Genomic DNA, 72089 nt, shown 5'->3' on the forward strand with positions numbered 1-72089 from the left:
TGACACGACATGAGGATTTAAAGATCAAACTGCAAAGACTCTAGGTGACACCCATTCAAGGCATTTAAATATATGTTGTTGAAGGTTTTTTGTGGCCAAAATCACTGGGATGCTGTGAGTTTCCTGGACTGTATGGCCATGTTCCAGAAGCATTCTCTCCTGACATTTCGCCCACATCTATGGCAGGCATCCTCACAGGTTGTGAGGTCTGTTGGAAACTAGGCAACTGAAGTTTTCTGTCCACCTTCCATCTTGTTCATATCCTTCTTGAATTGTGGTGCCCAGAACTTACTTAGGCGATCCCTTGTAATCCAAGGATGATGGTCCTCCACAAGTGTAGTATCCTGGCGGTGGGTGCGTAGGTGACTGTGAAGCCCTCTTTTTGACCTGCATCTTCTCTCACAGTGAGAGCATCAGTTTCCAGGTGGAAGGTGGTCCCGGTCGGGATTGGCTTGACGCGCCTTACTCTTGGAACGTTTCTCTCTTTCGCCCTCCATTCGTGCCTCTTCAAATTCTGCAGCACTGCTGGTCACAGCTGACCTGAAGCTGGAGGCCGCAAGGGCCAGGGCTTCCCAGTTCTCAGTATCTATGCCAGAGTTTTTAAGGTTGGCTTTGAGCCCATCTTTAAATCTCTTTTCCTGTCCTCCAACATTTCTGTTTTCCGTTCTTGAGTCCGGAATAGAGAAACTGCTTTGGGAGACGGTGGTCGGGCATCTGGATAACATGGCCGGTCCAGCGGAGTTGATGGCGGAGGACCATCGCTTCAGTGCTGGTGGTCTTTTCTTCTTCCAGCATGCTGACATTTGTCTGCTTTTCTTCCCAAGAGATTTGCAGGATTTTCCAGAGGCAGCGCTGATGGAATCATTCCAGGAGTTGCATGTGACGTCTGTAGACTGTCCACGTCTCACAGGCGTATAGCAGAGTTGGGAGGACAATAGCTTTATAAACAAGCACCTTGGTATCCCTATGGATGTGCCGGTCCTCAAACACTCTCTGCTTCATTCAGAAAAAGGCTGCACTTGCAGAGCTCAGGCAGTGTTGTATTTCAGTGTCAATGTTGACGTCTGTAGACAGTCCACGTTTCGCAGGTGTATACAGGATTGGGAGGAGAATAGCTTTATAAATAAGCACCTTGGTCTCCCTATGGATGTCCTGATTCTCAAACACTCTCTGCTTCATTCAAAACAGTGCTGCTCTTGCAGAGCTCAGGCAGTGTTGTATTTCAGTGTCAATGTTGATATCTGTAGACAGTCCACATTTCGCAGGTGCGTTGCAGGGTTGGGAGGAGAATAGCTTTATAAACAAGCCCCTTGGTCACCCTACGGATGTCCCGTCCTCAAACACTCTCTGCTTCATTTGGAAGAATGCTGCACTCACAGAGCTCAGGCGGTGTTGTATTTCAGTGTCAATGTTGACTTTGGTGGAGAGGTGGCTGCCAAGGTAGTGGAAATTGTGAACATTTTCTAATGTTACACCATTAAGCTGTATTTCTGGCATTGGAGAGGGATTGACTGGTGACTGCTGGAAGGCATCCTCAGAGGTTGTGAGGTCTGTTGGAAACTAGGCAAGTGAGGAATGTCCACATTCCATCTTGTCCATATCCTTCTTGAATTCTGGTGCCCAGAACTAAACACAGCATTTAAGGGATGTCTGAGAAAAAAGAATGGAGTGGGCCTATGACTTCCCTTGATCTAATATTCTAGTCATTATATGTCTGTTGAAGCAGCCTAGAATTGCATTGGCTTTTTTTGCTGCTGTACCACAGTCTCGACTCATGTTCATGAAGTCGATAGGAACTTTAGGAGGGTCATCCCCAGGAGGAGGGACCCTGAGACCCCACCAAAGAGGGATCGCTACTTTGGCGAGCTAGGAGAAGCCTGATTTCAGCAACTTTTATTTCTTTAAAAATTCCAAATAAATCTCACCAAAGTTGAAGAAGTGGCACCGAGGTGGTTTATTACCGATTCAGCTGAAAAGGATGCAATGTAGCAATCATTCGCCTACAGAGCATGTGGTTACAGAGATCAGAGACATTTTTATAGGAAAAACAGGCTTAGAAGTTTCAAAACTCCCACCCTCTGCCCGGCTCGCAGGGGATTGGCTGACGCGATAACAGCTGGGAGGAGGCTTGGTCGCCCACCCTGCGTCAGAGCCAATCACAGAGCTCCTCCGCTGCACAGGAACCAATGGGAGAGCTCCTACCGCCTCAGCGCTCTAGCGAAACAGGAGGAGGGAGGCGGGACGAGGTAGAAACAATGGGTTCATGAATGGATTAATGCACTGGTTCTCAACCTGTGGGTCCCCAGGTGTTTGGGCCTACAACTCCCAGAAATCCCAGCCAGTTTGCCAGCTGTTAGGCTTTCTGGGAGTTGAAGGCCAAAACATCTGGGGACCTACAGGTTGAGAACCACTAGATTAATGGATTTCATGCCCAGGGGGTCCTGAGTTCAGAGAATTCCGGCCTGCAGAGGATGCCAGTCTATTGTCTCTTGATGAGTCCTGTTGACTGCTTTATCCAGGCTTTCCTGTCGCCATCAGATATGATACAAAGGAGAGCCTGGGGTGAATGTCGGTTGTGACAAGTTTTGAAAGGATATGGCAATTCCGATGGGAAGTGATCAAAGTTTGCCAAAGAAATCCTTTCATCGGGGGGACCGACTCCGAGCCCCAACTTAAGGATTCCAATTCTATGTCTTCCATGCACGAGTTATCATGATAAGAGTTCTTTGTGATTGCTAATTGTCCTTTCCGCTCAGCTTCATACTAAGCATCCCTGCTCTCTCCCCGCCCGCCAGAGAAATTGATTAAAATAATAATTTTAATAAAACATGTGTCCACAGTTCATACTGGGGAAGTTCAGATGTGAAAATGAGTTCATTAGAGCCAAAAATAATTTGAAGAAAGTCCAACAGTCACAAAAGGGTGCTTGATGATTTCCACTGAGACAAGGAATGGATTCCTGCAGCGCCAAGATCAAGTTGGTCTTTGGTCCTTGGGAAACTATAACTCTTTCCCAAGAGCTGGAGCCCAGGGACCAATCTGCTTCCTTAAAGCCTCCTGGGGTCCTTGCTGTTGTTAGTGTCTTGGCAAATTGACCAAGACTTATCCCCTATTGTGCAGTCTGGTGCCCTTGCCCTTTATAGAACTATAAGTTACTATGCCTTATTGGGGGGTGTATCGAGTATTTGTTCCATGCTCGGCTTCATTCAGCTTAGGGTCTACTAAGACTTCTAGATCCCTTTCAAACCAGATCAAAAGTTCCCCACCTCTTTATTTTGCCACTTCGATGAGTCAGGGAAGCCAAGCAAACCCGATTCTGTTTCATCCCGCTATCTAACTACATAATACAGGGTTAGTCAAAATGCATAGGCCAAACATACATACAATTGTATGTATGTTTGGCCTATGCATTTTGACTAACCCTGTATATCAGTGTGCCGTACCACCGTTGTGGGTACCAAGGGGGGAAACCACAGTTCCCAGTTAACCCAGCGAGAACTGAAAATGACACGGAAACCAAAAACGTAAAGACCTTGTGACACTTCAGGTGTGAAATATCACAGTTGCAAGAAGGCATCAGAACAGAAACTGCATTTGCTGGAATGTGAAACAATAAGAGACGAAAAGGGGAAAGAAGTGGGTGGAACAATTGATATTTGCGATCTGAAAACTTTCCATCATCTTGACTCCCGGCCGAGATCGACATGGTCAATTTGGCTCGTTCTGTTTCAAGGTAAAAGTAAAACTTTCCCCTTGACGTTAAGTCTAGTCAGGTCCAACTCTCCATTTCGAAGCCAAAGAGCCGGCATTGTCCGCAGACACCTCCAAGGTCATGTGGCCGGCATGACTGTATGGAGCAGTTACATTCCCACCTGAGTGTTACCTATTGAGCTACTCCCATTTGCATGTTTTTCAAACTGCTCCATTGGCAGAAGCTGGGGCTAACAGCGGGAGCTCACCCCCGCTCCCCGGTTTCAAACCACCAACCTTTTGGTCAGCAAGTTCTGCAGCTCAGTGGTTTAACACATTGAGCCCCGGTACCTATTGATCTACTCACATTGGCATGTTTTTCAAACTGCTCGGTTGGCAGAAGCTGGGGCTAACAGCGGGAGCTCACCTTACTCCCCAGTTTCAAACCGCCAACGTTTTGTCAGCAAATTCTGCAGCTCAGTGGTTTAACTCTTTGAGCCCCAGTACCTATTGATCTACTCACGTTGGCATGTTTTTCGAACTGTTCAGTTGGCAGAAGCTGGGGCTAACAGTGGATCACCCTGCTCCCTGGATTCAAACCACCAACCTTTTGGTCAGCAAGTTCTGCAGCTCAGTGGTTTAACCCATTGAGCCCCAGTATCTATTGATCTACTCACATTGGCATGTTTTTCGAACTGCTCGGTTGGCAGAAGCTGGGGCTAACAGTGGGAGCTCACCCCGCTCCCCGGATTCAAACCGCCAACCTTTTGGTCAGCAAGTTCTGCAGCTCAGTGGTTTAACCCATTGAGCCCCAGTACCTATTGATCTACATTTGCATGTTTTTCGAACTGATCGGTTGGCAGAAGCTGGGGCTAACAGTGGGAGCTCACCACTGTTGGAACTAGTTCCTAGTTCGTAGTTCCTTTTTCCTAGTTCCAGCAGACCTCACTACCTCTGTGGATGCTTGCCATAGATGCAGGCGAAACGTCAGGAGAGAATGCCTCTAGACCATGGCCATATAGCCCGAAAAAAACCCTACAACAACTCAGTGATTCCGGCCATGAAAGCCTTCGACAATACATTGAACAGTATTTTCTGATGGCCCTGGGGGTTCCGTGTGGGAAGTTTGGCCCAATTCTGTCATTGGAGTTCAGAATGCTCTTTGATTACAGGTGAACTATAAATCCCAGCAACTACAACTCTGAAATGTCAAGGTCTATCTTCCCCATGCCCCACCAGTGTCCATATTTGGGCATGTTGAGTATTCGTGCCAAGTTTGGTCCAGATGAATCTGTGCTCTCTGGATGTAGGTGAACTACAACTCCGAAACACAAGGTCAATGCCCACCAAACTTTTCTAGTATTTTCTGTTTGTCATGGGAGCTCTGTGTCCCAAGTTTGGTTCAATTCCATCCTTGGTGGAGTTCTGAATGCCCATTGATATTGTATGTAAAAAAAGCCAATGGGATTTTGGCCTGCATCAATAGGAGCATAGTGTCTAGATCTAGGGAAGTCATGCTACCCTTGCTCTATTCTGCTTTGGTTAGACCACACCTGGAATATTGTGTCCAATTCTGGGCACCACAATTCAAGAGAGATATTGACAAGCTGGAATGTGTCCAGAGGAGGGTGACTAAAATGATCAAGGGTCTGGAGAACAAGCCCTATGAGGAGCGGCTTAAGGAGCTGGGCATGTTTAGCCTGAAGAAGAGAAGGCTGAGAGGAGATATGATAGCCATGTATAAATATGTGAGAGGAAGCCACAGGGAGGAGGGAACAAGCTTGTTTTCTGCTTCCCCGGAGACTATGACGTTAAACAATGGCTTCAAACTACAAGAAAGGAGATTCCATCTGAACATGAGGAAGAACTTCCTGACTGTGAGAGCCGTTCAGCAGTGGAACTCTCTGCCCCAGAGTGTGGTGGAGGCTTCTTCTTTGGAAGCTTTTAAACAGAGGCTGGATGGCCATCTGTCAGGGGTGATTTGAATGCCATATTCCTGCCTCTTGGCGGGGGTTGGACTGGATGGCCCATGAGGTCTCTTCCAACTCTTTGATTCTATGATTCTATAAGTTTGGTCCAGATCCATCATTGCTTGAGTCTACAGTGCTCTCTGGATGTAGGTGAACTACAACTCCAAAACTCAAGGTCAGTGCCCACCAAACCCTGCCAGTATTTTCTGTTGGTCATGGGAGTTGTGTGTGCCAAGATTGGTTTAATTACATCATTGGTGGAGTTCAGAACGCTCTTTGATTATATGTGAACTATAAATCCCAGCAACTACAACTCCCAAATTACAAAATCAGTCCTCCCCCAACCCCACCAGCAAGAAGGGAAAAAAGGATGACCCAAACAACTACTGTCCGGACAGAAAGGAGATTCCCTCTGAACATGAGGAAGAACTTCCTGACTGTGAGAGCCGTTCAGCAGTGGAACTCTCTGCCCCGGAGTGTGGTGGAGGCTCCTTCTTTGGAAGCTTTTAAACAGAGGCTGGATGGCCATCTGTCGGGGGTGATTTGAATGCAATATTCCTGCTTCTTGGCAGAATGGGGTTGGACTGGATGGCCCATAAGGTCTCTTCCAACTCTTTGATTCTATGATTCTAGGTGAACTATAAATCCCAGCAACTACAACTCCCAAATGACAAAATCAATCCTCCCCTCAACGCCATCAGTATTCAAATTTGGGTGTATCGAGTATTTGTTCCAAATGAATGAAAATGCATCCCGCATATCGGATATTTATTTACAAGAGGATTCATAACAGCAGCAAAATTACAGTTGTGAAGTAGCAAAGAAAACAATGTTATGGTTGGGGGTCACCACAACATAAGGAACTGTATTAAGGGGTCACGGCATTAGGAAGGTGGAGAACCACTAACCTAGATGGTAGATTGTAATTGGATAACTTTTGCGCAGTGCCAAAGAGTCTTATCTATATAATGTGAATCTGATAGACACTGAGCGCAGCAGTCTCTTGAAAGTACCAAGACCTGCGTGTTTGGTATGTCTGGCCGTCTCATCATGATCATGACGAGATAAACCTTGCTTTTGTTCTACTCCTGAGACTGGCTGTTCGTCTGTTTGCCTCCTGAGATCGGACCTTCGGATGGGACCAAATTTGGGGGTTCCTAACAAGATGGTGTTGGACTGCAGCTCCCAGCATCCCTCATCTTTGGCTAAGCTGGACAGTGTTTCTGGGACTTGCGATACAATAACTGGAGAGCCATATGAGTCTCACCAAAAGAAAAGGAGTATTTTGCTGATGCAAAGCTAATAGAAAGCATGGCTAGAAAGCGACAGAGGATGTGGAGAGGTAACATCTTTTGGGTTCTACTAGTTTGGAAATCAATCTCTATGAGTTTCGGAGTTGGTTGGCTATTGTAGTCTCATAGAGCGAAAAAGACACACTTTAAAAGCCTGGGTTTAAGATACGGCAGTGAGATGTGCCTTCAAATAGCAGGGCAGCTCATGGGTTTCTTTGTTGCCGAATCCTTGACGGTTGCCGTCGCGGCATACATGGCAATGCCACAGGCGTTGGTGCCGCGGTGCAGGCGAAAATACCCCTGAAGAGGCAAGAGCAAATTATAAAATACAGTAACATTCTGCATACTGGGTGAAATTCAGAACATGAGATGTACCCCTATCCAAAATATGATCAAAAACCACAATCCAGATAAATACGAAGCCCATCCCTACCCTAGATACCCAGGTTGTACTCTAGACATCAGCACTGTCGGAAGCAACTTGAGGAACTTGAGTAAGTCGCTTCTGGTGTGAGAGAATTGGCCGTCTGCAGAGACGTTGCCCAGGGGATGACCAGATGTGTTACTATCATATGGAATATATCTCTCATGTACCCACATGGAACGTTGGAGCTGACAGATGGGAGCTCACCCTGTCTCGCGGAGTCGAACTGCCAACCTGCCACTCTGGGCCAGAGTGAAGAGAAAGTGGGCCGGGAGACAGTTCCATCTTGTCTCCTGCATATGTCATCAGTTGGGGACCCCTCCACCCAGCACCAACTGCCTCTCTGAGCCAGAGTGAAGAGAGAGGGGGCCAGGGGATAGTTCCATCTTGTCTCCTGCATATGTCATCAGTTGGGGACCCCTTCCCCCAGCACCTACTGCCGCTCTGGTCCAGAGTGAAAAGAGAGGGGGCCAGGGACAGTTCCATCTTGTCTCCTGCATATGTCATCAGTTGGGGACCCCTCCCCCCAGCACAAACTTCTGCACTGGGCCAGAATAAAGAGAGAGGGGACCAGGGGACAGTTCCATCTTGTCTCCTGCATATGTCATCAGTAGGGGACCCCTCCCCCCAGCACCAACTTCCGCACTGGACCAGAATGAAGAGAGAGGGGACCAGGGGACAGTTCCATCTTGTCTCCTGCATATGTCATCAGTAGGGGACCCCTCCCCCCAGCACAAACTTCCGCACTGGACCAGAATGAAGAGAGAGGGGACCAGGGGACAGTTCCATCTTGTCTCTTGCATATGTCATCAGTAGGGGACCCCTCCCCCCAGCACCAACTTCCGCACTGGACCAGAATGAAGAGAGAGGGGACCAGGGGACAGTTCCATCTTGTCTCTTGCATATGTCATCAGTAGGGGACCCCTCCCCCCAGCACCAACTTCCGCACTGGACCAGAATGAAGAGAGAGGGGACCAGGGGACAGTTCCATCTTGTCTCTTGCTTATGTCATCAGTAGGGGACCCCTCCCCCCAGCACCAACTTCCGCACTGGACCAGAATGAAGAGAGAGGGGACCAGGGGACAGTTCCATCTTGTCTCCTGCATATGTCATCAGTAGGGGACCCCTCCCCCCAGCACAAACTTCCGCACTGGACCAGAATGAAGAGAGAGGGGACCAGGGGACAGTTCCATCTTGTCTCTTGCATATGTCATCAGTAGGGGACCCCTCCCCCCAGCACCAACTTCCGCACTGGACCAGAATGAAGAGAGAGGGGACCAGGGGACAGTTCCATCTTGTCTCTTGCATATGTCATCAGTAGGGGACCCCTCCCCCCAGCACCAACTTCCGCACTGGACCAGAATGAAGAGAGAGGGGACCAGGGGACAGTTCCATCTTGTCTCTTGCTTATGTCATCAGTAGGGGACCCCTCCCCCCAGCACCAACTTCCGCACTGGACCAGAATGAAGAGAGAGGGGACCAGGGGACAGTTCCATCTTGTCTCCTGCATATGTCATCAGTAGGGGACCCCTCCCCCCAGCACAAACTTCCGCACTGGACCAGAATGAAGAGAGAGGGGACCAGGGGACAGTTCCATCTTGTCTCTTGCATATGTCATCAGTAGGGGACCCCTCCCCCCAGCACCAACTTCCGCACTGGACCAGAATGAAGAGAGAGGGGACCAGGGGACAGTTCCATCTTGTCTCTTGCATATGTCATCAGTAGGGGACCCCTCCCCCCAGCACCAACTTCCGCACTGGACCAGAATGAAGAGAGAGGGGACCAGGGGACAGTTCCATCTTGTCTCTTGCATATGTCATCAGTAGGGGACCCCTCCCCCCAGCACCAACTTCCGCACTGGACCAGAATGAAGAGAGAGGGGACCAGGGGACAGTTCCATCTTGTCTCCTGCATATGTCATCAGTAGGGGACCCCTCCCCCCAGCACCAACTTCCGCACTGGACCAGAATGAAGAGAGAGGGGACCAGGGGACAGTTCCATCTTGTCTCTTGCATATGTCATCAGTAGGGGACCCCTCCCCCCAGCACCAACTTCCGCACTGGACCAGAATGAAGAGAGAGGGGACCAGGGGACAGTTCCATCTTGTCTCCTGCATATGTCATCAGTAGGGGACCCCTCCCCCCAGCACCAACTTCCGCACTGGACCAGAATGAAGAGAGAGGGGACCAGGGGACAGTTCCATCTTGTCTCTTGCATATGTCATCAGTAGGGGACCCCTCCCCCCAGCACCAACTTCCGCACTGGACCAGAATGAAGAGAGAGGGGACCAGGGGACAGTTCCATCTTGTCTCTTGCATATGTCATCAGTAGGGGACCCCTCCCCCCAGCACCAACTTCCGCACTGGACCAGAATGAAGAGAGAGGGGACCAGGGGACAGTTCCATCTTGTCTCTTGCATATGTCATCAGTAGGGGACCCCTCCCCCCAGCACCAACTTCCGCACTGGACCAGAATGAAGAGAGAGGGGACCAGGGGACAGTTCCATCTTGTCTCCTGCATATGTCATTAGTTGGGGACCCTCCATCTAGCACCAACTGCCGCTCTGGGCCAGAGTTGGGAACCCCTCCCCCAGCACCACTGCTGCTCTGGGCCAGAGTGAAGGGGGCCAGGGGACGGTTCCACCTTGTCTCCTGCATATATCATCAGTTGGGAACCCCTCCCCCAGTACCTATAACCCACTGCGTTACCCCAGCTCCTACCTGAACACACACAATACCCATTTTGTCTCTTTTCCTGGCTAGCCTTTCCCTGTCTTTGTTGCCCTCCTTTGGGTCATAACTCTTGTCTCCGCCCAAAAATGGGTTCTGTGATTTGTGTCCCGCTCACCTTTTCTCCCCAGTGCTCTCCCCACGAGTTCTGGATAACCCAATACGGTCCAGTTCGGGATCCACGTCGGGATTTGCCTGCTTACAAAAGGAAAACAAGAATTCAAGCATTGTTTTGCTGGATCCTGCCCACCGACAATAATACACTAGCCCTGGACCAGATGAGAGACTCTGAGCTTCCTCCAATCCCGGACATAAGTCTCCGAAAATTAAGGATTTTATATTGTCAAAGGCTTTCATGGCCGGAATCACAGGGTTGTTGTAGGTTTTTTTTCAGGCTATATGGCTATGGTCTAGAGGCATTCTCTCCTGACGTTTCGCCTCCATCTATGGCAAGCATCCTCAGAAATAGTGAGGTCTGTTGGAACTAGGAAAAAGGGTTTATATATCTGTGGAATGACCAGGATGGGACAAAGGACTCTTGTCTGCTGGAGCTAGGTGTGAATGTTTCAACTGACCACCTTGATTAGCATACAATGGCCTGACTGTGCCTGGAGCAAACTTTTGTTGAGAGGTGATTAGATGTCCCTGATTGTTTCCTCTCTGTAGCTGCCCTAGATCAGGAATGGGGAACACACATTGCTGAATTTCAATTTTTTATCCGCCATCTGTAGCGATTTTCTTTCGTGTCAAGTGCGACTTGAGTCCCTTCTGGTGTAAGAATGGGCTGTCTGCAAGGGCATTGCCCACGGGATGTCCGGATGTTTTACCATCCTGTGGGAGGCTTTTCTGATGATGTTTCTGCATGAGAAGCTGGAGCTGACAGATGGGAGCTCACCCTGACCTTTCAGTCAGTGGTCCTGCTGGTACTAGGATTTAACCCATTGCGCCACCAGGACCTCCTGTAGCGATTGAGAGTGGGAGTTGTAATCCTACAACTTTGTGACTTTTCCTGCCTCGTATCAGGAGCGACTTGAAAAACTGCAAGTCGCTTCTGGTGTCGGAGAATTGGCCGTCTGCAAGGACGTTGCCCAGGGGACGCCCGGATGTTTTACCATCCTGTGGGAGGCTTTTCTGATGATGTTTCTGCGTGAGAAGCTGGAGCTGACAGGTGGGAGCTCACCCTGACCTTTCAGTCAGCTAGTACAAGGGTTTAACCCATTGCGCTACCAGGGGCTCCTGTATCAATGGAGAGTGGGAGTTATAATTCTACAACTTTGTGACTTTTCCTGCCTCGTGTCAGGAGCGACTTGAGAAACTGCAAGTCGCTTCTGGTGTCAGAGAATTGGCCGTCTGCAAGGACGTTGCCCAGGGGACGCCCGGATGTTTTACCATCCTGTGGGAGGCTTTTCTGATGATGTTTCTGCGTGAGAAGCTGGAGCTGACAGGTGGGAGCTCACCCTGACCTTTCAGTCAGCTGGTACAAGGGTTTAACCCATTGCGCTACCAGGGGCTCCTGTATCAATGGAGAGTGGGAGTTGTAATCCTACAACTTTGTGACTTTTCCTGCCTCGTGTCAGGAGCGACTTGAGAAACTGCAAGTCGCTTCTGGTGTCAGAGAATTGGCCGTCTGCAAGGACGTTGCCCAGGGGACGCCCGGATGTTTTACCATCCTGTGGGAGGCTTTTCTGATGATGTTTCTGCATGAGAAGCTGGAGCTGACAGATGGGAGCTCACCCTGACCTTTCAGTCAGCGGTCCCGCTGGTACAAGGGTTTAACCCATTGCGCCACCACCTGTAGCGATGGAGAGTGGGAGTTGTAATCCTACAACTTTGTGACTTTTCCTGCCTCGTGTCAGGAGCGACTTGAGAAACTGCAAGTCGCTTCTGGTGTCAGAGAATTGGCCGTCGGCAAGGACGTTGCCCAAGGGACCGCCTGGATGTTTTACTATCCTGTGGGAGGCTTCTCTCATGTCTTTTGCGCGAGAAGCTGGAGCTGACAGATGGGAGCTCACCCATCTAGGTGACATTGCACACGCACCTTCATTAAAGCCCACAATGAGCCCAACGTGGTCCAAGTAGTTCGGATTGCAGTCTTTCGCAGGTCTCTGGATGATGCCGTTTTGGTAACTCTTGAGACATGGAGAAACACAGGAAGTCAACAACGTTTGTTTGGAAGGGACCAAAAACAAGACGGGAGAAGTTCACCACCAACCTGAAGGATCTTCATGTTCAACTGTGCCGTCACCGGCCCTTGGGAAGCCACTATCGAAGCTATATCTGAGAGATAAGAGAAAGCAAGAAGGTTAGCGCTAAGGCGGTCACAAGACAGGAAGATCCACGTCTTCACAGTTCAATGTTGGACCCCAAAAGATATCTCCTAAACCAGTGGTTCGTGGACCACCAGTGGTCTGCAAGAACTATGAGGGTTGAATGAAAAGTAATGCCTCCACCTTCGTAACTCCTCAACAGATGACAGTACTGGTATGCGGCAAGTACTGGCTTATTCAGTAGACTCTCCTCTACAGTTCCATTTTAGCAGGAAGCCTTAGCATTGAACGGTTGTGTTGTCAAAGTGAAAAGTAATGCCTCCCCCTTCGTAACTCCTCAACAGATGGCAGTACTGGTATGCGGCAGGTACTGGCTTGTTCAGTAGACTCTCCTCTACTGTTCCATTTTGGCGGGAAGCCTTAGCATTGAACAGTTTCATTGTTAAAATGGAAAGTAATACCTCCACCTTCGTAACTCCTCAACAGATGACAGTACTGGTATGCGGCAAGTACTGGCTTGTTCAGTAGACTCTCCTCTACTGTTCCATTTTGGCGGGAAGCCTTAGCATTGAACAGTTTCATTGTTAAAATGGAAAGTAATACCTCCACCTTCGTACCTCCTCAACAGATGGCAGTACTGGTATGCGGCAGGTACTGGCTTGTTCAGTAGACTCTCCTCTACTGTTCCATTTTGGCGGGAAGCCTTAGCATTGAACAGTTTCATTGTTAAAATGGAAAGTAATACCTCCACCTTCGTAACTCCTCAACAGATGACAGTACTGGTATGCGGCAAGTACTGGCTTGTTCAGTAGACTCTCCTCTACTGTTCCATTTTGGCGGGAAGCCTTAGCATTGAACAGTTTCATTGTTAAAATGGAAAGTAATACCTCCACCTTCGTACCTCCTCAACAGATGGCAGTACTGGTATGCGGCAGGTACTGGCTTGTTCAGTAGACTCTCCTCTACTGTTCCATTTTGGCAGGAAGCCTTAGCATTGAACGATTTCATTGTTAAAATGGAAAGTAATACCTCCACCTTCGTAACTCCTCAACAGATAACAATGCTGGTATGCGGCAGGTACTGGCTTGTTCGGTAGACTCTCCTCTGTTCAATGCTAAGGCTTCCTGCCAAAATGGAACTGAACAGGAGAGTCTACTGAACAAGCCAGTACCTGCCTCATACCAGTACTGCCATCTGTTGAGGAGTTACGAAGGTGGAGGCATTACTTTTCATTCAACCCTTGTACAAAGCAAAAGAATAAAAGGGTACCTAAGGGGAAGCAGGGGAGTGAAAGACTGTCACCTGCCAAAAAAGAACCTTACATCTCTCATCCCTGGGGAGAATTTGATAGCCATCGATGCGGGTAACGCTTCTCTTCCGGTATTTCTGGCAAGGCTGATTTTTGCCCACATAGGGATAGAGAGTACGGCTGGAGAGCCCTCCTGGGAAGAAAGGCACAGTGGTGAAAATCAGGTATCAAACAGCAGTGTGTTATTGTCCCAACGTTATTTTCCATCTTCATCGCTATGATACTTCACCTTGTTGATGGGAAGCTTCCCACCAGAGTGGAAATCATCTATCAGACACATGGTGAGCTGTTTAATCTCAGCAGACAGAAACTCAAAACAAGGTCAAAACAACATCTCTTATAGAACTCCAATATGCCGACGATAATGTAGTGTGTGCACATTCAGAAGAAGACATACAAGCCACTCTACACAGAAGCATACTGTGTTATTGATTTCTGGCATCGAATTGCTGCCTTTGTTAGTGGTTCTGAGTCCCCCTATCTATAGTGTCTAGATTCCAGAGAAGTCATGCTCCCCATGCTCTATTCTACCTTGGTTAGACCACACCTGGAATATTGTGTCCAATTCTGGGCACCACAGTTCAAGAGAGATATTGACAAGCTGGAATGTGTCCAGAGGAGGGCGACTCAAATGATCAAGGGTCTGGAGAACAAGCCCTATGAGGAGCGGCTTAGGGAACTGGGCATGTTTAGCCTGAAGAAGAGAAGGCTGAGAGGAGATATGATAGCCATGTATAAATATGTGAGAGGAAGCCACAGGGAGGAGGGAGCAAGCTTGTTTTCGGCTGCCCTAGAGACTAGGACGCGGAACAATGGCTTCAAACTACAGGAGAGGAGATTCCATCTGAACATGAGGAAGAACTTCCTGACTGTGAGAGCCGTTCAGCAGTGGAACTCTCTTCCCCGGAGTGTGGTGGAGGCTCCTTCTTTGGAAGCTTTTAAACAGAGACTGGATGGCCATCTGTCGGGGGTGCTTTGAATGCAATTTTCCTGCTTCTTGGATGGCCCATGAGGTCTCTTCCAACTCTAGGATTCTATGATTCAATGTTTAATATAATATATAATTATAATATAGTATATTGTATCTATATAAATAAAAATGTAATGTTCGTTTGTGGGATTAACATAACTCAAAAGCCACTGGACGAACTGACACGAAGTTTGGACACTATACCCCTAACAGACCAATGCGTGACCATAACTCATAAACCTCCCAAAACATTGAAAAGGTCTTAAAAACCCAAAAAAGGTAAATGACGAAAAGCTAAATGACAATACAGAAAAAAGGGAAGGAAGAGGGAGGGAAAAGGGGGGGGGGAGAAAGAGAGAAAGAGGGAGGGAGGGAAATAAAGAAGGAAATAGAGAAGGAAGGAAAGAGGTAGAGAAGGAGAGAAGGGGAAAAAAGGAAGGAAAGAGGGAGCGAAGGAAGGAGGGAAAGAAGGCGAGAAAGAGGGAGGGAAGAAAAGAGAGAAGGAAGGATGGAAGCAAAAAGGGAAGGAAGGAAGGAAGGAAGGAAGGAAGGAAGGAAGGAAGGAAGGAAGGAAGGAAGGAAAGAGGTAGGGAAGAAATGAGAGAAAGAAGATAAAGAAAATGGGGAAGAAAGGAAAGGTGGGGAAGGAAAGAAGGAGAGAAGGAAAGAAAAAAGGGAAGGAAAGAGGGAGCGAAGGAAAGAGGGAGCGAAGGAAAGAGAGAAGGATGGGAGCAAAAAGAGAAGGAAGGAAGGAAGGAAAGAAGGAAGGAAAGAGGTAGGGAAGGAAGAAAAGAGAGAAAGAAGAAGATAAAGAAACGGGAAGGAAGGAAGGAGGGAAAGAAGGAAAGAGGGAGGGAAGGAAAGAAAGAGAGAAGGAAGGATGGAAGCAAAAAGTGAAGGAAGGAGGGAGGGAAGGAAGAAATGAGAGAAAGAAGAAGATAAAGAAAAGGGGTAAGGAAGGAAAGGTAGAGAAGGAAAGAAGAAGAGAAGGAAAAAAAGGGAGGGAAGGAAGGGGGGAGAGACTGAAAGAAAGAGGGAGGGAAGGAAAGAGAGAAGGAAGGATGGAAGCAAAAAGTGAAGGAAGGAAGGAAGGAAGGAAGGAAGGAAGGAAGGAAGGAAGGAAGGAAGGAAGGAAGGGAAAGAGGTAGGGAAGAAGATAAAGAGAAAGGGGGGAAGGAAGGAAAGGTGGAGAAGGAAAGAAGGAGAGAAGGAAAGAAAAAAGGGAAGGAAGGAAGGAGGGAAAGGCTGAGAGAAAGAGGGAGGGAAGGAAAGAGAAGGAAGGATGGAAGCAAAAGGCGAAGGAAGGAGGGAAGGAGGGAGGGTAGGAAAGAGGTAGGGAAGGAAGAAATGAGAAAAAGAAGAAGATAAAGAAAAGGGGGAAGGAAGGAAAGGTGGAGAAGGAAGGAAGGAGAAAAGGGAAGAAAAAAGGGAAGGAAGGAGGGAAAGAAGGAGAGAAAGAGGGAGGGAAGCAAAAAGCAAAGCAAGCAAGCAAGCAAGGAAAGAAGGAAGGAAGGAAGGAAGGAAGGAAGGAAGGAAGGAAGGAAGGAAGGAAAGAGGTAAGGAAGGAAGAAATGAGAGAAAGGAGAAGATAAAGAAAAGGGGGAAGGAAGGAAAGGTGGAGAAGGAAAGAAGGAGAGAAGGAAAGAAAAAAGGGAAGGAAGGAAGGAGGGAAAGAAGGCGAGAAAGAGGGAGGGAAGGAAAGAGAGACGTAAGGATGGAAGCAAAAAGCGAAGGGAGGAAGGAAGAAATGAGAGAAAGACGAAGACAAAGAAAAGGGGGAAAGAAGGAAAAGTGGAGAAGGAAAGGAGAGAAGGAAAGAAGAAAGAGAAGGAGGGAAAGACTGAGAGAAAGAGGGAGGGAAGGAAAGAGAGAAAGGATGGAAGCAAAAAGTGAAGGAAGGAAGGAAGGAAGGAAGGAAGGAAGGAAGGAAAGAGGTAGGGAAGGAAGAAATGAGAGAAAGAAGATAAAGAAAAGGGGAAGGAAGGAAAGGTGGAGAAGGAAAGAAGGAGAGAAGGAAGGAAGGAAGGAAGGAGGGAAAGAAGGAGAGAAAGACGGAGGGAAGCAAAAAAGCAAAGGAAGGAAGGAAGGAAGGAAGGAAGGAGGGAGGGAGGGAGGGAGGGAGGGAGGGAGGGAGGGAAGGAAAGATGTAAGGAAGGAAGAAATGAGAGAAAGGAGAAGATAAAGAAAAGGGGGGAAGGAAGGAAAGGTGGAGAAGGAAGGAAGGAGAGAAGGAAATAAAAAAGGGAAGGAAGGAGGGAAAGAAGGAGAGAAAGAGGGAAGGAAGGAAAGAGAGAAAGGATGGAAGCAAAAAGCGAAGGAAGGAAGGAAGGAAGGAAGGAAGGAAGGAAGGAAGGAGGGAAGGAAAGAGGTAGGGAAGGAAGAAATGAGAGAAAGAAGATAAAGAAAAGGGGGGAAGGAAGGAAAGGCGGAGAAGGAAAGAAGGAGAGAAAGAAAGAAAAAAGGGAAGAAAGGAAAGAGGGAGTGAAGGAAGGAGGGAAAGGAGAGAGAAAAGGAAGGGAAGGTTGGCCACAGCAATGCATGGCAGATACATAAATAGATAAATTTAAGTATTTGAAACGAGGCCAAATCAAGGAGCAGGAAAAGTTGTTTTCGACTGAGACTAGGACACAATGGAGCAATAGATTCAGACTTCAGGAAAAGACTTGTGTATGTTGTGTAAGCTGCCTTGGGGTCCTGCACGGAAAGATGGGATAGCAATCTCGTAGATACCTACCGCTTTTGAACACAGACAAGAATCCATCCCACGTATGTCCACCCTGGCAGCCGGTCTTGTTATAGGAACAGTCGATTATCTCTGGAATGGAAGGACACAACCTTGTGGGAAAGGGAAGCCTCCAACCTGAGCACCTGCACATTCAAAGGGGTCTTTCTTTCTGGCCCCCCGCACCGGGTTCTTGGAAGATAGTCACATATGAGCTTGTACAATGGCCTCCTCTCCAGATCACAACTTGGAATATTATTTTTGGGTTGTTGTAGGTTTTTCAAGTTCCAGAAGCATCCTCTCCTGACATTTCGCCTGCATCTATGGCAAGCTCCAATATTTGTTATATTATAATGTAATACAATACAATACTACTAGTAATACTACAATATTGTAATTATAATTATATATCTTATATTTATAATATAATATAATATTTATAATATTAGAATGTAATACAATATAATACTATAGTATTAATACAATGTTATAGGGTGGCACAGTGGGTTAAAGCACGGAGCTGCTGAGCTTGTTGATCGAAAGGTCGCAGGTTCAATTCCAGGGAGCGGTGTGAGCTTCCGCTGTCAGCCCTAGCTTCTGCCAACCTAGCAGTTTGAAAACATGCAAATGTGAGTAGATTAATAGGTACCGCTCCGGTGGGAAGGTAACGGCGCTCCATGCAGTCATGCCGGCCACATGACCTTGGAGGTGTCTACGGACAACGCTGGCTCTTCGGCTTAGAAATGGAGATGAGCACCACACCCCAGAGTCAGACATGACTGGACTTTATGTCAGGGGACTACCTTTACCTTTACCTATAGTTATATATTTTATATTTATAATATAATATATTATTTATAATATAATGTAATACAGCATAATACTACTAGTAATAATACAATATTATAATTATATATTTCATATTTATAATATAATATAATATAATATTTATAGTATTATAATGTAATACAATATAATACTACTAATAATAATACAGTATTATGATTATATATTTTATATTTATAATATAATATATTTATAATATTAGAATGTAATAAAATATAATACTATAGTAATAATACAATGTTATAATTATAATTATATATTTTATATTTATAATACAATATATTATTTATAATATAATGTAATACAACATAATACTACTAGTAATAATACAAAATAATAATTATATATTTCATATTTATAATATAATATAATATTTTTAGTATTATAATGTAATACAATGCTGCTACTACTAATACAATATTATGATTATATATTTTCTATTTATAATATAATATATTATAATATGTATACTACTATAATGTAATACAATATAATACTACTACTAATAATACAATACTATGATTATATATTTCATATTCATATTATAATATATTATAATATGTATAATATTATAATGTAATACAATATAATACTACTAATAATAATACAGTATTATGATTATATATTGTATATTTATAATATAATATATAATATTTATAATATTATAATGTAATACAATACAATACTACTAATAATAATACAATATTATAATTATAGAATCATAGAATAGAATCAAAGAGTTGGAAGAGACCTCCTGGGCCATCCAGTCCAACCCCATTCTGCCAAGAAGCAGGAAAATTGCATTCGAAGCATCCCTGACAGATGGCCATCCAGTCTCTGCTTAAAAGCTTCCAAAGAAGGAGCCTCCACCACATTCCGAGGCAGAGAGTTCCACTGCTGAACGGCTCTCACAGTCAGGAAGTTCTTTCTCATGTTCACATGGAATCTCCTTTCTTGTAGTTTGAATTATATATTTTCTATTTATAATATATTATAATATGTCTAATATTATAATGTAATGCACTATAATATTACTAGAAATAATACAATATTATTATTATATATTGTATATTTATAATTTAATATATTATAATATTTATAATATTATAATGCAATACAATATAATACGAGTAATAATAATGCAATATTATGATTATATATTTTATATTTATAATATAATATATTATAATATTTATAATATTATAATGTAATACAATATAATACCACTAATAATACAATATTATGATTATATATTTCATATTTATAATATAATATATCGTAATATTGATAACATTACAATGTAATACAATATAATACTTCTACTAATAAGACAATATTATAATTATACTAATATGTATTATGTCACATGTAATATTACTAATAATATTACAATATAATGGTATAGTACAATATAGGAATATATAATACTGATATTGTACTATGCTAAAACTAATAGTAATAATACAATATATTAAATAATTATATATTTTATATTTATAATGTAATATATTATAATATTGATGATATTATAATGTAATACAATATAATACTAATAGTAATAATACAATATTATAATTATAATTCTATATATTATATTACATGTAATATTACTGATAATATTACAATATAATGATATAGTACAATATAATAATATATAATACTGATATTGTACTATGCTAAAACTAATAGTAATAATAAAATATTATAAATATAATAATATATTTTATATTTATAATATAATATATTATAATGTAATATAATATAATACGAATAATAATAATACAATATTATGATTATATATTTTATATTTATAATATAATATATTATAATATTGATAATATTATAATGTAATACAATATAATACCACTAATAATAATACAATTTTATAATTATAATTATATATATTATGTTACATGTAATATTACTAATAATATTACTATATAATGGTATAGTACAATATAGAAAATATATAATACTGATATTATACTACTCTAATAATATAATATATCGTATGTATCTTGTAAGCTGCTCTGAGTCCCCTTCGGGGTGAGAAGGGCGGCATATAAATGTTGTAAATAAATAAATAGATAGATAATAAATTTCTGTTCAGGTCTCTGGAACAGCCGAAGACAAGCAAATTCTAGGTGACAACCATTCAAAGCATTTAAATAAAGGCTTTCTGTATATATTTCGGATTTCTATATTAATGTCAAAAATACGTAGTATGATTTTACATACAGTGAAATGTGCTGCCTTGGATTCAAAATCTCGGGAGGATTTTAAGCGGAGGCTGGGTGGCCATCTGCCGGGAGGGCTTTGATGGTGTCTTCCTTCCTGGACTGGATGACCCTTATGGTCTCTTCCAATGCTATGGTTCTATGACCTACCTTGTACGGAGAGGTTTCGATGCACATGCTGGTGGATATTCCATAAGGCTTCGATATTGGATACGGCTGCAAATGCCCAGCAAGACCTGCACTTACCCTGGGAAAGGAAGCATGGGGAAGAAACCATGAAGTTCAACAGGGATAAATGCAAGATACTCCACTTTGGCAGGAAAAACGAAGTGCAAAGAGACAGAATGGGGGACGCGTGGCTTGAGAGCAGTACGTGTGAAAAAGATCTTGGGGTCCTCGTGGACAAGTTAAACATGAGGCAACAATGTGATGCAGCGGCAAAAAAAAGCCAACGGGATTTTGGCCTCTATAGTGTCTAGATCCTGGGAAGTCATTCTACCCATGCTTGGTTAAATCTGATCTGGAATATTGTGAATAATTCTGGGCACCACAATTCAAGAGAGATATTGACAAGCTGGAATGTGTCCAGAGGAGGGCGGCTAAAATGATCAAGGGTCTGGAGAACAAGCCCTATGAGGAGCGGCTTAGGGAACTGGGCATGTTTAGCCTGAAGAAGAGAAGGCTGAGAGGAGATATGATAGCCATGTATACATATGTGAGAGGTAGTCACAGGGAGGAGGGAGCAAGCTTATTTTCTGCTGCCCTGGAGACTAGGACACAGAACAATGGCTTCAAGTTACAAGAGAGGAGATTCCACCTGAACATGAGGAAGAACTTCCTGACTGTGAGAGCCGTTCAGCAGTGGAACTCTCAGCCTCGGAGTGTGGTGGAGGCTCCTTCTTTGGAGGCTTTTAAACAGAAGCTGGATGGCCATCTGTCAGGGGTGATTTGAATGCAATATCCCTGCTTCTTGGCAGAATGGGGTTGGACTGGATGGCCCATGAGGTCTCTTCCAACTCTTTGATTCTATGATTCTATGAAATGTAACAATATCCAAAAGTCCCAGGCTCAGCCATCTCTCTGGGTGTTACACAGCCAATCAGCTTTGTGCATCTTATTTTACAGTTGACATACACCCTAAATGATTTTTGCATACTCCAACACATATTACTACTGTCACTACTACTACTAATAATAATACATGTGTATGTGTGTATATATCACACCAATCCTATCTGTTTCGGCCTCACTTTTGTGTATGAGTTCACAGACCGAAATGGGTTAATGTAGACCAGGTCCGGGCAAATGGACTCCAACTCCCACCACTCCTAACAGGCTCAGGCCCCTTCCTTTTCCTCCTCAGCCGCTTAAGTCAGGGGGACAGAAGGTAGATTCTATGATTCTATGATTCTATGAAACAGGAATATGTTGTTTATTTTGAACATAGAATCATAGAATCAAAGAGTTGGAAGAGACCTCATGGGCCATCCAGTCCAACCCCATTCTGCCAAGAAGCAGGAACGTCGCATTCAAATCACCCCTGACAGATGGTCATCCAGCCTCTGTTTAAAAGCTTCCAAAGAAGGAGCCTCCACCACACTCCGGGGCAGAGAGTTCCACTGCTGAACGGCTCTCACAGTCAGGAAGTTCTTCCTAATGTTCAGATGGAATCTCCTCTCTTGTAGTTTGAAGCCATTGTTCCGCGTCCTAGTCTCCAAGGAAGCAGAAAACAAGCTTGCTCCCTCCTCCCTGTGGCTTCCTCTCACATATTTATGCATGGCTATCATATCTCCTCTCAGCCTTCTCTTCTTCAGGCTAAACATGCCCAGTTCCCTAAGCCGCTCCTCATAGGGCTTGTTCTCCAGACCCTTGATCATTTTAGTCGCCCTCCTCTGGACACATTCCAGCTTGTCAATCTCTCTCTTGAATTGTGGTGCCCAGAATTGGACACAATATTCCAGGTGTGGTCTAACCAAAGCGGAATAGAGCATGGGGAGCATTACTTCCTTAGATCTAGATACTATGCTCCTATTGATGCAGGACAAAATCCCATTGGCTTTTTTTGCCGCCACATCACATTGTTGGCTCATGTTTAACTTGTTGTCCACGAGGACTCCAAGATCTTTTTCACACGTACTGCTCTCAAGCCAGGCATTGTCCCCCATTCTGTATCTTTGCATTTCGTTTTTTCTGCCCAAGTGGAGTATCTTCCATTTGTCCCTGTTGAACTTCATTTTGTTAGTTTTGGCCCATCTCTCTAATTTGTCAAGATAGTTTTGAATCCTGCTCCTGTCCTCTGGAGTATTGGCTATCCCTCCCAATTTGGTGTCGTCTGCAAACTTGATGATCCTGCCTTCTAACCCTTCATCTAAGTCATTAATAAAGATGTTGAACAGGACCGGGCCCAGTTCCACACACAGAAATTCAAACAGGATCTATTAAAGCCTTTTGATTCTCCCTTCCCCTCACAGCACTCTAATCACTATAGAGGCCTATTAACTACTCTCCTCAAAGAGGCATCTTTCATAAACAAACTGTTCCCAAATCTCTTCCTTCTTTCCTTCAAACTTCTAACCCTTCTTCTTCCAGACCAAACTCCTAACTGAACTTAAAATGAACTTAAGCGGCTGCGGGGTGGAAAAAGAAAGGGCCTGAGGCTGTTAGGAATGGGCACCAGCATCTTTCATGACCTCTCTGTAGCGGATCTGTAGACGGTTGAGTGGGGACATGACAGCCACGTTTGTTTACCTTTCCCAGTTCATTGTAAGCCTGTCCCACCTTTACCTGGTCTTTCACCTCTGTGATGGCTCCTGCTTTTCTCCAGTCGCAGGATTGGGATCGGGATGGGGGTACTTCCCCGAGGAAATGCCAATCAGCCCTTTTCACTGGTGGGGCCGTTGAGCGGCGGGACATGCCGTATGTCTCTGCAAATTCATCTTCTGCAGAGCAGGAGAAGAAGAAAAAAGCAATATTCATAGTAAGACTTTTCGAAGTAGAGGTAGATATCTGGACTCTTATGAAAGAGAGGTACCTACCTATTCCTTCCCCCCTCCCCTTTTTCTTCCTTCCCCTTCATCTCCTTTCTTCCTTCTCTACCTCTTTCTTTCATTCCTTCTTTCGCTCTTTGGTTTCATCTTTCCTTCTCTCTTTCCTTCCTTCCCTCCCCCTTTCTCTACTTCTTCCTTTGTCTCCTTTCTTCCCTCCCTGTTTCCATCCTTTGTTTACTTTTTATTTCCTTTTCTCCTTCCTTCCTTATCTCTTTCATGTTTTTCCTCCCCTTTTTCTTTCCTTTCTACTTTCTCTTCTTCCTTCCTTCGGCACCTCTTCCTTCCTTTCCTTCTCTCCCTTCCTTCCTTCCTTCCTTCCTTCCTTCCTTCCTTCCTTCCTTCCCTCCCTCCCTCCCTCCCTCCCTCCCTCCCTCCCTCCCTCCTTCTCTCTTTCCTTCCTTCCCTCCCCCTTTCTCTACTTCTTCCTTTTCTTTCCTCCCTGTTTCCATCTTTCTTTTACTTTTTATTTCCTTTTCTCCTTCCTTCTTTTCCTCTTTTGTGCCTTTCCTCCCCTTTTTCTTTCCTTTCTACTTTCTCTTCTTCTTTCCTTCGGCACCTCTTTCCTTCCTTCCTTCTCTCCCTTCCCTCCCTCCTTCCTTCTTTCCCTCCCTCCTTCTCTCTTTCCTTCCTTCCCTCCCCCTTTCACTACTTCTTCCTTTGTCTCCTTTCTTTCCTCCCTGTTTCCATCCTTCGTTTACTTTTTACTTCCTTTTCTCCTTCCTTCCTTACCTCTTTCATGCCTTTCTTCCCCTTTTTCTTTCCTTTCTACTTTCTCTTCTTCCTTCCTTCAGCACCTCTTTCTTTCTTTCTTTCTTTCTTTCCTTCTCTCCCTTCCTTCCTTCCTTCCTTCCTTCCTTCCCTCCCTCCCTCCCTCCTTCTTTCCCTCCCTCCTTCTCTCTTTACTTCCTTCCCTCCCCCTTTCTCTACTTCTTCCTTTGTCTCCTTTCTTCCCTCCCTGTTTCCATCCTTCTTTTACTTTTTACTTCTTTTTCTCCTTCCTTCCTTACCTCTTTCATGCATTTCTTCCCCTTTTTCTTTCCTTTCTACTTTCTCTTCTTCCTTCTTTCGGCACCTCTTTCTTTCTTTCTTTCTTTCCTTCTCTCCCTTCCTTCCTTCCTTCCTTCCCTCCCTCCTTCTTTCCCTCCCTCCTTCTCTCTTTCCTTCCTTCCCTCCCCCTTTCTTTACTTCTTCCTTTGTCTCCTTTCTTCCCTCCCTGTTTCCATCCTTCTTTTACTTTTTATTTCCTTTTCTCTTTCCTTCCTTTCCTCTTTCGTGCCTTTCCTCCCCTTTTTCTTTCCTTTCTACTTCTCTTCTTCCTTCCTTTGGCACCTCTTCCTTTCTTTCCTTCTCTCCCTCCCTTCCTTCCTTCCTTCCCTCCTTCCTTCTTTCCCTCCCTCCTTCTCTCTTTCCTTCCTTCCTTCCCTCCCCCTTTCTCTACTTCTTCCTTTGTCTCCTTTCTTCCCTTCCTGTTTCCATTCTTTGTTTACTTTTTATTTCCTTTTCTCCTTCCATCCTTACCTCTTTCATGTTTTTCCTCCCCTTTTTCTTTCCTTTCTACTTTCTCTTCTTCCTTCTTTCGGCACCTCTTCCTTTCTTTCCTTCTCTCCCTTCCTTCCTTCCTTCCTTCCTTCCTTCCTTCCCTCCTTCCTTCTTTCCCTCCCTCCTTCTCTCTTTCCTTCCTTCCCTCCCCCTTTCTCTACTTCTTCCTTTGTCTCCTTTCTTCCCTCCCTGTTTCTATCCTTCTTTTACTTTAATTTTCTCCTTCCTTCCTTACCTCTTTCGTGCCTTTCCTCCCCTTTTTCTTTCCTTTCTACTTCTCTTCTTCCTTCGGCACTTCTTTCTTTCCTTCCTTCTCTCCCTTCCTTCCCTCCTTCCTTCTTTCCCTCCCTCCTTTTCTCTTTCCTTCCTTCCCTCCCCCTTTCTCTACTTCTTCCTTTGTCTCCTTTCTTCCCTCCCTGTTTCTATCCTTCTTTTACTTTACTTTTCTCCTTCCTTCTTTACCTCTTTCGTGCCTTTCCTCCCCTTTTTCTTTCCTTTCTACTTCTCTTCTTCCTTCCTTTGGCACCTCTTCCTTTCTTTCCTTCTCTCCCTCCCTTCCTTCCTTCCTTCCCTCCTTCCTTCTTTCCCTCCCTCCTTCTCTCTTTCCTTCCTTCCTTCCCTCCCCCTTTCTCTACTTCTTCCTTTGTCTCCTTTCTTCCCTTCCTGTTTCCATTCTTTGTTTACTTTTTATTTCCTTTTCTCCTTCCTTCCTTACCTCTTTCATGCCTTTCCTCCCCTTTTTCTTTCTACTTTCTCTTCTTCTTTCCTTCGGCACCTCTTTCTTTCCTTCCTTCCCTCTTTCCTTCTTTCCCTCCTTCCTTCTCTCTTTCTTTCCTTCCCCCTTTCCCTCCTTCATTCCTTCCCTTTTTCCCTCCTTCCTTTCTTCTCTCCTTCCTTCCTGTCTATTCTCCCCCAACACCATGGTAGAGTCCCTTCTAACTCTATTCTGAGTCTATTTAATATAGTAATATATAGTAGTAACATTATATTATATAGTAATATATATAACCATAATATATATAACATAATATATATGCATTATATAGCAATGTATATAATAGTAATATATAAAGTATTGTAATTTTATGTTATATATAACCAACCAGTGATCCAACATCCATCCATATATATGTGTGCGTTTGTCTACACTGCCATATAATCCAGTCCAAAGTAGATAATCTGGATTTTACATGGCAGTGTGGAAGGGGTGACTTTGGATGCATCTACACTGTAGATTTAATAAAGGAGGATGAAACTGTTGAGGAGAAAAAGGAAGGAAAGAAAGGGAGGATGGGAAGGGGTATACATATACATATATACATGTGTTTGTGAATAATATCTATCTATATCTATGGCTGGATGGCTCTTTGTCAGGAGGGCTTTGATTATGTTTTCTTGCCCTGGTGAAGGGAGTTGGACTGGGTGGCCTTGAGTATTTTCTGTTGGTCATGGGGGTTCTGTATGGGAAGTTTGGCCCCATTCTGTCATTGGTGGGTTCAGAACACTCTTTGATTATAGGTGAACTATAAATCCCAGTAATTACAACTCCCAAATGTCAAGGTCTATTTCTCCCAAACTCCATCTATGTTCATATTTGGGCATATGGAATATTCGTGCCAAGTTTGGTCCAGATCCATTATTGTTTGAGTCCATGGTAGTCTCTGGATGTAGGTGAACTACAACTCCCAAACTCAAAGTCAATGCTCACCAAACCCTTCTAGTGTTTTCTGTTGGTCATGGAAGTCCTGTATGCCCTGGTTGGTTCAATTCTATCATGCTATTTGATTGTAGGTGAAGTATAAATCTATCTATCTATCTATCTATCTATCTATCTATCTATCTATCTATCTACCTGGGCCCGGTCCTGTTCAACATCTTTATTAATGACTTAGATGAAGGGCTAGAAGGCAGGATCATCAAGTTTGCAGACGACACCAAATTGGGAGGGAGAGCCAATACTCCAGAGGACAGGAGCAGGATTCAAAACAATTTTGACAGATTAGAGAGATGAATGGCCAAAACTAACAAAATGAAGTTCAACAGTGACAAATGCAAGATACTCCACTTTGGCAGGAAAAATGAAATGCAAAGATACAGAATGGGGGACAAGGCCTGGCTCGAGAGCCGTACGTGTGAAAAAGATCTTGGAGTCCTCGTGGACAACAAGTTAAACATGAGCCAACAATGTGATGTGGCGGCAAAAAAAGCCAATGGGATTTTGGCCTGCATCAAGAGGAGCATAGTGTCTAGATCTAGGGAAGTCATGCTCCCCATGCTCTATTCCGCTTTGGGTAGACCACACCTGGAATATTGTGTCCAATTCTGGGCACCACAATTCAAGAGAGATATTGACAAACTGGAATGTGTCCAGAAGAGGGCGACTAAAATGATCAAGGGTCTGGAGAACAAGCCCTATGAGGAGCGGCTTAAGGAGCTGGGCATATTTAGCCTGAAGAAGAGAAGGCTGAGAGGAGACATGATAGCCATGTATAAATATGTGAGAGGAAGCCACAGGGAGGAGGGAGCAAGCTTGTTTTCTGCATCCTTGGAGACTAGGACACGGAGCAATGGCTTCAAACTACGAGAGGAGATTCCATCTGAACATGAGGAAGAACTTCCTGGCTGTGAGAGCCGTTCAGCAGTGGAACTCTCTGCCCCGGAGTGTGGTGGAGGCTCCTTCTTTGGAAGCTTTTAAACAGGGGCTGGATGGCCATCTGTCAGGGGTGATTTGAATGCAATATTCCTGCTTCTCGGCAGAATGGGGTTGGACCTGATGGCCCATGAGGTCTCTTCCAACACTTTGATTCTATGATTCTATGATCTATCTATGGCTGGATGGCTCTTTATCAGGAGGGCTTTGATTATGTTTTCTTGCCCTGGTGAAGGAAGTTGGACTGGGTGGCCTTGAGTATTTTCTGTTGGTCATGGGGGTTCTGTGTGGGAAGTTTGGCCCCATTCTGTCGTTGGTGGGTTCAGAACACTCTTGGATTATAGGTGAACTATAAATCCCTGTAACTACAACTCCCAAATGTCGAGGACCCATTTCTCCCAAACTCCATCTATGTTCATATTTGGGCATATGGAATATTTGTGCCAAGTTTGGTCCGGATCCATCATTGTTTGAGTCCATGGTAGTCTCTGGATGTAGGTGAACTATAACTCCCAAACTCAAAATCAATGCTCACCAAACCCTTCTAGTGTTTTCTGTTGGTCATGGAAGTCCTGTATGCCCCGGTTGGTTCACTTCTATCATGCTATTTGATTGTAGGTGAACTATAAATCCCAGCAACTACAACTCCCTATCTATCTATCTATCTATCTATCTATCTATCTATCTATGGCTGGACGGCTCTTTGTCAGAAGGACATTACGTTTTCTTGCCCTGATGAAGGGAGTTGGATTGGATGGCCTTAAGTATTTTGCGTTAGTCATGGGGGTTCTGTGCCTCGATTCTGTCGTTCGTGGGGTTCAGAATGCTCTTTGATTGTAGGTGAACTGTGAATACCAGTGACTACAACTCCCAAATGTCAAGATCTATTTCCCCCAAACTCCATCTGTGTTCATATTTGGGTGTATTGAGTGCTTGTGCCAAGTTTGGTCCAGATCCATCACTGTTTGAGTCCACAGTGCTCTCTGGCTATTGGTGAACTACAACTAAAATTAAAAAGAGAATTTTCTGGCTTTCAGTTTTGAAAACGCGTGTACTAGTAAATCAGGTTTCCATTTCATCCAATAAGTCATTTTCAATGGCCAAGGTTGCTAGTCTCTCTTGCCTGCCTTGCCTGCTGTGCATGTGTGGGGGCGCCTCAAGAGCACCCCTCAGGGATTTGCGCTATACGCAAATGCGTATTTTGCCTATTGCTTCAGCTGCCCCTGGTTGTGAGTGTTTTAATTGTATTTTCCTGTATGGCAGGGGATTGCCCCTGTGGTCTTTTCCCACTCAGTGATTTTGAGGTTGCTTACCCAAGTCTTAAAACCTACACTCGATAAACATGGAAGTCAACAGACAACTTTGGTAAATCAATCAATAAGTAAATTAGGAACACCACTCAGAAAACGGGAATTCCAGACAGGAAACAATTAGGGCTAGCTAACACCTCCCAACAAGGGATTCCCCCAGGCAGGAAGCAGCCAGGCTTTGAAGTTGCAAGGCCATACAGTACTAACCAAGCTTGTCAATTGCAACATTCATACTTGGTTCCAACAGACAAGAGTTCTTTCTCCTATCTGGACATCATTCCACAGATATATAAACAATGTATTGTCGAAGGCTTTCATGGCTGGAATCACTAGGTTCTTGTGGGTTTTTTTGGGCTATATGGCCATGTTCTAGAGGCATTTCTCCTGACGTTTCGCCTGCATCTATGGCAAGCGTCCTCAGAGGTAGTGAGGTCTGTTAGAATTAGGACAATGGGTTTATATATCTGTGGAATGGCTGGGCTGGGGCAAAGAGCTCTTCTCTGCTGGAGCTAGGTGTGAATGTTTCAACTGACCACCTTCATTAGCATTTGAAGGCCTGGCTGAGCCTGGGAAAATCTTTTGTTGAGAGGTGTTAAGATGTGCCTGGTTGTTTCCTCTCTGCTGTTTTTCTGTTGTGATTTTAGAGTTTTTTAATACTGGTAGCCAGATTTTGTTCATTTTCATGGTCTCTTCCTTTTTGTTGAAATTGTCCACATGCTTGTGGATTTCAATGGCTTCTCTGTGTAGTCTGACATGGTGGTTGTTGGTGTGGTCCAGCATTTCTGTGTTCTCAAATACACACTACTTGCCTTGTTTCCAACAGACCTCACAACCTCTGAGGATGCCTGTGATAGATGTAGGTGAAATATCAGGAGTGAATGCTTCTAGAACATGGCCAGACACCCTGGAAATCCCACAACAATCCAGTGATTCCCAAACTCAAAGTCAATGCCCATCGAACTCTTCTAGTGTTGTCTGTTGGTCATGGGAGTTCTGTGTGCCGAATTTGGTTCAATTCCATCGTTGATGGAGTTCAGAATGCTATTTGATTGTAAGTGAACTATAAATCCCAGCAACTACAACTCCCAAATGACAAAATCATTTTTTTTGAGTGAAGGACATACATTGGGTTGTTAGGTGTCTTGTGTCCAAATTTGGTGTCAATTCGTCCAGTGGTTTTTGAGTTCTGTTAATCCTACAAACGAACATTACATTTAGATGGGGATTATTGTAATAAGCATTTGCACTTCACAGCCACTTCCTAAAGCACTCCTATAACAACTAGTGAAATCTAACCCCATTTTTTCCAGCCCCGTTTTTACCTGTCAGGTCACTAAAGCGGGTGACGCCGTATTGCGCGGTGCCGAGCTCCGAAGCCTGCAAGGCATGGCTGACTTCTAGGTTATGGATGAAAACCTTGAAGCGGTGCTTTGTCTCTAGGTTGAGAGAAATCGAAAATATAGTCAAATTCCGAAAAAGTATTGTAATATATATATATATATATATGTCATCATGATGGATTTTATGTAGGGAAGGGCTTCTAGATACAAACATCCCCAGATTGGAAATGTTACTGTTTGGACTATGTGCTGTCACACGCTGGGAATACCAGTTGGCTTTTGAACAGGACGTGCTCTTTGTGCCCAGCGGGAAGCCGGGGTGCCTCGAGTGAGAGGCCCTAAGGATTTTCCTATACAGAGTCTTTAGAAGCTTGAAAGGTTTCACAAAGTCCTTTATTATTCCTTAAGTCTTCAACAAACAATCAAATACTTCTCAGATTGAAGTCGATAGGAGCTCTTGGAGGGTCGTCCCCAGGAGGAGGGACCCTGAGACCCCACCAAAGAGGGATCGCTACTTTGGCGAGCTAGAGAAGCCTGATTTCAGCAATTTTATTAAATTCAAAATTCAAAATAAATCTCACCAAAGTTGAAGAAGTGGCACCGAGGTGTTTTTATTCGTGATTCAGCTAAAAAGAATGCAATGTAGCAATCATTCGCCTACAAAGCATGCCAGTAGAGATCAGAGACATTTTTATAGGTGTGAAGGTGTGGTTAAAACTGACTGCCACCAAATGTGAAGGAGGGAAGCCGGGCAACGATCAATATCAGCTTAGGAGCTATTTTATAAAGGGACTATTAATTACAGAAGGCTTTATTCATTTGATAGCGTAGTGTTTACTGTCCCTGGCTTGACTTTACTTCTTATGCAGGCTGTTTGTCTTAAGAGAAACTGTATCAGGCAAGGCTTGAGGAAAACAGTAACAAGTTTATTTTAACAGGAGTATAACATGTTTAACTGTTTCTTCACAAGAGGCACAAATCTTGATTGGTTACATTAGTAAGGTTTCATGAGTAATCTCAAGCACAGACTTCAAGAGGTTTCTATAAGCAGATGTAACTCTTCTGGACAACTGTCCTAATAAAACAAATAAGCTAAAAGGCTTATTTAACAGAATTGGCTCCCAGCCAAACCTTGATTCTTAACTCAGAATCAATAACCCCCTGTAGTTTTATCACTACCGGGTCCTTTTCTGTAACCCCTTTGGTCACCAATTAATTCCCTGAATCTCCACCCAGAGATTCAGTCTTCCCTATAGCACACCGGCTACAGACTCATTCCCTGAATCTCCACCCAGAGACTCAGTCTTCCCAGTAGCTCACTGGCTTACTGACTGCCACTTTCAAAAAGCTGCACCGTGAAGAGACAGTTGGCTCCACCCCCGTTGCTATGGCAACTCAGCTAACGCCAAGCCACCATCTCCAACAAAACATAATCCCCTATACTTACCATCCATAAACTACTGTTTAAATTACACATAACCAAAGGAATAAAATTTACACATTGTCACAATAGGGTTTACAGGTTTAGAAGTTTCAAAATTCCCGCCCTCCGCCCGGCTCGCAGGTGATTGGTTGACACGATAACAGCTGGGAGGAGGCTTGGTAGCCCGCCCTGCATCAGGGCCAATCACAGAGCTTCTCCACTGCGCAGGAACCAATGAGAGAGCTCCTACTGCTTCAGCGCCTTAGCGAATCAGGAGAAGGGAGGCGGGATGAGGATGAAACAATGGGCTGGTGAATGGATTAATGGGTTTTATGCCCAGGGGACCCTGAGTCCGAGAAATCCGGACTGCAAAGGTTGCCAGTCTATTGTCTTTTGATGGGTCTCGTTGATTGCTTTATCCGAGTCTTCTTGTCGCCATCAGATATGACACAATGAAAGGCTGGGGTGAATGTTTGTTGTGTCAAGTTTTGAAAGAAAAACAGTTTCGGGGGGGAAACCTTATGCGGATCTTCCTGCCCCCCAGTGTGGTGTGAGCAATGGGATCACACTGGGGGGCAGGAAGATCCTTTGTTCAGTGGCCCAACTCCGAAACTGAACAGAAGACCCTCAGATTATGTTTCCATGCACGAAGATCATGATAAGGGTTCTTATTGTGATTGCGGGCAGCTTCCTGGATGAGTTTCCCCAAGAGGGAGGGGAAGGGGCGATGGGTTGGGTGCCAGGGCAAAAATAAGGAAAAATACACGGGGAAATATAGGAATCCAAAGAAATTCATATCAAGCATCCCCTCCCACCCCCCACCCCCCAGAGAAATTGATCAAAATAATAATTTTAATAAAACATGTGTCCATAGTTCATACTGGGGAAGTTCGGACGTGAAAATAAGTTCATTAGAGCCAAAAATGATGTGTAGGAAGTCCAATAGTCATAAAAGGAGCTGGGTGGTTTCCATTGAGCGAAGGAAGGGATTCTTGCAGCGCCAAGATCAAGCTGGTCCTTAGTCCATGGGAAACTATAACTCCCTCCAAGGACTGGGGCCTTCCCTGAAAGCCTCATGGGGTCCTTGTTGTTGTTAGTGTCTTTGGAAAATTGACCAAGACTTAACCCCTTTGTGCAGTCTGGTACCCTTGCCCTTTGCAGAACTATAAGTTACCATCCCTTATTGGGGGGGAGGGGGGCATGCTCGACTTCAAGATCTTCAACAAGTCAATGCTTCAAGGCTTTGAATCAACTGGTGGCTTTCTTAATCTTGTCCACAAGGGACAGGCAACTATCTTCATGAACTGTTTCTTGTCTTTAAGAGGAAAACCCTTTTTAACTCCATCCTTGGGCAATCCACTTTCTAAACTTTGCTGGTGTGGGCTCTACTCCCGGCTCCAAACTGCTTCTTGGGTCCCGTGTAGACCTACCAGTCAAGGCTTTGTAGATTCTCCAGCTGGAGTCCTTTGGAACTGTTTCCCCCCGGATGCTGTGAGAAATGAAATTTCTCTACCAGTGGAGCTAATCCACCTCATCTAGCTAAGCTTTCCAGTGCAAGACTGACCTAAAATGGCTCCCTCTCCTCCCAGAGCCCTGGGGAAAGGGGCGGAACCAAAACTTAACAATGATTGATGGGTCATTGGCCCTATAAGTGCAAACCAAGGGAAGCCACCTTATTGCAAAATGCATGGGACTTTGGAATGTATGCAAACACTCAATAGAAAGAAGTAAGTTGGAGCTCCTGGTACAGCCGTACCAGCACAGACTACAATGTCCAAAATCCCTGGGATGGTGGTGAGAGCAGGTGGAATCCTATATCACCATCCATGTATGTAACTTTACGGACTTTTGCAGAGATTAGTGTGACTCTGTGGTCATCAGGATGGCAAAGGTATGCATTTGCATGTTGCTATGTTTTGTTTAAGTAAGGTTGGAATCCGGAGAGCGAGGTGAGCTCCTGCTGTTAGCCCCAGCTTCTGCCAACCTAGCAGTTCGAAAACATCCAAATGTGAGTATATCAATAAGGACCACTCTGGCGGGAAGGTAATGGCGCTCCCTGCAGTCATGCTGGCCACATGACCTTGGAGGTGCCTATGGACAAAGCTGGCTCTTTGGCTTATTTATTTTTTTATTTCCTATATTTATACCCCGCCCTTCTCAACCCCGAGGGGGGATTGTGGACGGCCTCACAAACACCATATGGTGTCGTCATAATAAAGCAATCAACAATACATTAAAATATTAAAAATATTAAAACAATAATTAAAACAATTGATTAACACACGGCTATTAAAATCAGAGTCTAAAATCCAGTCTGTTAAAATCTTATTTTACTAATTGAACACTTGGTCCCGAAGACAGGTCTTAATTTTTCTTCTAAAAGACTGGAGGGAAGTGACCATTCTGATGTCTCTGGGGAGAGTGTTCCACAGGCAGGGAGCCACTGATGAGAAGGCCCTGTCCCTCGTCCCCACCAATTGCATTTGCGATGTCTGTAGGGTCGAGATGATCTTAAGTTTTGTAACTGTGAGAGCTGTTCAGCAGTGGAACTCTCTGCCCCAGAGTGTGGTAGAGGCTCCTTCTTTGGAAGCTTTTAAACAGAGGCTGTATGGCCATCTGTCGGGGGTGCTTTGAATGTGATATTCCTGCTTCTTGGCAAGGGGTTGGACTGGATGGCCCATGAGGTCTCTTCCAACTCTACGATTCTATTATTCCATCGGCGTTGCCTCTGAAAAATCCTGGGAAGCCCTGGCCCTTGAGTGCTCTAACTGGAGGTCAGCTGTGACCAGCAGTGCTGCAGATTTCAAAGAGCATGAAATGAGAGCGAAAGGGGAAAACGTGCCAAGAGTGAAGCGTATCAAGCCAACCCTGACCGGGAACTCCTTCCACCTGGAAATTGATGTCCTCACCGTGGAAGAATAGGGCTCCAGAGTCATGTATTCACCTCCAAGACCCTATGCTTGGTAGGTCATCATGCTTGGACAATGAGTAAGTGTCATCACCATGTGGGTCAAGAATAGGGTTCCACAGTCATGTATCCACCTCCAAGACCCTACGCTTGGTAGGCCATCATGCTCGGAGAATGAGTAAGTAAGGCCAACTTTCATATTCCCCAAACAGGATGACGAATGGAGCTTACCTTCTTGACTCTGGTAGGTTTTGTTGAACTGCCTCATAAAATCCTGAAACATCTGGGCCATTTGAGTCTGCAGGAAAGACATCAAGGTGAAGAGAATGGTAAGTCTCCCAGCCTGGATATTATTCCATAGATAGATAAACCCCACTTACCTACTTTGCAACAAACCTCACAACTTCTGAGGATGCCTGCCATAGATGTGGGCAAAACGTCAGGAGAGAATGCTTCTGGAACATTTTTATTTATCGTGTCAACCAGACCATTGTATTACATTTCTAACCGAACAAAACAAACAAACAGATAAAAACACACAAAGTTTGCAAACTTGGTAGTTGGTTAAATGTCCATTGACCAGTATCTGGCCACTTGGAGTGCCTCTGGTGTTGCCGCAAGAAGGTCCTCCATTGTGCATGTAGGTTGCATTGCAACAGGTGGTCTGTGGTTTGCTCTTCTCCACACTCACATGTCGTGGATTCCACTTTGTGGCCCCATTTCTTAAGGTTGGCTCTGCATCTCGTGGTGCCAGAGCGCAGTCTGTTCAGCGCCTTCCAAGTCGCCCAGTCTTCTGTATGCCCGGGGGGAGTCTCTCATCTGGTATCACTCACGGATTGAGGTGCTGGATTTGAGCCTGCCACTTTTGGACTCTTGCTTGTTGAGGTGTTCCAGTGAGTGTCTCTGTAGATCTAAGAAAATTATTTCTTGATTTGAGTCGTTGACGTGCTGGCTGATACCCAAACGGGATGAGCTGGAGATGTCACTGCCTTGGTCCTTTCACTATTGGCTGCTACTTCCCGGCGGATGTCAGGTGGTGCAATACCGGCTAAGCAGTGGTGTAGGGCGAAGACAACCCGTGATAATGCGGCATGTCTCATTAAGATCCACATCCACTGTTTTAGTGTGGTGAGATGTGTTCCACACTGGGCATGCATACTCAGCAGCAGAGTAGCATAGCGCAAGGGCAGATGTCTTCACTGTGTCTGGTTGTGATCCCCAGGTTGTGCAAGTCAGCTTTCATATGATATTGTTTCTAGCGCCCACTTTTTGCTTGATGTTCAGGCAGTGCTTCTTGTAGGTCAGAGCATGGTCCAGAGTGACTCCCAGGTATTTGGGTGCGCTGCAATGCTCCAGTGGGATTCCTTCCCAGTTCATCCTCAGAGCTCGGGATGCTTGTCTGTTCTTAAGGTGAAAGGCGCATGTCTGTGTTTTAGATGGGTTAGGGATCAGCTGGTTTTCCCTGTAATAGGCAGTAAGAGCACCTAAAGCTTCAGAGAGCTTCTGTTCTCCCATCTCAAAGCTCCCTGCTTGAGCGGTGATGGCACGATCGTCAGCATAGATGAAACTCTCTGTCCCTTCTGGCAGTGGCTGGTCATTTGTGTAGATGTTGAACATGGATGGAGCAAGCACGCTCCCCTGAGGCAGGCCGTTCTTCTGTTTCCGCCCTCTGCTTCTCTGGCCCTGGAACTCAACAAAAAAGTTCCTGTTTTGTAGCAGGTTTCCTATGAGGCGGGTGAGGTGGTCGTCCTTTGTGGTATTATAACATGAATGCTTGATGGCAACTTTGCAACAGCAAGGTGACGGGTCCACCTGTTGCATTTCTGCCTGACGATCCCAGCATAGAATCCTAGAGTTGGAAGAGACCTCATGGGCCATCCAGTCCCAGGGGTGGCTCAACCATTACGCAAAGTAAGCACTCGCAGTATAGTTGATTTTGCCCAGGGGCGCTCTTGAGGCCCTCTTGAGGGAAAATAGACCTTGACATATGCGAGTTGTAGTTACTGGGATGTATAGTTCACCTACAATCAAAGCGCATTCTGAACTCCACCAATGATGGAACTGAACCAAATATGGCATACAGAACTTCCACGACGAACAGAAAATATATATCAATGATTGGTTGGGGGGGGGGGGGGGGTGCACGCCAAAATACTGTTTGCTTACCATTGAAAATTACCTCTGTCCAACCCCATTCTGCCAAGAAGCAGGAAAATAGCATTCAAAACACCCCCGACAGATTGCCAACCAGCCTCTGTTTAAAAGCCTCCAAAGAAGGAACCTCCACCACACTGCGGGGCAGAGAGTCCCACTGCTGAACAGGTCTTACAATCAGGAAGTTCTTCCTAATGTTCAAGTGGAATCTCCTTCCTTGTAGTTTGAAGCCATTTCTCCATGTCCTAGTCTTCAGGGCAGCAGAAAACAAGCTTGCTCCCTCTTCCCTATGACTTCCTCTCACGTATTTATACATGGCTATCATATCTCCTCTCAGCCTTCTCTTCTTCTGGCTAAACATGCCCAGCTCTTTAGGCCGCTCCTCATAGACAGAGGCGGCCCTAGGTAATTTTCAACGGTAAGCAAACAGTATTTTGGCATCCCCCAACCAACCATTGAAATATATTTTCTGTTCGTCGTGGGAGTTCTGTGTGCCATATTTGGTTCAATTCCATCATTGGTGGAGTTCAGAATGTTCTTTGATTGTAGGTGAACTATACATCCCAGCAACTACATTTGCCGCACTTGCTCCCTTGCCTGGCCCGCTTTGGGTCTGGAGGCGTGCCTGAAGACCCCGGCGTGTGCACCAAAAGTCACCTCTTCTCCTGACTTTCTCTTCAGCCATTGGGACCAAGAGAGAGAGAGAGAGAGAGAGAGAGGTGGAGATGCCCACCTTTCCTGAAGGTAGGCGCAAAAACAAAGGACTGGGAGCGGAGGTGGGAGATACCTCCAGCCGGAGGGGCTCTCTCTCTCTCTCTCTCTCTCTTGGTCCCAGTGGCTGAAGAGAAAGTCAAGAGAAGAGGCGACTTTTGGTGCGCACGCTGGGGTCTTCAGACACGCCTCCGGACCCAAAGTGGGCCAGGCGCAGCGGCTCTGCCCCTTGCCCCCCCCCCCCCCCCCGCGGATTGGGGAGAGGAGAGGGAGGCGGGTGGAGCACTGGGGGATCGGGAAAGGGAGCCGGTCATGGGGAAGGGATCGAACGCGGAGAACGATTGAGCGCCAGCTCTGCTCGCACACCCGGTGGCCGGGGTGGAGCAGGAACGAGAGGGGCTAGGAGAGGCCCCTTTGGGAAGAGGATCGCCTGGCAGCGAGGCAAGAAAGCCGAGGCTCCCCCCAGACTGCTAGGGCTGTTGTGAGCTGAGGGGACGCACCTCAAGTGGTGGTTAAGGCGCATTTACAGAGGCGCCTCTGCGCCCCTGGCAAAAAAAGTGTTCTGCGACTGCTTACTTCGCATAATGGACGAGCCACCCCTGCTCATAGGGCTTGTTCTCCAGACCCTGGGTAGAATGACTTTCACATATTTATACATGGCTATCATGTCTCCTCGCAGCCTTCTCTTCTTCTAGCTAAACATGCTCAGCTCTTTAAGCCGCTCCTCATAGGGCTTGTTCTCCAGACCCTTGATCATTTGAGTGGCCCTCCTCTGGACAAATTCCAGCTTGTCAAGATCTCGCTTCAATTGTGGTGCCCAGAATTGGACACAATATTCCAGGTGTGGTCTAACCAAGGCAGAATAGAGCATGGGGAGCATGACTTCCCTGGAATCTAGACACTATAGAGGCCAAAATCTCGTTGGCGTTTTTGTTTTTTGCCGCCACATCACATTGTTGGCTCATGTTTAACTTGTTGTTGAGTATGAAGAAGGCGGAAGGAGGCTTTTTGAAAGTGAGCCAAGACAAAATAATAATAAATAATTAATAATAATAATAGTAAAAATAATTAATAATAATAATAATAATTAATAATAATAATAAATCCCTTCTCCCAATCTTTGCCACCCTTGCCCATTTCCTTACCATGCTTAAGTCTGGCGCCAGGGCGGCCTGAGCCTGAGTGGCCGAGATCCATGCCCCCGAAAGCATTGAGCAAAGGGACAACGCAGCCGCCCACATCATAGATGCAACCTGCTCAGCCGTGGTTAGGAGTGAAAGTCGTCAGATTGGCGAGGAGCGAGAGAGAAGTAGTTGAGGCGGGCTTGGTATCCGGGTGAAGGGGAAACCACTGAGGCAGGGAAAGTGGGGAGGGTGCCTTTGGGGAGGCTGAACCACACATTGAGAGTGCAAAGAGCTGTGGTTCTACCTCTGAGCATGTGCGGATTCAAATAACGTAATATAATATAATATATTGTATATACATATCTATATAAATAAAAATGATATGTTTGTTTGTGGGATTGACAGAACTCAAAAACCACTGGATGAATTGACATCAAATTTGGACACAAGACACCTAACAACCCAATGTATGTCTTCACTCAAGAAAATTGGGAGTTGTAGTTGCTGGGATTTATAGTTCACCTACAATCCAAAACATTCTGAACTCCACCAATGATGGAATTGAACTAAACTGTAGCACGTAAGACCAACAGAACACACTAGAAGGGTTTGGTGGGCATTGACCTTGAGTTTGGGAGTTGTAGTTTACCTACATCCAGAGAGCACTGTGGATTCAAACAATGATGGATCTGGACCAAACTTGGCATGAATATTTCATACGCCCAAATATGAACACAGATGGAATTTGGGGGAAAATAGACCTTGACATTTGGGAGTGGTAGATGCTGGGATTTATAGTTCACCTACAATCAAAGTACATCTACATTCAGAGATCAGTGTGGACTCAAAACAATGATGGATCTGGACCAAACCTCTACACAAATACTCAATATGACCAAATGTGAACACTGGTGGAGTTTGGGGAAAATAGAATATTGACATTAGAAAGTTGTAGTTGCTGGGATTTGTAGTTCAACTACAATCACAGAGTATTCTGAACCCCACCAACAATGGAATTGAACCAAACTTGGCACACAGTTCTCCCATGACCAACAGAAAATACTGGAAGGGTTTGTGGTGGGCAGTGTCCTTTGGTTTTGGAGTTGTAGTTCACCTACATCCAGAGAGCACTGTGGACTCAAACAATGATGGATCTTTACCAAACTCTACACTGATTTTATGAGGCCATAAAGAAGTCTCCAGCAAAGCATTCCAGCGGGGAAGCATGTGGGGAATGAGGAAGTGCTTCATCAGCGTCACAGATGGACGATAAAAGCGACAGCTCCCCTAGTGGCCAGAAAAAATTAAATAGCCTCTGTCTATGTCTGTAAATGTTTGTATGTCAAAAATAGGCATTGGATGTTTGCCATATATGGTACTCTGTAATCCACCCCGAGTGAGAAGGGCGGAATTTAAAAGCTGGTAAATAAATAAATAAATGAATAAATACACCAATACTCAATACTCCCAAATGTGAACACTGGTGGAGTTTGTGGAAAATAGAATCTGCGCATTTGGGAGTTTGTAGTTGGTGGGATTTATAGTTCACCTACAAGCAAAGAGCATTCTGAACCTCACCGACAATAGAATTGGACCAAACTTGGCACACAGTTCTCCCATGACCAACAGAAAATACTGGAAGGGTTTGGTGGGGCAGTGTCCTTTGGTTTTGGAGTTGTAGTTCACCTACATCCAGAAAGCACTGTGGGCTCACAATGATGGATCTGGACCAAACTCTACACAAATACTCAATATGCCCAAATGTGAACACTAGTGGAGTTTGGGGGAAAATAGAATCTTGACATTTGGGAATTGTAGTTGCTGGGATTTATAGTTCACGTACAGTCAAAGAGCATTATGAACCCCACGAACAACAGAATCGGGCCAAACTTCCCACACAGAACCCCCTTGACCAGTTAGAAAATACTGGAAGGGGTTTGGTGGGCATTGTCCTTTGGTTTTGGAGTTGTAGTTCACCTACATCCAGAGAGCACTGTGGACTTGAACAATGATGGATCTGGACCAAACTCTACACGAATACTCAATATGCCCAAATGTGAACACTGGTGGAGTTTGGGGGAAAGTATAGTCTTGACATTTTGGAGTTGTAGTTGCTGGGATTTGTAGTTCACCTACAATCACAGAACATTCTGAACCCCACCAACTATGGAATTGAGCCAAACCTCCCACACAGAACCCTCATGGACCACCAGAGTGGGCCACAGCAATGCATGGCAGGGGACGGCTAATAATATTTATAATATTATAAATCTCTGTGTTGTATCGGCAAATAATGCATGCAGATCCCAGTAGGGTGGCCTTTTGCAGCTAGCAGGTGGTAATTTTGTCAGCGCTGATTGTTTTTTAAGTGCAGGCCAAGGTCTTGAGGCACTGCACCCAGTGTGCCGATCACCACTGGGACCACCTTGACTGGCTTGTGCCACAATCTTTGCAGTTTGATCTTTAAATCCTCATATTATTATTATTATTTATTATTATTATTATTATTTAATAATTATTAATAATAATATTGCAAATAAACACTGCCTCCTTTCATGGGGGAATCGAAGCCACTTTTGTTGCCTCGCCTGCCTTCCCGCAAAACATAAGACTCTTGTCTCTTTGCTATTAATAGACTCCGCAGGTTGGTCGGGATGGGACGGATAAGGCAGGGAAGTCGGGGGCCACCGAGGTGGAGGGGAGAGGGTCAGGAATGTGCTCCGAGATTAGCTCTTCACAAACACCATGCTTTGCACCTGCGCCCAAGGTCTTTGCATCAAAGGGAAGTTGGAGTTGCAAGGGAGATGGAGAGGCACCGGTCGGTCCTTTCGAAGCCACGTCTGGGGCCTCCCTTTGAAGTCCAATCCAAGCCCCTTCTTGGAAGGGCCGGCTTTCATTAGGTTCGAAACCAACAACCACCCTTTTCTTTTCTCTGGCCTTTTGTTTATTGTGTTGATCGAAACGTCACATTGGAAGAGACCCCCCAAGGGCCATCCAGTCCAACCCAATTCTGCCATAAAGCGACACCATCCAAACCCTCCTGATAGATTCCAGCTTGTCAATATCTCTCTTCATCTTTGAGCCTTCTTGGAGAACGGGAGAAGTTCCAGCAGATTGGAGGAGGGCCAATGTGATCCCAATCTTCAAGAAGGGGAAAAAGGACGACCCAAACAATGACCAATGTCCGGTCAGCCTCACGCCGAGACCAGGCAAGAGTCTGGAAAAGATTGTTAAGGAAGTGGTCTACAAACACTTAGAAACAAATGCGGTCATCGCTAATAGTCAACATGGATTTATCAAAAACAAGTCATGCCAGACAGGGGCGGCTCAACCATTACGCAAAGTAAGCATTCGCAGTATAGTTGATGTTGCCCAGGGGTGCTCTTGAGGCCCTCTTGGGGGAAAATAGACCTTGACATATGTGAGTTGTCGTTACTGGGATGTATAGTTCACCTTGGGGTCCCGCAAGGCTCTATTCTTTCTCCCATGCTTTTTAACATCTACATGAAACCGCTGGGAGAGGTCATCCAGAGTTTTGGAGTTGGGTGCCATCTCTATGCAGATGACACACAACCCTACTACTCTTTTCCACCAAACTCCAAGGAAGCCCCAGACAGCTGTGGCTGTCTGGATGAGGGAGAACAAGCTGAAGATCAATCCCGACAAGACAGAGGTCCTTCTGGTCAATCGTAAACCGGATCGGGGTATAGGGTGGCAACCTGTGTTGGACGGGGTTACACTCCCCCTGAAGCCACAGGTCCGCAGTTTGGGAGTCCTCTTGGATTCATCTCTCACGCTTGAGGCTCAGGCGTCGGTGGTGGCCAAGAGGGCTTTTGCACAATTGAGACTCGTGCCCCAACTGCGACCGTACCTCATGAAGGCTGATCTGGCCAGGGTGGTCCATGCCTTGGTCACCTCTAGATTGGACTACTGTAATGCGCTCTACGTGGGACTGCCCTTGAAAACGGCTCGGAAATTCCAACTGGTCCAACGGGCGGTGGCCAGGATGTTAACTGGTGTTCCTTACAGAGAGAGGTCAACCCTCCTGTTTCAGGAGCTCCACTGGCTGCCGTTTATTTTCCGGTCCCAATTCAAGGTGCAAGTGCTCACCTACAAAGCCCTAAACGGTTTGGGACCCGCCTACCTGCGTGACTGCATCTCCGTTTATGAACCCACATGATCCCTCTGATCATCTGGAGAGGCCCTGCTCACGATCCCACCTGCGTCACAAGTGCGTTTGGTGGGAACGAGGGACAGGGCCTTCTCTGTGGTGGCCCCCCGACTCTGGAACTCTCTCCCCAAGGACATCAGACAAGCCGCAACTTTGGCAGTCTTTAGGAAGAGCTTGAAGACCTGGCTGTTCCAGTGTGCCTTCCCAGAGTAGGGAAACTCCTAGCATCACATCCCAAACGCACTTTATTAGAGATTTAAGATTGTTATTTATTTATTTATTTACTTTGCTTCTATACCGCTGTATCCCAAGCCCGAAGGCGACTCACGGCGGTTCACAAACAGTAAAAACAGTAGAAACAGCAGTGGTTCCATACAACATATAACAATTGACTTAACACATTATCCATAAATTGCCAATAAGCAATTACAATGCACAATTATGACAAAAAACAACCGTACCCAATCTTCTCATCATCCAAGCGTCGTCCAGGTTCGTCGTCCATTGTTCCATTCCTATGTTCCATTACCAGATTGCACTAAATTACTCAAACGCCTGCACAAACATCCAGGTCTTCCAGGTCTTTAAGATTGTCTGCACATTGCACCTACCCTAAAATCCTTACATTTCACCGGTCATGTCCAGCACTTTCAATTTTAGTCATTACAATAGGCCCGGCCCTAGTTTTAAATGTGCCATGATGTATTGTTTTGATGTTTTTATTGTTACTGCTTTAATGTTTATTGATTTGCTTTATGAGTTTTATTGTATTTGTTATGCTGTTGTTTTATTGAGGGTCTTGGCCTTTGTAAGCCGCACCGAGTCCTTCGGGAGATGTTAGCGGGGTACAAATAAAGATAATAATAATAATAATAATAATAATAATACAATCAAAGAACATTCTGAACTCCAGTAATGATGGAATTGAACCAAATATGGCACACCGAACTCCCACGACGAACAGAAAATATATATCAGTGATTGGTTTGGGGGGAGCACCAAAATACTGTTTGCTTACCATTGAAAATTACCTAGGGCCGCCTCTGATGCCAGACTAATCTGATCTCTTTATTCGATCAAGTTACAAGCTGGGTAGATGCGGGGAATGCCATGGATGGAGCGTACCTGGATTTCTGTAAGGCCTTCGACAAGGTCCCCCATGACCTTCTGGCAAGGAAACTAGTCCAATGTGGGCGAGGCAAAACTACGGTGAGGTGGATCTGGAATTGGTTAAATGGACGAACCCAGAGAGTGCTCACTAATGCTTCCTCTTCATCCTGGAAAGAAGTGACAAGTGGAGTGCCGCAGGGTTCCGTCCTGGGCCCGGTCCTGCTCAAGATCTTTATTCATGACTTTAGACAAAGCGTTAGAAGGCAGGATCATCAAGTTTGCAGACGCCACCAAATAGGGAGGGATAGCCAATACTCCAGAGGACAGGAGAAGGATTCAAAATGATCTTGACAGATTAGAGAGATGAATGGCCAAAACTAACAAAATGAAGTTCAACAGGGACAAATGCAAGATACTCCACTTTGGCAGAAAAAACGAAATGCAAAGATACAGAATGGGGGACGATGCCTGGCTCGAGAACAGTACGTGTGAAAAAGATCTTGGAGTCCTCGTGGACAAAAAGTTAAACATGAGCCAACAGTGTGATGAGGCAGGAAAAAAGCCAATGGGATTTTGGCCTCTATAGTGTCTAGATCCAGGGAAGTCATGCTCCCCGTGCTCTGTTCCGCTGTGGTTAGACCACACCTGGAATATTGTGTCCAATTCTGGGCACCACAATTCAAGAGAGATATTGACAAGCTGGAATGTGTCCAGAGGAGGGCGACTAAAACGATCAAGGATCTGGAGAACAAGCCCTATGAGGAGCGGCTTAAGGAGCTGGGCATGTTTAGCCTGAAGAAGAGAAGGCTGAGAGGAGATATGATAGCCATGTATAAATATGTGAGAGGAAGCCACAGGGAGGAGGGAGCAAGCTTGTTTTCTGCTTCCTTGGAGACTAGGACGCGGAACAATGGCTTCAAACTACAAGAAAGGAGATTCCATCTGAACATGAGGAAGAACTTCTTGACTGTGAGAGCCGTTCAGCAATGGAACTCTCTGCCCCAGAGTGTGGTGGAGGCTCATTCTTCGGAGGCTTTTAAGCAGAGGCTGGATGGCAATATTGCATTTGAATGCAATATTCCTGCTTCTTGGCAGAATGGGGTTGGACTGGATGGCCCATGAGGTCTCTTCCAACTCTAGGATTCTATGATTCTATGAATTGTGCTGCCCAGAATTATACGCAATATTCCAGATGAGGTGTAACCAAGGCAGAATAGAGCATGGGTAGAATGACTTTCACATATTTATACATGGCTATCATGTCTCCTCGCAGCCTTCTCTTCTTCTGGCTAAACATGCTCAGCTCTTTAAGCCGCTCCTCATAGGGCTTGTTCTCCAGACCCTTGATCATTTGAGTCGCCCTCCTCTGGACACATTCCAGCTTGTCCATATCTCTCTTGAATTGTGGTGCCCAGAATTGGACACAATATTCCAGATGTGGTCTAACCAAAGCGGAATAGAGCATGGGGAGCATGACTTCCCGGGATCTAGACTCTATAGAGGCCAAAATCCTGTTTTGTTTTTTTGCTGCCACATCACATTGTTGGCTCATGTTTAACTTGTTGTCCACGAGGACTCCAAAATCTTTGAGTATGAAGAAGGCCAGGAGGATGCTTTTGATCATTTCAGTCGCTCTCATACAATATATATAACAAAATTCCTGCTATTTGAATCCAATCCTCCATGGTGTCTAAAAAAGCCACAGGAAACAAACCTGCGCACTCCTCAATGTCACCGCCTTTCCGATATTTCAACACGGATACAACGTTTGGAGATATTTTTACTCCTGCTTTCGCAGAAAAGGCCTCCCTGATCTAAATGGAGCGGGCGGATATCTCGCTGGCCCTGTCCTCCAAAAGAGTCCAAATATTTAGGCAGCTCGGCTGAATCCGCATCAACAAACCACTCCCGAAAGAAAGGAGGAATCCTATTGTTGAAGTACAACTCCATCCCTGGCACACACAAACACACAGCGTTGGCTGGGGAGATAAACATGGCAGAGAAATAACAATATTGTATTGTTGAAGGCTTTCATGGCTGGAATCACTAGGTTCTTGTAGGTTTTTTCGGGCTATATGGCCATGTTCTAGAGGCATTTCTCCTGATGTTTCGCCTGCATCTATGGCAAGCATCCTCAGAGGTTGTGAGGTCTGTTGGAAATAGGAAAATGGGTTTATTTATCTGTGGAATGACTGGGGTGGGGCAAAGAGCTCTCTGCTGAAGCTAGGTGTGAATGTTTCATTAGCATTTGAAGGCCTGGCTGAGCCTGGGAAAATGTTCTGTTGAGAGGTGTTAAGATGTGCCTGGTTGTTTCCTCTCTGCTGTTTTGCTGTTGTAATTTTAGAGTTTTTTTACATACTGGTAGCCAGTACAAATGAACAAAATCTGGCTACTAGTATTAAAAAACTCTAAAATTACAACAGCAAAACAGCAGAGAGGAAACAACCAGGCACATCTTAACACCTCTCAACAGAACATTTTCCCAGGCTCAGCCAGGCCTTCAAATGCTAATGAAGGTGGTCAGCTGAAGCATTCACACCTAGCTCCAGCAGAGAAGAGCTCTTTGCCCCACCCCAGTCATTCCACAGATATATAAACCCATTGTCCTACTTCCAACAGACCTCACTACCTCTGAGAATGCTTGCCATAGATGCAGGCGAAACGTCAGGAGAGAATGTCTCTAGGCCATGGCCATATAGCCCGAAAAAACCTACAAGAACCCAATAACAATATTGCTTCTTTTCCAAACGATGACTAGGTCTTCTTCCCTTTATTTATTTATCGTGTCAGGAGCAAACCAAACAGCTGTATTGGATTTTTAACAAACAAACAAACAAATCACAAAGTTTGCAAGCTTGGTATTTGATTAAATGGCCTTTGACCAGTATCTGCCCACTTGGAGTGCTTCTGGTGTTGCCGCAAAAAGGTTCTCCATTGTGCACAGGGGCGGCGCAACCATTACGCAAAGTAAGCATTTGCGGAATATTTGATTTTGCCAAGGGGTGCTTTTGGGGGAAAATAGACCTTGACATATGCGAGTTGTAGTTACGGGGGGGGGGGGGGGGGGAATACTGTTTGCTTACCACTGAAAATTACCTCTGGTTGCAGAAATTTCTCCTTATTTGGAGACCTTGAAACAAGAGTATCTTTCGGGAGTGCCAGAGTGGTGCCTTCATGCCTAGCAGAACAGGGTTGGACTAGATGGCCCTTAGGGATCCCTTCCAACTCTAAGATCCGATGGCTATCTGTCTGCACACTGTCATGCTCATTGCAAATGGTGGAGTCGCATCCTTTGGCAGGTGCAGGGCCCTCCCCATGGCCGCCCCACATTCCCTCCTCCTCCGCCTGCTTGCTGCTGACCTTGGGGGTGTCTGGCAGGCTTGGCGGAGACGTGCTTGGAAGCCGCTCAAGAGGCCGCCGGTCCCGCCTTGGCCGAGACAAACAACAACAAGGGTGGCACGGTCCTTCATTAAGCTCTCCTAAGAGTCTTGTTGATATCCTGCAAAGCACAACAATAACAACCAGGTCCCAGGATGAGACTGGGCGGAAAGAGGCAGCGAAGGCAAGAGGAAGGAACACATCCAACAAAGGAAAATCATAGAATCAAAGGGTTGGAAGAGACCTCATGGGCCATCCAGTCCAACCCCATTCTGCCAAGAAGCAGGAATATTGCATTCAAATCACCCCTGACAGATGGCCATCCAGCCTCTGCTTAAAAGCTTCCAAAGAAGAAGCCTCCACCACACTCCGGGGCAGAGAGTTCCACTGCTGAACGGCTCTTACAGTCAGGAAGTTCTTCCTCATGTTCAGATGGAATCTCCTTTCTGTCTGGACGGTAATTGTTTGGGTCATCCTTTTTTCCCTTCTTGAAGATTGGGACCACATTGGCCCTCCTCCAATCTGCTGGAACTTCTCCCGTTCTCCAAGAACTCTCAAAGATGATTGCCAATCATAGAATCATAGAATCAAAGAGTTGGAAGAGACCTCATGGGCCATCCAGTCCAACCCCATTCTGCCAAGAAGCAGGAATATCGCATTCAAATCACCCCTGACAGATGGCCATCCAGCCTCTGCTTAAAAGCTTCCAAAGAAGGAGCCTCCACCACACTCTGGGCAGAGAGTTCCACTGCTGAACGGCTCTCGCAGTCAGGAAGTTCTTCCTCATGTTCAGATGGAATCTCCTCTCTTGTAGTTTGAAGCCATTGTTCCGCGTCCTAGTCTCCAAGGAAGCAGAAAACAAGCTTGCTCCCTCCTCCCTGTGGCTTCCTCTCACATATTTATACATGGCTATCATATCTCCTCTCAGCCTTCTCAATGGTTCCGAGATGACTTCCGCTAGTTCCTTCAGTACTCTTGGGTGTAGTTGATCTGGCCCTGAAAGGGGACTTGAACTCATTTAGAGCGGTCAGGTATTCCTGGACGACTTGTTTCCCAATTTGGGGTCGGATGTCCTCTAATCCCTCATCCACTCCATCTTGCTGAGGTTGAAGATGACTTCCTTTTTGTGAGAAGACCGAGGCAAAGATGGCATTAAGTAGTTCTGCCTTTTTCCTAACCCCTGTCAGCATTGCCCCATCTTCTCCTCGAAGAGGCCCTATCGCCTCCTTGTTTTTCCTTTTTCTACTGACATAAGAAAAGAAGCCCTTTTTATTGTTTTTTATGTCCCTGGCGAGCCTGAGCTCGTTTTGTGCTTTAGCCTTGTGGACATTTTCCCTACAGGTGTTGGCTATTTGTTTGAATTCTTCTTTGGTGATTTCTCCCTTTTTCCACTTCTTGTGGAAAAAGGGAGAAATAAATACACAAATGACATCATGTCGCTGTATGATGTTGAATTCTGGGATGCACTGCTGGGATGCACTGACTCCCAATTTGGGGAGCACTGATACCCAATCATGGGGGCGTCAGGTGTTGGATATGGGGAAGGAAGGGGTTTAAAATGGAAGCTTCTCCTTGGGCCTTGAAGTGCTTGAAGGAGATTGAAAAAGTGTGCAAAACACCCAATGAGTGCATCACTAACAACAACAAAACATCAACAATCTCACATATTTATGCATAGCTATCATATCTCCTCTCAGCCTTCTCTTCTTCAGGCTAAACATGCCCAGCTCCTAAAGCCGCTCCTCATAGGGCTTGTTCTTCAGACCCTTGATCATTTTAGTCGCCCTCCTCTGGACACATTCTAACTATTACAGGGAACACCAGCTGATTCCTAATCCATCTAAAACACAGACATGTGCTTTTCACCTCAAGAACAGACAAGCATCCCGAGCTCTGAGAATGACCTGGGAAGGAATCCCACTGGAGCATTGCAGCACACCCACATACCTGGGAGTCACTCTGGACCGTGCTCTTACCTACAAGAAGCACTGTCTGAACATCAAGCAAAAGGTGGGTGCTAGAAACAATATCATACGAAAGCTGACTGGCACAACCTGGGGATCACAACCAGACACAGTGAAGACATCTGCCCTTGCGCAATGCTACTCTGCTGCTGAGTACGCATGTCTAGTGTGGAATAAATCTCACCACGTTAAAATAGTGGATGTGGCTCTTAATGAGACATGCCGCATTATCACAGGGTGTCTGCGCCCTACACCACTGGAGAAATTACACTGTCTAGCCGGCATTTCACAACCTGACATCTGCCGGGAAGTAGCAGCCAATAGTGAAAGGATCAAGGCAGTGACATCTCCAGTTCATCCCCTGTTTAGGTATCAGCCAGCATGTCAACGACGTAAATCAAGAAATAATTTTCTAAGATCTACAGAGACACTCGCTGGAACACCTCAGCAAGCGAGAGTCCAAAAGTGGCAGGCTCAAACCCAGAACCTCAATCCATGGCACTGAACAGACTGCGCTCTGGCACCACGAGATGCAGAGCCAACCTTCAGAAATGGGGCTACAAAGTGGAATCCACGACATGCAAGTGTGTAGAAGAGCAAACCACTGACCACCTGCCGCTATGCAACCTGAGCCCTGCCACATGCACAATCAGAGGTGGCCCTAGGTAATTTTCAACGGTAAGCAAACAGTATTTTGCCCCCCCCCCCCCCAACCAATCACTGATATATATTTTCTGTTCGCCGTGGAAGTTCTGTGTGCCATATTTGGTTCAATTCCATCATTGGTGGAGTTCAGAATGCTCTTTGGTTGTAGGTGAACTATACATCCCAGTAACTACAACTCGCATATGTCAAGGTCTATTTTCCCCCAAGAGCGCCCCTGGGCAAAATCAACTATACTGCAAGTGCTTACTTTGCGTAATGAGTTAGCCGCCCCTGTCTGCAACCCTCCTCGAATGTTGTGCATCTCAATCCTGAATAGCATTTACAGTCAAGGATCGAAGATCTTCCTAAATCTAGTGTACCCCATGTTGTGGTGACCCCCAACCATAACATTCCCTTTGTTGATTTTGTCATTTGGGAGTTGTAGGTGCTGGGATTTATAGTTCACCCACAATCAAAGAGCATTCTGAATTCAACCAATGATGGATCTGAACCAGACTTGACATGAATACTCAATATGCCCAAAAGTGAACACTGGTGGAGTTTGTGAAATAGATCTTGACATTTGAGAGTTGTAGTTGCTGGGATATATAGTTCACCTACAATCAAAGAGCATTCTGAACTCCACCAGTGATGGAACTGAACCAAACTTGGCCCCCAGAACTCCCATGACCAACAGAAAATACTGAAAGGATCCAGTGGGAAATGACCTTGAGTTTTGGAGTTGTAGTTCACCTGCATCCAGAGAGCACTCTGGACTAAAGCAATGATGGATCTGGACCAAACTTGGCACGGATCCTCAATATGCCCAAATGTGAACAGTGATGGAGTTTGGGGCAAATGGATCTTGACATTTGGAAGTTGAGGTACTGGGATTTATAGTTCACCCACAATCAAAGAGCATTCTGAATTCAACCAATGATGGATCTGAACCAGACTTGACATGAATACTCAATATGCCCAAAAGTGAACACTGGTGGAGTTTGTGAAATAGATCTTGACATTTGAGAGTTGTAGTTGCTGGGATATATAGTTCACCTACAATCAAAGAGCATTCTGAACTCCACCAGTAATGGAACTGAACCAAACTTGGCCCCCAGAACTCCCATGACCAACAGAAAATACTGAAAGGATCCAGTGGGAAATGACCTTGAGTTTTGGAGTTGTAGTTCACCTGCATCCAGAGAGCACTCTGGACTAAAGCAATGATGGATCTGGACCAAACTTGGCACGGATCCTCAATATGCCCAAATGTGAACAGTGATGGAGTTTGGGGCAAATGGATCTTGACATTTGGAAGTTGAGGTACTGGGATTTATAGTTCACCCACAATCAAAGAGCATTCTGAATTCAACCAATGATGGATCTGAACCAGACTTGGCATGAATACTCAATATGCCCAAAAGTGAACACTGGTGGAGTTTGTGAAATAGACCTTGACATTGGAGAGTTGTAGTTGCTGGGATATATAGTTCACCTACAATCAAAGAGCGTTCTGAACTCCACCAAGGATGGAACTGAACCAAACTTGGCACACAGAACTCCCATGACCAACAGAAAATAGTGAAAGGGTCCAGTGGACAATGACCTTGAGTTTTGGAGTTGTAGTTCACCTACATCCAGAGAGTACTGTGTGATCCATCAAAACAATGATGAATCTGTACCAAACTTGGCACAAATATTCAATATGCCCAAATATGAACACTGGTGGAGTTTGGAGAAAATAGACCTTGACATTTGGGAGATGTAGTTGCTGGGATATACAGTTCACCTTCAATCAAAGCACATACTGAACCTCACAGTTGGTCAAATTGGGCCAAACTTCCCACATGGAACTCCCATGAGCAACAGAAAATACTGTGTTTTCTGATAGTCTCTTTTGTTGTCCTTCTCTGTAGGTTTTCAAGCAGAGGCTGTATGGCCATCTGTCGGGAGGGTTTTGATGGTGTCTTCCTGCCTTTCAGAATGGGGTTGGACTGGATGGCCCTTGGGGTCTCTTCCAACTCCTGGCACAGTCTAGCCATGCCCCCTTGGGCGGGAAAAAGCTGGCACTCGACGCTCCTTGTCTTGTCCCTGTTGTCGGAGTAGCCGGCTTGCAAAAAATGCCAAGGTCACAACAATGTTGGGGGAGAGGCAGATAAAAGTGGGTTCCCACAGTCTGGTCTCCTGAGCGCTCAGCCAGCGGCCAAGTGCGCATCCCTCCTCTTGCCAGCACCATGCTCCACCTGCTCCTTGCGAGTGGCTTCCTCACCGGGGCCTTGCTATGGGCGGCCCCCCGGGAGACGGACTTGGACGAGGACCATCCCCTGGAAACCACTGTGTTGACCCTCAACGAAAGGTAAGCCAACTCAAGGGATGCAGGTGTGGCTTGGCATCCAAAATAGGGGCGAGTTTGGACATCCAAATGCAATACACTGCAATACAGTGAAGCTGGGCTTTGATCCTCAGGTGTGTTTACACTGGAGAATTAATGCAGTCCAAGTGAAATAGATTTCTGATGACTCTTAAGGTTTGCAGGCCTGCATTCTCAGTTGCTTTGCATTTCTTTTCCTTCTATGGCTTATCCCTCTCATAGATTTGGGGATTTCCATATATATAATACTTTGCTGTGGCCATCCTTCCCTCCCTCTTTCTCTCTTTTTCCTTATTCCTTCACTCCCCCTTTCCTTCCCTTTTCTTCTTTCCTTCTCTCCTTTCTTCCCTCTCTACCTCTTTCCCTTCTTCCTTCGATCCCCCTTTCCTTTTATTCTTTCCTTCTCTCCTTCCTTCCTTCTCTACCCCTTTCTTTTCTTCCCCCTTTTCTTTTCCTCTTTCTCTCCTTCCTTCCTTCCTTCCTTCCTTCCTTCCTTCCCTTTTTGCTTCCATCCTTCCTTCTGTCTTCCCTTCTTTCCTTCCCTCCCTCTTTCTCTCTTTTCTTCCTTCTCTACCTCTTTCCTTCCTTCATTCACTCCCTTTTTCCTTCCTTTCCTTTTTTCTTTCCTTCTCCTTCCTTCCTTCTCTACCCCTTTCTTTCCTTCCCCTTTTCTTTTCCTCTTTCTCTCCTTTCTTCCTTCTCTACCTCTTTCCTTCCTTCCTTCCCTTTTTGCTTCCATCCTTCCTTCTGTCTTTCCCTCTTTCCTTCCTTTCCTTTTTCTTTCCTTCTCTCTCTCCTTCCTTCCTTCTCTACCCCTCTTTTTCCTTCCTCTTTTCTCTTTCTCTCCTTTCTTCCTTCTCTATCTCTTTCCTTCCTTCGTTTTTGCTTCCATCCTTCTTCCTGTCTTTCCTTCTTTCTCTTCCTTCCTTCTCTACCTCTTTCCTTCCTTCCCTCCCTTTTCTTTTTTCCTTCTCTCCTTTTTCCCCCTCTCGCTACCTCTTTTCTTCCTCCCGTTTTCTTTTCCTTCCCTTTCTCTCCTTTCTTCCTTCTCTACCTCTTTCCCTACTTCCTTCGATCCCTCTTTCCTTTTTTCTTTCCTTCTTCCTTCCTTCTCTACCCCTTTCCTTCCCCTTCTTTTCCTCTTTCTCTCCTTTCTTCCTTCTCTACCTCTTTCCTTCCTTCCCTTTTTGCTTCCATCCTTCCTTCTGTCTTCCCTTCTTTCCTTCCCTCCCTCTTTCTCTTTCTTCCTTCTCTACCTCTTTCCCTTCTTCCTTCACTCTCCCTTTCCTTCTTTTCCTTTTTTCTTTCCTTCTCTCCTTCCTTCCTTCTCTGCCCCTTTCTTTCCTTCCCCTTTTCTTTTCCTCTTTCTCTCCTTTCTTCATTCTCTACCTCTTTCCTTCCTTCACTTTTTGCTTCCATCCTTCCTTTTGTCTTCCCTTCTTTCCTTCTCTCCCTCTTTCTCTTTCTTCCTTCTCTACCTCTTTCCCTTCTTCCTTCACTCCCCCTTTCCTTCCTTTCCTTTTTCTTTTCCCCCTCCTTCCTTCCTTCTCTACTCCTTTCTTTCCTTCCCCTTTTCTTTTCCTCTTTCTCTCCTTTCTTCCTTCTCTACCTCTTTCCCTTCTTCCTTCACTCTCCTTTTCTTTCTTTCTTTCTTTCTTTCTTTCTTTCTTTCTCCCCTTCCTTTCCTCCCTCTTCCTTCCCTGCTATGTTGGCAGAAGCTGGGGCTGACAGCGGAAGCTCACGCCACTCTTCCCAGATTCGAACCTGCGACCTTTCGGTGAACAAGCTCAGCAGTTCAGCACTTTAACCCACTGCACCACCGGGAGCTCAGATATTTATAATATTATAATGTAATACAATATAATACTAATAGTAATAATACAATATTACACTTATAATTATAATATTGTATTATTACTATTAGTATTATGTTGTAATACAATATTATAATTATAATGGAGCCCCTAGTGGCGCAGTGGGTTAAACCACTGAGCTGCTGAGCTTGTTGACCGAAAGGTCACAGGTTCAAATCTGGAGAGAGTGGCGTGAGCTTCCTCTGTCAGCCCCAGCTTCTGCCAACCTAGCAGTTCGAAAACATGCAAATGTGAGTAGATCAATAGGTACCGCTCCGGCAGGAAGGTAACAGTGCTCCTTGCTGTCATTATCATCCTATTATTATCCAGATTATTATTAATATTATTAATATTATTAATATTATTAATATTATTAATATTATTAATATTATTAATATTATTAATATTATTAATATTAATATTATCCTCCTCCTCCTCCTCCTATTATTATTATTATTATTATTATTATTATTATTATCCATCCAGTCTAGAATCGCATTGCTTTTTTCAGAACCGAGCATTGTTTTGTCTCCATTGTCCAGCTGCCGGGAGCAGGTCCTCCAGCGCATCGGTCAGTCTCTTCTCCGTTTGCTCCGTTTGGATCGAGCCCCTCAGTTCCCGGCTGAGATGACGGTCCAGTTGCGGCAAAATTGGGCAAAGGAAGTGGCCGAAATCCCAGCACTATCAGCAGCAGAGAATCTCAGTGAGTACCCTTTATAAGGCCTTTAAGCCGAGGCTGGATGGCCATCTGTTGGGGGTGCTTTGATGGTGTCTTCCTGCCTGGCAAAGAATGGGGTTGGACTGGATGGCCCTTAAGGTCTCTTCCAACTCTAGGTTTCTATTGCCCTTCTCTGGAGGTTTTCAAGCAGAGGCTGTATGGCCATCTGTTGGGAGGGCTTTGATGGTGTCTTCCTGCCTGGCACAATGGGGTTGGACTAAATGGCCCTTAGGGTGTCTTCCAACTCTAGGTTTCTATTGCCCTTCTCTGGAGGTTTTCAAGCAGAGGCTGTATGGCCGTCTGTCGGGAGGGCTTTGATGGTGTCTTCCTGCCTGGCAGAATGGGGTTGGACTGGATGGCCTTTAGGGTCTCTTCCAACTCTAGGTTTCTATTGCTCTTCTCTGGGGGTTTTCAAGCAGAGGCTGTATGGCCATCTCTTGAGAGGGCTTTGATGGTGTCTTCCTGCCTGGTAGAATGGGGTTGGACTGGATGGCGCTTGGAATCTCTTCCAACTCTAGGTTTATTGCTCTTTTCTAAAGGTTTTCAAGAAGAGGCTGTATGGCCATCTGTCGGGACGGCTTTGATGGTGTCTTGGTGTCTTCCTACCTGGCAGAATGGGGTTGGACTGGATGGCCCTTGGGGTCTCTTCCAACTCTAGGTTTCTAGTGCTCTTCTCTAAAGGTTTTCAAGAAGAGGCTGTATGGCCATCTGTCGGGAGGGCTTTGATGGTGTCTTCCTGCCTGGCAGAATGGGGTTGGACTAAATGGCCTTTAGGGTCTAGGTTTCTATTGCCCTTCTTTGGAGGCTTTTAAGCAAAAGCTGGATGGTCATCTGTCGGGAGTGCTTTGAATGTAATATTCCTGCTTCTTGGCAGAAAGGGGTTGGACTGGATGGCCCATGAGGTCTCTTCCAACTCTTTGATTCTATGATTCTATGATTCTCTGGAGGTTTTCAAGCAGAGGCTGTATGGCCATCTGTCGGGAGGGCTTTGATGGTGTCTTCCTGCCTGGCAGAATGGGGTTGGACTGGATGGCCCTCTAGGTTTCTATTGCCCTTCTCTGGAGGTTTTCAAGCAGAGGCTGTATGGCCATCTGTTGGGAGGGCTTTGATGGTGTCTTCCTGCCTGGCAGAATGGGGTTGGACTAAATAGCCCTTAGGGTCTTTTCCAACTCTAGGTTTCTATTGCTCTTCTCTGGAGGTTTTCAAGCAGAGGCTGTATGGCCATCTGTCAGGAGGGCTTTGATGGTGTCTTCCTGCCTGGCAGAATGGGGTTGGACTGGATGGCCTTTAGGGTCTCTTCCTTTGGAAACTTGGCAAGTGGGGTTTATATATCTGTAAAATAATCTCCAGGGTGGGAGAAATAACTCTGGTCTGTTTGAGGCAAGTGTGAATGTTGCCATTGGCCAGCTTGATTAGCATTGAATAGCCTTGGAGTTTCAAAGCCTGGCTGCTTCCTGCCTGTGAGAATACCATGTTGAGGGGTGTTAGCTGGCCTTGATTGTTTTCTGTCTGAATTTCCCCTGTTTTCTGTGTGTTTCTCTTAATTTACTGTACTGATTTTACAAGCCTGGCTGCTTCCTACCTGGGAGAATCCTTTGTTGGAAGGCGTTAGCTGGCCCTGATTGTTTTCTGTCTGAATTTCCCCTGTTTTCTGTGTGTTTCTCTTAATTTACTGTACTGATTTTACAAGCCTGGCTGCTTCCTACCTGGGAGAATCCTTTGTTGGAAGGCGTTAGCTGGCCCTGATTGTTTTCTGTCTGAATTTCCCCTGTTTTCTGTATGTTTCTCTTAATTTACTGTACTGATTTTACAAGCCTGGCTGCTTCCTACCTGGGAGAATCCTTTGTTGGAAGGCGTTAGCTGGCCCTGATTGTTTTCTGTCTGAATTTCCCCTGTTTTCTGTGTGTTTCTCTTAATTTACTGTACTGATTTTACAAGCCTGGCTGCTTCCTACCTGGGAGAATCCTTTGTTGGAAGGCGTTAGCTGGCCCTGATTGTTTTCTGTCTGAATTTCCCCTGTTTTCTGTATGTTTCTCTTAATTTACTGTACTGATTTTACAAGCCTGGCTGCTTCCTACCTGGGAGAATCCTTTGTTGGAAGGCGTTAGCTGGCCCTGATTGTTTTCTGTCTGAATTTCCCTTGTTTTCTGTGTGTTTCTCTTAATTTACTATACTGAATTTACAAGCCTGGCTGCTTCCTACTTGGGAGAATCCTTTGTTGGGAGGTGTTAGCTGGCCCTGATTGTTTCATGTCAGGAACTTTCCTATTTTCAGAGTGTTGCTCTTTATTTACGGTCCTGATTTTGGAATTATTTTAATACTGGTAGCCAAATTGTGTTCATTTTCATGGTTTCCTCCTTTCTGTTGAAATTGCCCACATGCTTGTGGATTTCAGTGGCTTCTCTGTGTCGTCTAACACGGAGGTTGTGAGAGTGGTCCAGCATTTCTGTCTTCTCAAATAATATGCTGTGTCCAGCTTGGTGCAAGTGTTCTGCTATGGCTGACTTCTCAGGTTGAGTGCCTTTCATGTTCCTTGGTTCCTGTTTGGGTGCTGCCCAGAGGCGGCGCAACCATTACGCAGAGTAAGCATTTGCGGTACACTTCGTTTTGCCCAGATTCTATGGCTGGGTCACCCGGGTAGTGGTCCACGCTCTCGTTACATCCCAAATAGATTACTGCAACGCGCTCTACGTGGGGTTGCCTTTGAACACTGTTCGGAAACTTCAATTAGTCCAACGGGCGGCGGCTAGATTACTCACCGGAGCGTCATACAGGGAGCATACCACCCCCCTGCTATGTCAGCTCCACTGGCTGCCGATCCAGTTCCGAGCACAATTCAAAGTGCTGACCTACAAAACCCTGTACGGTTCCAGCTCAGCGTACCTGTCCGAACGTATCTCCTTCTACGTCCCACCTTGGAGTTTAAGATCTGCTGAAGGGGCCCTGCTCTCGGCCCCGCCTTTAGTCTGATCTGGCCACAGTGGTCCACGCTCTTGTCACATCCCGGATAGACTACTGCAACGCACTCTACGTGGGGTTGCCCTTGAAGACGGTTCGGAAACTTCAACTGGTCCAGCGAGCGGCAACCAGGTGACATACAGAGAGCATAACACCCCTCTGCTGTGTCAGCTCCACTGGCTGCCGGTTCAGTTCCGAGCCCAATTCAAGGTGCTGATTTTGACCTACAAAACCCTGTACAGTTCCGGTCCAGTGTATCTGTCCGAACGTATCTCCCTTTATGTCCCACCACGGAATTTAAGATCATCTGAGGGGGCCCTGCTCTCGACCCCACCGCTTTCCCAAGTGAGGCTGGTGGGGACGAGGAGCAGGGCCTTCTCAGTGGTGGCCCCTCACCTGTGGAACTCACTCCCGGCGGATATCAGGACATCGACATCACTCCTGTCCTTCAGGAGGAAGATAAAGACATGGTTATGGGACCAGGCCTCCGGGCAATCTGCCAACTAAGTAAGGACAACCAGACAAATAGGACCGGCAGGACTGATAACTGTGGAATGATATTATGTGGTAAATTTGTGTATTATATATTGCATTGTATGTTGTAATTGTTAGGCATTGAATTGTGCCTTTTGTAAGCTGCCCTGAGTCTCCCCTAGGGGGTTGAGAAGGGCGGGGTAGAAGCACCCCAAATAAATAAATAGTGGGGACATCCATCTGCCCACCCTGGATGGCGAGGCGCTACGCCCGTCATCCTTGGTCAAGAGTCTGGGAGTCCTTTTGGACCCTCTGCTGACGATGGAGGCCCAGGTCTCCGCCGTGAGCAGAACCGCCTTCTTCCACCTGCGGCGGGCTAGACGGCTGGCCCCCTTTCTGTCCAGGGACGACCTAGCTACGGTGATCCAGGCTACGGTCATCTCAAGACTGGACTACTGTAATGCCCTCTACATTGGCCTCCCTCTGTCGGTGATCTGGAAGCTCAAGTTGGTACAAAATGCAGCTGCTCGGCTTCTTGTGGGAATTCCGATGAGATGCCACATAACCCCAATCTTACTACAGATGCATTGGTTACCAATCACTTTCAAAGTGATGGTACTCACCTTTAAGGCCTTATATGGTCTGGGGCTGATGTACTTGAGGGACCGCCTCACCCCCTACCAACCTCAGAGATCCCTCCGTTCTGAGGACCAAGATCTATTGGAAGTCCCCAGTGTCAAGACCTTGCGTCTAACAGCAACCAGACGCAGAGCCTTCACAGCAGTGGCACCATCGCTCTGGAACACTCTGCCACCTGAAGTCCGTGTCTTGCGGGATTTATCGACTTTCCACAGGTCTTGTAAGACATATTTGTTTCGACAGGCTTTTGATCTGTGATATGTTGTTTAATTTGTGTTAGATTTTAGTTTGTTCTTGTAAGCCGCTCCGAGCCCTAGGGGAGTGGCGGCATAGAAGTTTGGAATATAAATAAATAAATAAATGCCCCACCATAGTTGCAAACTTTCTCTCTTCCTCCAACAAAGGATTCCCCCAGGCAGGAAGCAGCCAGGCTTTGAAGCTGCAAAGCCATTCAGTGCTGATCAAGGTGGTCCGTTGCAACATTCCCACTTGTCCCCAACAGACAAGAGTTCTTTCTCCCACCCTGGACATCATTCCATAGGGATATAAACCCCACTTGTCTTTTTCCAACAGACCTCACAGCCTATGGAGGATGCCAGGCAGGAAGCAGCCAGGCTTTGAAGCTGCAAAGCCATTCAGTGCTGATCAAGGTGGTCCGTTGCAACATTCCCACTTGTCCCCAACAGACAAGAGTTCTTTCTCCCACCCTGGACATCATTCCATAGGGATATAAACCCCACTTGTCTTTTTCCAACAGACCTCACAGCCTATGGAGGATGCCAGGCAGGAAGCAGCCAGGCTTTGAAGCTGCAAAGCCATTCAGTGCTGATCAAGGTGGTCCGTTGCAACATTCCCACTTGACTCCAACAGACAAGAGTTCTTTCTCCCACCCATAGAGATATAAACCCCACTTGTCTAGTTTCCAACAGACCTCACAGCCTATGGAGGATGCCAGGCAGGAAGCAGCCAGGCTTTGAAGCTGCAAAACCATTCAGTGCTGATCAAGGTGGTCCATTGCAACATTCTCACTTGACTCCAACAGACAAGAGTTGTTTCTCCCACCCTGGACATCATTCCATAGGGATATAAACCCCACTTGTCTAGTTTCCAACAAACCTCACAGCCTATGGAGGATGCCAGGCAGGAAGCAGCCAGGCTTTGAAGCTGCAAAGCCATTCAGTGCTGATCAAAGTGGTCCATTGCAACATTCCCACTTGTCTCCAACAGACAAGAGTTCTTTCTCCCACCCTGGACATCATTCCATAGGGATATAAACCCCACTTGTCTAGTTTCCAACAGACCTCACAGTCTATGGAGGACGCCAGGCAGGAAGCAGCCAGGCTTTGAAGCTGCAAAGCCATTCAGTGCTGATCAAGGTGGTCCGTTGCAACATTCCCACTTGACTCCAACAGGCAAGAGTTCTTTCTCTCACCCTGGACATCATTCCATAGGGATATAAACCCCACTTGTCTAGTTTCCAAGAGACCTCACAGCCTATGGAGGATGCCAGGCAGGAAGCAGCCAGGCTTTGAAGCTGCAAAGCCATTCAGTGCTGATCAAGGTGGTCCGTTGCAACATTCCCACTTGACTCCAACAGACAAGAGTTCTTTCTCTCACCCTGGACATCATTCCATAGCGATATAAACCCCACTTGTCTAGTTTCCAACAGACCTCACAGCCTATGGAGGATGCCAGGCAGGAAGCAGCCAGGCTTTGAAGCTGCAAAGCCATTCAGTGCTGATCAAGGTGGTCCGTTGCAACATTCCCACTTGTCTCCAACAGACAAGAGTTCTTTCTCCCACCCTGGACATCATTCCATAGGGATATAAACCCCACTTGTCTAGTTTCCAACAGACCTCACAGCCTATGGAGGATGCCAGGCAGGAAGCAGCCAGGCTTTGAAGCTGCAAAGCCATTCAGTGCTGATCAAGGTGGTCCGTTGCAACATTCCCACTTGTCTCCAACAGACAAGAGTTCTTTCTCCCACCCTGGACATCATTCCATAGGGATATAAACCCCACTTGTCTAGTTTCCAAGAGACCTCACAGCCTATGGAGGATGCCAGGCAGGAAGCAGCCAGGCTTTGAAGCTGCAAAGCCATTCAGTGCTGATCAAGGTGGTCCGTTGCAACATTCCCACTTGACTCCAACAGACAAGAGTTCTTTCTCTCACCCTGGACATCATTCCATAGGGATATAAACCCCACTTGTCTAGTTTCCAACAGACCTCACAGCCTATGGAGGATGCCAGGCAGGAAGCAGCCAGGCTTTGAAGCTGCAAAGCCATTCAGTGCTGATCAAGGTGGTCCGTTGCAACATTCCCACTTGTCTCCAACAGACAAGAGTTCTTTCTCCCACCCTGGACATCATTCCATAGGGATATAAACCCCACTTGTCTTTTTCCAACAGACCTCACAGCCTATGGAGGATGCCAGGCAGGAAGCAGCCAGGCTTTGAAGCTGCAAAGCCATTCAGTGCTGATCAAGGTGGTCCGTTGCAACATTCCCACTTGTCCCCAACAGACAAGAGTTCTTTCTCCCACCCTGGACATCATTCCATAGGGATATAAACCCCACTTGTCTTTTTCCAACAGACCTCACAGCCTATGGAGGATGCCAGGCAGGAAGCAGCCAGGCTTTGAAGCTGCAAAGCCATTCAGTGCTGATCAAGGTGGTCCGTTGCAACATTCCCACTTGACTCCAACAGACAAGAGTTCTTTCTCCCACCCATAGAGATATAAACCCCACTTGTCTAGTTTCCAACAGACCTCACAGCCTATGGAGGATGCCAGGCAGGAAGCAGCCAGGCTTTGAAGCTGCAAAACCATTCAGTGCTGATCAAGGTGGTCCATTGCAACATTCTCACTTGACTCCAACAGACAAGAGTTGTTTCTCCCACCCTGGACATCATTCCATAGGGATATAAACCCCACTTGTCTAGTTTCCAAGAGACCTCACAGCCTATGGAGGATGCCAGGCAGGAAGCAGCCAGGCTTTGAAGCTGCAAAGCCATTCAGTGCTGATCAAGGTGGTCCGTTGCAACATTCCCACTTGACTCCAACAGACAAGAGTTCTTTCTCTCACCCTGGACATCATTCCATAGGGATATAAACCCCACTTGTCTAGTTTCCAACAGACCTCACAGCCTATGGAGGATGCCAGGCAGGAAGCAGCCAGGCTTTGAAGCTGCAAAGCCATTCAGTGCTGATCAAGGTGGTCCGTTGCAACATTCCCACTTGTCTCCAACAGACAAGAGTTCTTTCTCCCACCCTGGACATCATTCCATAGGGATATAAACCCCACTTGTCTTTTTCCAACAGACCTCACAGCCTATGGAGGATGCCAGGCAGGAAGCAGCCAGGCTTTGAAGCTGCAAAGCCATTCAGTGCTGATCAAGGTGGTCCGTTGCAACATTCCCACTTGACTCCAACAGACAAGAGTTCTTTCTCCCACCCATAGAGATATAAACCCCACTTGTCTAGTTTCCAACAGACCTCACAGCCTATGGAGGATGCCAGGCAGGAAGCAGCCAGGCTTTGAAGCTGCAAAACCATTCAGTGCTGATCAAGGTGGTCCATTGCAACATTCTCACTTGACTCCAACAGACAAGAGTTGTTTCTCCCACCCTGGACATCATTCCATAGGGATATAAACCCCACTTGTCTAGTTTCCAACAAACCTCACAGCCTATGGAGGATGCCAGGCAGGAAGCAGCCAGGCTTTGAAGCTGCAAAGCCATTCAGTGCTGATCAAAGTGGTCCATTGCAACATTCCCACTTGTCTCCAACAGACAAGAGTTCTTTCTCCCACCCTGGACATCATTCCATAGGGATATAAACCCCACTTGTCTAGTTTCCAACAGACCTCACAGTCTATGGAGGACGCCAGGCAGGAAGCAGCCAGGCTTTGAAGCTGCAAAGCCATTCAGTGCTGATCAAGGTGGTCCGTTGCAACATTCCCACTTGACTCCAACAGGCAAGAGTTCTTTCTCTCACCCTGGACATCATTCCATAGGGATATAAACCCCACTTGTCTAGTTTCCAAGAGACCTCACAGCCTATGGAGGATGCCAGGCAGGAAGCAGCCAGGCTTTGAAGCTGCAAAGCCATTCAGTGCTGATCAAGGTGGTCCGTTGCAACATTCCCACTTGACTCCAACAGACAAGAGTTCTTTCTCTCACCCTGGACATCATTCCATAGGGATATAAACCCCACTTGTCTAGTTTCCAACAGACCTCACAGCCTATGGAGGATGCCAGGCAGGAAGCAGCCAGGCTTTGAAGCTGCAAAGCCATTCAGTGCTGATCAAGGTGGTCCGTTGCAACATTCCCACTTGTCTCCAACAGACAAGAGTTCTTTCTCCCACCCTGGACATCATTCCATAGGGATATAAACCCCACTTGTCTAGTTTCCAACAGACCTCACAGCCTATGGAGGATGCCAGGCAGGAAGCAGCCAGGCTTTGAAGCTGCAAAGCCATTCAGTGCTGATCAAGGTGGTCCGTTGCAACATTCCCACTTGTCTCCAACAGACAAGAGTTCTTTCTCCCACCCTGGACATCATTCCATAGGGATATAAACCCCACTTGTCTAGTTTCCAACAGACCTCACAGCCTATGGAGGATGCCAGGCAGGAAGCAGCCAGGCTTTGAAGCTGCAAAACCATTCAGTGCTGATCAAGGTGGTCCATTGCAACATTCTCACTTGACTCCAACAGACAAGAGTTGTTTCTCCCACCCTGGACATCATTCCATAGGGATATAAACCCCACTTGTCTAGTTTCCAAGAGACCTCACAGCCTATGGAGGATGCCAGGCAGGAAGCAGCCAGGCTTTGAAGCTGCAAAGCCATTCAGTGCTGATCAAGGTGGTCCGTTGCAACATTCCCACTTGACTCCAACAGACAAGAGTTCTTTCTCTCACCCTGGACATCATTCCATAGGGATATAAACCCCACTTGTCTAGTTTCCAACAGACCTCACAGCCTATGGAGGATGCCAGGCAGGAAGCAGCCAGGCTTTGAAGCTGCAAAGCCATTCAGTGCTGATCAAGGTGGTCCGTTGCAACATTCCCACTTGTCTCCAACAGACAAGAGTTCTTTCTCCCACCCTGGACATCATTCCATAGGGATATAAACCCCACTTGTCTAGTTTCCAACAGACCTCACAGCCTATGGAGGATGCCAGGCAGGAAGCAGCCAGGCTTTGAAGCTGCAAAGCCATTCAGTGCTGATCAAGGTGGTCCGTTGCAACATTCCCACTTGACTCCAACAGACAAGAGTTCTTTCTCTCACCCTGGACATCATTCCATAGGGATATAAACCCCACTTGTCTAGTTTCCAACAGACCTCACAGCCTATGGAGGATGCCAGGCAGGAAGCAGCCAGGCTTTGAAGCTGCAAAACCATTCAGTGCTGATCAAGGTGGTCCATTGCAACATTCTCACTTGACTCCAACAGACAAGAGTTGTTTCTCCCACCCTGGACATCATTCCATAGGGATATAAACCCCACTTGTCTAGTTTCCAACAGACCTCACAGCCTATGGAGGATGCCAGGCAGGAAGCAGCCAGGCTTTGAAGCTGCAAAGCCATTCAGTGCTGATCAAGGTGGTCCGTTGCAACATTCCCACTTGTCTCCAACAGACAAGAGTTCTTTCTCCCACCCTGGACATCATTCCATAGGGATATAAACCCCACTTGTCTAGTTTCCAACAGACCTCACAGCCTATGGAGGATGCCAGGCAGGAAGCAGCCAGGCTTTGAAGCTGCAAAACCATTCAGTGCTGATCAAGGTGGTCCATTGCAACATTCTCACTTGACTCCAACAGACAAGAGTTGTTTCTCCCACCCTGGACCTCATTCCATAGGGATATAAACCCCACTTGTCTAGTTTCCAAGAGACCTCACAGCCTATGGAGGATGCCAGGCAGGAAGCAGCCAGGCTTTGAAGCTGCAAAGCCATTCAGTGCTGATCAAGGTGGTCCGTTGCAACATTCCCACTTGACTCCAACAGACAAGAGTTCTTTCTCCCACCCTGGACATCATTCCATAGGGATATAAACCCCACTTGTCTAGTTTCCAACAGACCTCACAGCCTATGGAGGATGCCAGGCAGGAAGCAGCCAGGCTTTGAAGCTGCAAAGCCATTCAGTGCTGATCAAGGTGGTCCGTTGCAACATTCCCACTTGTCTCCAACAGACAAGAGTTCTTTCTCCCACCCTGGACATCATTCCATAGGGATATAAACCCCACTTGTCTAGTTTCCAACAGACCTCACAGCCTATGGAGGATGCCAGGCAGGAAGCAGCCAGGCTTTGAAGCTGCAAAGCCATTCAGTGCTGATCAAGGTGGTCCGTTGCAACATTCCCACTTGACTCCAACAGACAAGAGTTCTTTCTCTCACCCTGGACATCATTCCATAGGGATATAAACCCCACTTGTCTAGTTTCCAACAGACCTCACAGCCTATGGAGGATGCCAGGCAGGAAGCAGCCAGGCTTTGAAGCTGCAAAACCATTCAGTGCTGATCAAGGTGGTCCATTGCAACATTCTCACTTGACTCCAACAGACAAGAGTTGTTTCTCCCACCCTGGACATCATTCCATAGGGATATAAACCCCACTTGTCTAGTTTCCAACAGACCTCACAGCCTATGGAGGATGCCAGGCAGGAAGCAGCCAGGCTTTGAAGCTGCAAAGCCATTCAGTGCTGATCAAGGTGGTCCGTTGCAACATTCCCACTTGTCTCCAACAGACAAGAGTTCTTTCTCCCACCCTGGACATCATTCCATAGGGATATAAACCCCACTTGTCTAGTTTCCAACAGACCTCACAGCCTATGGAGGATGCCAGGCAGGAAGCAGCCAGGCTTTGAAGCTGCAAAGCCATTCAGTGCTGATCAAGGTGGTCCGTTGCAACATTCCCACTTGTCTCCAACAGACAAGAGTTCTTTCTCCCACCCTGGACATCATTCCATAGGGATATAAACCCCACTTGTCTAGTTTCCAACAGACCTCACAGCCTATGGAGGATGCCAGGCAGGAAGCAGCCAGGCTTTGAAGCTGCAAAACCATTCAGTGCTGATCAAGGTGGTCCATTGCAACATTCTCACTTGACTCCAACAGACAAGAGTTCTTTCTCCCACCCTGGACATCATTCCATAGGGATATAAACCCCACTTGTCTAGTTTCCAAGAGACCTCACAGCCTATGGAGGATGCCAGGCAGGAAGCAGCCAGGCTTTGAAGCTGCAAAGCCATTCAGTGCTGATCAAGGTGGTCCGTTGCAACATTCCCACTTGACTCCAACAGACAAGAGTTCTTTCTCTCACCCTGGACATCATTCCATAGGGATATAAACCCCACTTGTCTAGTTTCCAACAGACCTCACAGCCTATGGAGGATGCCAGGCAGGAAGCAGCCAGGCTTTGAAGCTGCAAAGCCATTCAGTGCTGATCAAGGTGGTCCGTTGCAACATTCCCACTTGTCTCCAACAGACAAGAGTTCTTTCTCCCACCCTGGACATCATTCCATAGGGATATAAACCCCACTTGTCTAGTTTCCAACAGACCTCACAGCCTATGGAGGATGCCAGGCAGGAAGCAGCCAGGCTTTGAAGCTGCAAAACCATTCAGTGCTGATCAAGGTGGTCCATTGCAACATTCTCACTTGACTCCAACAGACAAGAGTTGTTTCTCCCACCCTGGACATCATTCCATAGGGATATAAACCCCACTTGTCTAGTTTCCAACAGACCTCACAGCCTATGGAGGATGCCAGGCAGGAAGCAGCCAGGCTTTGAAGCTGCAAAGCCATTCAGTGCTGATCAAGGTGGTCCATTGCAACATTCCCACTTGTCTCCAACAGACAAGAGTTCTTTCTCCCACCCTGGACATCATTCCATAGGGATATAAACCCCACTTGTCTAGTTTCCAACAGACCTCACAGCCTATGGAGGATGCCAGGCAGGAAGCAGCCAGGCTTTGAAGCTGCAAAGCACTTCAGTGCTGATCAAGGTGGTCCGTTGCAACATTCCCACTTGTCTCCAACAGACAAGAGTTCTTTCTCCCACCCTGGACATCATTCCATAGGGATATAAACCCCACTTGTCTAGTTTCCAACAGACCTCACAGCCTATGGAGGATGCCAGGCAGGAAGCAGCCAGGCTTTGAAGCTGCAAAGCACTTCAGTGCTGATCAAGGTGGTCCGTTGCAACATTCCCACTTGTCTCCAACAGACAAGAGTTCTTTCTCCCACCCTGGACATCATTCCATAGGGATATAAACCCCACTTGTCTAGTTTCCAACAGACCTCACAGCCTATGGAGGATGCCAGGCAGGAAGCAGCCAGGCTTTGAAGCTGCAGAGCCATTCAGTGCTGATCAAGGTGGTCCGTTGCAACATTCCCACTTGCCTCCAACAGACAAGAGTTCTTTCTCCCACCCTGGACATCATTCCATAGGGATATAAACCCCACTTGTCTAGTTTCCAACAGACCTCACAGCCTATGGAGGATGCCAGGCAGGAAGCAGCCAGGCTTTGAAGCTGCAAAGCACTTCAGTGCTGATCAAGGTGGTCCGTTGCAACATTCCCACTTGTCTCCAACAGACAAGAGTTCTTTCTCCCACCCTGGACATCATTCCATAGGGATATAAACCCCACTTGTCTAGTTTCCAACAGACCTCACAGCCTATGGAGGATGCCAGGCAGGAAGCAGCCAGGCTTTGAAGCTGCAGAGCCATTCAGTGCTGATCAAGGTGGTCCGTTGCAACATTCCCACTTGCCTCCAACAGACAAGAGTTCTTTCTCCCACCCTGGACATCATTCCATAGGGATATAAACCCCACTTGTCTTGTTTCCAACAGACCTCACAGCCTATGGAGGATGCCAGGCAGGAAGCAGCCAGGCTTTGAAGCTGCAAAGCCATTCAGTGCTGATCAAGGTGGTCCGTTGCAGCATTCCCACTTGCCTCCAACAGACAAGAGTTCTTTCTCCCACCCAAAGAGATATAAACCCCACTTGTCTAGTTTCCAACAGACCTCACAGCCTCGGAGGATGCCTGCCATAGATTTGGGCGAAATGTCAGGAGAGAATGCTTTTGGAACATGGCCAGACAGGTTGGAAAGCTCACAGCAACCCGACTTTAAATTAATTTTTTGTTTTGTTTTGTTTCTCCGCAACAGATATTTCGTCCAATGAAACCTTGCTGATCCGAAGAGGGAGCTGCGCCCAGATCTCTCATCACATCACATTGACTGGTAAAGGGCACGGAGACAACACAACACACACATATACCCGCATTTGTCTGAATATAGGCTTTGTGTCAAAATAATAATAATAATAATAATAATAATAATAATAATAATAATCTATATAAATAAAAATGTAATGCTTGTTTGTGGGATTAACATAACTCAAAAACCACTGGACAAATTAACACAAAATTTGGACACAATACACCTAACAGTCCAACGGGTATCCATCACCCCTAAAGACACATATACACACACACACAAAACCCTAGCAGAATAGACTTAAAATCCCCCAAAATACACAATATATACATATACACATACACTCATATACATATACACATGCACATATTCATAGACACCCATGTATATATATATATGCACAAACACAGACAAATATACATGCACATATACACACAAATATGCATAGAGACAAGCACACACATATACACAATATGCATGTACACATTTAAACACAGAAATACACAAATATATACACACATACACACACATATATATACACACATACACACACACACACATATATATATACTCACAAACCATATAGGCATATGCACAAGCATACACATATACACAATATACATATACACATATAAACACAGAAATACACAAATATATACACACGTATACACACATACACACACACACACACACACACATATATATATACACATAAACACATATATGCATATACACAAATACGCATATACACAATATACATATACACATATAAACACAGAAATACACAAATATATACACACGTATACACACATACACACACACACACGCACACATATATATATATACACATAAATACATATATGCATATACACACACACATATACACAATATACATATACACATATAAACACAGAAACACACAAATATATACTCACGTATACACACATATACACACACACATATATATACACACAAACACATACACACATATATACACACCTATGTATATATATGCACAAATATGCGCACACATACACACATATACGCACAGATATGCATATAGACATGCACAAACACACACAAATATGCGCACACATACACACATTTACGCAGATATGCATATAGACAAGCACACACATATACACAATATGCATGTACACATATAAACACAGAAATGCACAAATATATATACACACATACACACACATATATATGTGTATATGCACACAAACACATATGCATATACACATATACAAACACACACATATACACAAATATATACACACACATAAACACATATACACAGATTGGGCCACTCAACGTGTGGCAAGGGACGGCTAATAATAATAATAATAATAATAATAATAACAACAATAATAATAATAACAATAATAAATTGAAGAGAAAGAACTGGAAAAGCTGACACGATACGAGGATTTAAAGATTGAACTGCAAAGACTCTGGCACAAGCCAGTCAAGGGGTTCCCAGTGGTGATTGGCACACTGGGTGCAGTGCCTCAAGACCTTGGCCTGCACTTAAAAACAATCGGTGCTGACAAAATTACCATCTGCCAGCTGCAGAAGGCCACCTTACTGGGATCTGCACGCATTATTTGCTGAGACATCACACAGTCCTAGACACTTGGAAAGTCTCCAACGTTGTTATTATTATTATTATTAATAATAATAATAATAATAATAATATCTAAAAGTGGAAAAATGTATATATGTTCGTTCCACAAAGACTCCTACGTGGCTTGATGGATCTGAACCAAGCTTGTTATACATACTTTGCAATATCCAAATTTAAATAATGATGATGATAATGATAAATAATGATAAATAGAGATCCACCCTTTTTGGGAAAAAGAAATACATTTGTATGTATGCAGGACTCTGTTGCTACCACAAGAGGGCAGTAGATAGATAGACTCATATGTAAATAGAAATGGGAGAGATGACCAATGAAAGAAGGCTACAGCGTTACCCTGGAGACGCCCCAGTAGGTGTTGCCATGGAGACCTTGTTAGGGATGCTTTCTTAGAGGACCAGGCAATGATGGATGTCAGCTGGAGACACAATCAAAGCCTTCCCAACAGAGAGCCATCCAGCTTCTGCTTATTCCACTACAAATAATAAATAAATATCTTTGGGATGTGTGTGTGATGGAATCTCCTCCTATGCAGAGGCTGGATGGCCATCTGTCGGGAGGGCTTTGATTGTGTCTTCCTAATTTTTAGGTGGAATCTCTATGACGTTTCAACTGTATTTTCGGATCTTGTCTCTCTTGGAAAGTGTTTCCATCACCTTGTGTGTCCTTTACTTGCAGATCTTGGCTGGCAAAGCTGGGTCCTGCACCCTGCTTCCTTCCTCTTCACCGAATGCCTGGGTTGCCCTTGCCGCCGGAAGGAAGACGTGCCGGATCTGGACCGTTGGGTTCAAGAATGCACTCCGGAGCCACCGAACCTTCCAACGGACAGAGATGTAAAGCAGGTAAATGCAGACTCAACCAATTTTGGGCTTTGGAATTATTCCAAGGGCAGAGTGATTCAGGCTTGGATCACGGGCAAAAAATAGTGTTAGAATCCTAGAGTTGGGAGAGACCCCCCAAAGAGCATCCAATCCAACTCTCTTCCATTCAAGACACAATCAAAGCCCTCCCTACAGACTGATTCAGGTTTGGATCACGGGCAAAAAATAGTGTTAGAATCCTAGAGTTGGAAGAGACCTCCAAAGAGCATCCCTCTTCCAATCAGGAGGACACAATCAAAGCCCTCCCAACAGATGGCCATCCAACCCCTTGCTTAATAGCCTCCAGAGTAGGAGACTCTGCAAAAGAAGTGGCAAAAGGGAGAAATCACCAAAGAAGAATTCAAACAAATAGCCAACTCCTGTAGGGAAAAGGTTCGCAAAACGAGTTCAGGCTTGCCAGGGACATTAAAAACAATAAAAAGGACTTATTTCCTTATGTCAGTAGAAAAAGGAAGCACAAGGAGGCGATAGGGCCTCTTCGAGGAGAAGATGGGGCAATGCTGACAGGGGATAGGGAAAAGGCAGAACTACTTAATGCCTTCTTTGCCTCGGTCTTCGGAGTAGCGGAGTAGCCTTATATGTCAAAAACTCTTATGCTGCAGAAGAGATGCAAGACAGCAATGCGGGAAACCAGCTTGAAAGCATCTGGATAAGAATCAAGGGAACTGGGACTCAAAAAGATCTTGTTGTAGGCGTCTACTACAGACCTCCAAGCCAGGAGGAAGAACTTGATGAAGTCTTCTGCCAACAGTTGACCAAACACACAAAGAAGAGATGTAGTAGTCATGGGCGATTTCAACTATCCCGATATTTGCTGGAAAACAAACTCGGCCAAGAGTACAAAGTCCAACAAATTCCTCGCTTGCCTTGCAGACAATTTCATGGTCCAGAAGGTAGAAGAGGCAACAAGGGGATTGGCTACTCTTGATCTCATCCTAACAAATGCGGAGGACCTGATCACTGTGGTTGAAGTGGTCGGATCCTTAGGGGCAAGTGACCATGTGCTCCTGCAATTTGAGGTACAAAGGAAGGCCGAAACTAAGACAAGTCAAACCCACATTTTGGACTTTAGGAGAACTGATTTCCAAAAAATGAAGGAAACACTGAGCAGCATTCCGTGGACACAGATACTAAAAGACAAGGGAGTTACGGATGGATGGGAGTTTCTCAAGAGTGAAAAACTCAAGGCGCAATTGCAAACCGTGCCAAAAAAAAAAAAAGGACAAGTGCAAAGAAGCCAGAATGGATGTCCAAAGAACTTCTAACTGTGCTAAGACACAAAAGAGACATGCACAAGAAGTGGAAAAAGGGAGAAATCACCAAAGAAGAATTCAAACAAATAGCCAACACCTGTAGGGAAAAGGTCCGCAAGGCTAAAGCACAAAATGAG

At 45.7% G+C, this 72089-nt stretch overlaps 1 protein-coding gene across 1 annotated transcript; it reads right to left on the reverse strand.

The window, feature by feature from the left end:
* Nucleotides 1-5556: 5556 nt before the first annotated feature.
* On the reverse strand, nt 5557-38809 carry CTSW (cathepsin W). Its single transcript, XM_067472409.1, has 11 exons — nt 38684-38809; nt 34905-34971; nt 30325-30438; nt 23241-23395; nt 20607-20703; nt 17386-17466; nt 13695-13814; nt 12318-12382; nt 12144-12234; nt 10224-10300; nt 5557-7252 (listed from the first exon to the last, which is right to left on the reverse strand). The coding sequence occupies exons 1-11, from the start codon at nt 38780-38782 to the stop codon at nt 7139-7141; spliced, it is 1080 nt and encodes a 359-aa protein (XP_067328510.1). The 5' UTR covers nt 38783-38809; the 3' UTR covers nt 5557-7138.
* Nucleotides 38810-72089: the final 33280 nt, after the last annotated feature.

The sequence above is a fragment of the Anolis sagrei genome, chromosome 12 (genome assembly GCF_037176765.1).
Source record: "Anolis sagrei isolate rAnoSag1 chromosome 12, rAnoSag1.mat, whole genome shotgun sequence".
Classification (NCBI taxonomy): Eukaryota; Metazoa; Chordata; class Lepidosauria; order Squamata; family Dactyloidae; genus Anolis; species Anolis sagrei.

Coding starts and splice junctions, on each gene's coding strand:
- CTSW (XM_067472409.1), bottom strand. CDS start 38,782: ATGATGTGGGCGGCTGCGTTGTCCCTTTGCTCAATGCTTTCGGGGGCA. Junction 20,704..23,240: donor TCACAGAGGTGAAAGACCAG/GTAAAGGTGGGA, acceptor TTCCTTTCCCAG/GGTAAGTGCAGGTCTTGCTG. Junction 12,235..12,317: donor TGAACATGAAGATCCTTCAG/GTTGGTGGTGAA, acceptor CCATGTCTCAAG/AGTTACCAAAACGGCATCAT.